This window comes from Cupressus sempervirens, chromosome 10 (genome assembly GCF_028749045.1).
Source record: "Cupressus sempervirens isolate cs-2001-9-10 chromosome 10, ASM2874904v1, whole genome shotgun sequence".
Taxonomy (NCBI): domain Eukaryota; kingdom Viridiplantae; phylum Streptophyta; class Pinopsida; order Cupressales; family Cupressaceae; genus Cupressus; species Cupressus sempervirens.
The window spans coordinates 335,735,204-335,807,292 of record NC_143127.1 but is presented as its reverse complement, the minus strand read 5'-3'; the positions used below and the strand labels follow the sequence as shown (position 1 = coordinate 335,807,292).

The window sequence follows — 72,089 nt, the reverse complement described above, 5'->3', positions numbered from 1 at the left end:
AAATAGGGGCATGAAGATCTAGAGCTCTAATACCATGTTGAAGTTGATGAAAGATCTACCCCATAGCTCCTAATAATCCCCTGCATGCAAACACCTATTACAGAAGAGAGAAGCAAAGGCTATGGAGGCAGAAATTCCCATACCCATAGATGAGATGTTCTTAATGAGCAAAAAAGTATATTTCTATAATCAACAATGAATTAATCTCAATTTCAATTTATTTATTTATTAATGCTTGCAATGAGAGATCATCCCCATAATGTATATTGAAACACTAAAAAGGTTTAACCTACCTCGCGTCAAAATAATTAATAAAAGAATTAATTATTAGATGCCTAAAGTTTAGCTTAAGTAGACTAGAGTTAATTAGAAAATATTAAATTACTCTAACAACCTCCTTCTCCTAAACCTTTCCCACATCTTCTACCTCTTCCTCTTTGGTCTCTAAAGTTTTGATCATGGGAGTAGTTGAAACCCTCATTCCTCTAGTTTTGGCTAGTACCCACATCTTCAATTTTATTTTGGTCCTCATTTCAGTGTCTAAATGACCTACCACCACCCCTTCCTCCTTGACTATGCCCTCTTTTCCTTCCACAAAACTTCTTGTGTAGCTTCTCCTTAACTTGCAAGGCAAATTGGTATGCCTCTTTAATGGTGGTCATTCTAACTAGACTTAGATCCTCTTGAATGCTTGGTCTTAACCCATTAAGGTAACATGCAACGTTCTCCTTATTGTCTTATTCATGCCCTATCTTAATAAGGACTTGGTAAAACTCATCTGTATATTCCAAGATATATTTTCCCTCTTGCTTTAACCCTTGCATATTCTTTAATAAATGAAGCACATAGGCAACAAGAATGAAATGCTTCTTTAGTTTGTCCACCATGTGATCCCATCTTGTTACTTTTTCCTTCTCTCTTCTATTCCTTTCTATTTGAATCTCTTTACACCAGATTTTGGCATGGCCTTTCAGTCTGGCCTTCGCAAACTTAACCCTATCATGTTCTTCTATATCCTTATACTCAAAATATTCCTTCAACTCATTGATCCAATTAATCAACTCATCCAGGTTTAGATTTCCTGGAAACATTCCAACTTCAAGTTTAGGTCTTTTGCCAAGATTGGTAATGGCCTTAAAAAGCTTCTCCTCTGCCTAGTTCAAGAATTCTCCTTCTTCTTCCTAGGTAAAAGCACAAAGTCACATCACCCTTTTACAAAGGAAAAGGCTAACATAACTATAGTTTTCCACCTTCAGTGACATATAGTTCTGGTATTATTATTTAGAATTTTAAAATGAAGTAAACTAATGAAATGTGTAGAAATAGATGAAGTTTAGGATTATAATTTTTAATAATTATTTGGAATAGTAATTTATATATTTTCCTATTTTTGAAAGATAACTTTCTAGTTCCTACCACAAAACTATATGGAAATAAACTTATTTCCCTTTGATTTCAGATTATGTTATAGATAACATATGTAGCTAGAACAATCAAAATTGAAAATTGGTTTTAGACCTATATATTCTCTTTTATAATGATTCAAATTTCAACTCACCTAAAATCAATAATTTCCATCTCCCACCATATTTTTCAAAATAAATCTATTGCAACGAAAAGAAAAATTATACATTCTTGAAGAGGACTCTCTCTCCTCTAGAATATTATATAATTTTAATTTTTTTTTCAAATAATTTTAATTTTTTCTTTCTTAAAATTGACATCTTCTCGAGTGTTAAAGTACACACTTGTAAAAAAAAATTAATTTCAATATAATATATCTAATTAAAACACTATAAAATCTATATGAGATTATTCTATACTTTGAGATCTATAAAATGGTGTTTATATGTTATTAAAAATTTTCATAAAAACTAGTAAGAGATATTGAAATATCAGTTTTCTTAAATAATTTTATTTCTTTAGTAATTAGATACAAACTAGTATAAAAAAATGTATTTAATAGACATTTCCAATTGGAAAAGTGCAAGACCATATATAACTTAGCTAGAATAAATTTATCAAGATCATATATTTGAACAAAAATGGTTTTTAGATAGAAATACAAAAATTTAATCATTCTGATAAGTCATCCTAAAAGGTGACATAGCTTTGTACTTTTACCCTCCCCTTCCTACACAACATTTCCATCTTTATTTTCATCCTCACTTTCATCCCTTACGACAAGATTCATCCCTCTATGGATCTCTTATTGCAATACCTAAAATCGTCCTTGGAGGGCTCTAAACTCAAGTGGAACACCTCTAGCCCTTCCACCATGCTCTCTTCATGGATGCATCTTCTCACTATCGTAAAACCCACAACCACATAGTCCTAGTGCAAACTCCCTCACAGTCAACACTCTATCTGCACACTCAGGGACCTCCTACTCTTATACCACTTGATGAGGGCACAACCCAAGACAAAATGAACACAACAGGAAAAAGATAATTTTATTATCAAATAAGATAAGCTATTAAATTCAATATAGTGGAAATAGACTCAACTGCATGCCCTATAGGCTTACAATGCTATCACAATCTAGAGAAAAATCCTTCTCATAGTACCATCTCCCAAACTCTACAAAATCTACCTTTACAATGCAAGAAATGACCTAAAGTAACCTAAATTAGGTTTAGGGTTAGGAATACATTTTAGAATATCCCATTTGGCATCCACTGTCAAAGAAGAAGGTTCTACAAGACATGTAAGAACTTGGTGCAAAATATGAAGAATTTAAAAATGGTAGTCCAACTTTTGAGAGGTATAAATTTTGATCCAAGACTCTGATTGATGAATTGTTTATATTTTCAGAAATTTCTACAAGTGTTATATAGCCCAATGTATGAGCTTGGCTTGTCCCCCATTTTTTGGTATGTACAAGGTTGTTTAGTGCCTCAAATCTGACTTCAAAGCATTCTTAGGGGTCTCTAGGCAACTTAAAATAAAAATAACTTTCAAACTATAAAGCCTTTTGACCTTATTCTATTTCTAAAATGCTTTAAATTACAAGTACAATCATCCCTCCAACTTACACCCTCTAACTCTATTGGAATTCTTTAGAATAACTAAGGGGGGGTGAATTGGTTATCCAAGGTCTAGATGTACAAATAAAACTTTTCACAACTTAGTAAACCCATATCTATAAAACATATTCATCATGCATGCACCCATTAGATCATATACTTACTCAAACTTTTTAGGTTACTATCAAATCAACTTTGCAAAAAGATAAGCATGAAAAATAATAGATTCAATAACACTTTTGACATAATGATTTTACATGGAAACCCAATTTGGGAAAAATCACTAGTAACATGCTACTCATTCTCACTCTTTTGAAGTGATGTCCTATGAAAGGCCAACCCTCTTAAAGGTTACAATACACACTACTAAATGTGACCTAGTTAGAGGATTTCAATAACCCTCTTACAAGTGAGTCTTGTTAGAGTACTTTAAATCATTCACTTGGAATTTCACCTAGTTAAAGGATTTACAAATGATTGTTAGGTCAACCTTAATCCGAAGGATTTACCCTAGACTTATACAATGATTAGAAAGTAACGGTAATGATTGGTCCAATAGCAACTTACAACTTCACTTTGTAGATTATAGATGTTTGTTTCAGTCCTCCATTTTTCTTAGCTTTCAAACACCTCAGCTCTGATAGCTTGTCCACCCTTCAAGCATTCGTACCCTTAAGCCTTCTTTCTTTTCTTTCCAACAGTAGTCTCTTCTTTTTGGTCACTAAATGAAGCAATACCTTAGACTTCTTGTATTCCTTACATTCACACACATGACAACCTTTGCATCTGACCAACTATCTTTATAGATAGAAAATTTAGATCTTTTATCATTCATCCTCTATCATCAATTTTAGGATTAGGTAGGATTCAATGAATCTACCCATCTTTTTATTTTGTTCCCTTCTAGAAAATTCTCCTTCAATCCTCTTTGAATTCGTTTCAAAATGGTTCATCTTGAATTATGTGCCATATGCTCATCAAATTTATCTTCAACATGTTTCACACAATCTAAGAAATCAAACTTGTCACCTCAGATTCATCAAATTCATGATTTTTTTCATAATGTCATCACTCGGTATTAACTTGCTTCTAATACTTGCCACATACTATGTTTCTTAGTATCCACTATCAAATCACTTGGCACGAACTAATATTTATTGGTGGTCAAAATCAACTAAACTTTACTTGGCTAACATTGTATCACTCGGCTCCAACTAATTTTCTGCTTGACTTACACTAACTTTTTTCAGCACCTACTTGTGCAAATTGTTAAGCTTGATAGACATAATTCATTTTACTTGTTCATTTGAACTTAATTAGTGTATCCATCCTTTTCAACCTTAAGTAGATAATCAATGTACTATAATATCACTATCTTAACTAATCTTTGTACTCCTTTTCCATATCATAACTCAACCTTTCCTCTAGGTGCTATTGTTACCTCATTTGATCAAATCCTCATCATTAATAAAAAAAATGATAGTACTCAAATTATCTAAGCAATTGTCTTACAAGGAAGTAGTAGGTTTGACATTAGTGATAAAATAATGATTGAAACACATTTTCATACTAGTATATATCTATTTTCAACTATCTCCCTCTTTGACATTGATGAAAAATTAAATTTAATCAATATAACCAACAATAATACAAAAAAGAAAATAATTCCTTGTATTGAAGTATCTCCCTCTATTAGCAACTTTCATCTTCTATATAAGGTACACAATTATGTTTTGATCAAAAAACAATCAACTTCATCCTTATGACACCCTATTGATCGCTTCTTATAGCTGCCTTAACACTATCATCCTATATCTTCTATAATCTCCTCTTTCTGGATTGCTAGATTTCTTTGGATTTTCTCTTTATTTTCCTTTCTCCCTCTTTGACAAAAATGCCAAAGATTTGTCATCTTAATATGTAAATATTAAAATTTTCAGTTTCTCCCTCTGTCACCTAGCTTGTGACTGATTTGTAGCTCCAACTCTTTAATTACTTTAGGCATCTCCTAAAGTAAGATCCACTACATCAATGTATGACATATGTCAATCATCCTATTTGATGCAAGGCATTTCTCATGCTTCTTAAGTAGCCTTGGATAGGTTATCACCCCTACTTTACTTCTTAGATACTCATGAACATCCTTAGGTAATTCTTTTGTGAAGATATTAACTATTTTCTCTTTTGTGTTAACGTATTCCATCTTCACCTCTTTATCTTGAACTATCTCTCTCAAGTAACTATACTTGATCGCAATGTGTTTAGTCTTTGTATGCATCAAAAAATTCTTTGATATGTTTATAACACTTGTATTATTACAATAAAGTATCATAGATTCAGTGATTTCTTCCTTCATACATTTGAGTAGTTGTTTGATTCATACAATATTTATACAATTTACTACAGTAGCAACATATTCAGCTTCAGCAATAGATTGAGATATGCAATTATTTTTCTTACTAGTCCATCTAACCAATCTTTTTCCTAAGAAAAATATTCCTCCTCTAGTTCTCTTTTTGTCATTAATATTTTCAGCCCAATCAGCATTAATGTAGGCTCTCAATTCAAATTTCTCTTTTTTATTATAGTATAGACCATAGTCTTTTGTGCCTTTTAGATATCTCATTATTCTCCTAACAACCATCAAATCATTCTCCCTGGGACTAGTAGAGAATCTTAAAACTATTCCAACAAATAATGCAATATCATGTCTGATGTGTACTACATATTGTAATTTTTAATCATAGGCCAATATAGTGTTTACTGGCTTGGAATCCTCCAATCCAAAAGTTTTTAGTATCTCCTTTACATATTTTGACTGAGTGATGTATATACTATATTTCATTTGATGTACTTGCAAACCCACAAAGAACTTTATCTCTCCAAATAAAGACATTTCAAATTATTTCTTCATTTTATTTGCAAAAGCTTTAAATAAAGTATCTTGACCTCCAAATATGATATCATCAACAAAAAATTCATATAGTAAAATACCTTTGCCTTTCTCTATCTTTAAGTAAAAATTGTTATGATCATCAGTCTTCTCAAATCCAATTTTCACAAGATAATTGTGAAGCCTTTCATACCATGCTCATGGTGCTTACTTCAAACTGTATAAAGATTTGTGTAGTCTACATACATGTTCTTGTTGTTAGCATCAAAAAATCCTTTTGGTTGTTCTATATAAACCTCCTCTTCCAATATACCATTTAGAGATGTAAATTTGACATCCATTTGATAAACTTTTAAACCTTTGTATGCAGAGTAAGCAAGAAGAGTTCTTACTCCTTCCAATCTTGCAATAGAAGCTAATATTTCTCCATAGTCTATCCCTTCTTCTTGTGTATATCTTTTACAAAATAATCTTGCCTTGTTCCTTGTGACTTCACCGTTTTCATCTAACTTGTTCAGTACACCCACTTGGTGTCAATCACATTTTTATCTCCTAGTCTAGGAAGTAGAGTCCATGTTTTATTTTTATCAATTTGTTCAATATCTTATTTCATAGCTTTACTCCAGTCCACATCTTCTAGGGAACATTTCACTATTTCATGCATACTAAGAAAACATGTATTATTTCTTAGCTTGTTCCTTGTCATTTTTCTTGTATCTTTATCTTTATCTTGGTTCTGCTCAGTTTTCCTCATTTGGTCTCTCAACATCTAAATCACTATGTACATCTAGATTAGGTACTTTGACATTTCTTATATTCATACTAATCTCAAAATCAAAATTTTCCTTAACTTCATTATGTAACTCAACACCTAAATGTAGCTTGGTTCCTAAATGCAACTCAACATTCATAATATGTGACTCAACACTCACTGGAACTTACTATTGATTTGTAACTTTATTTACAACATCTTCATCAGTAGACATACCTTCATAAAAGTAGACAAATGATTTGTATTCCTCTGGTTCCTTGATAGGTTTAGCCTCATGTACTTCTGTATATTCATCAAATTTCACATTTGCACTTTCAATAACTTTGTTAATGTTAGTATTTAAACACTTATAAGCTTTGTCTCTTGTAGAATAGCCAAGGAATATACCTTCTTCACTTTTTTCATCTAGTCTACCATTCCTAAAATCCTTGAGAATATAACACTTGCTTCCAAATACCTTCAAATATTTTACATTAGGTGAGTATCCATACCATAGTTCAAAAGGTGTTGAATGAGTATCTTTCTTGACTTTCATGAAGTTCAAGGTATAGACAAATGTACTTACAACTTCTCTCTAGTATTTCAAAGCAATATTTTTATCCATCATGAGTGTCCTATCACAGTCCATTACAACTATGTTCCTCCTTTTAGCAATTCCTTTTTGTGGAGGGGTCCTAAAGTCAGATGTTTGTCATTAGAAAACATCTCAAACTCATTTGATGTAAATTCTCCTCCTCTGTCAGATCTCTAACACTTTAAACCTTTACATGTTTCCTTCTCAACTCTTTCTAAGCACCACTTAAACATTTAGAAAGCATCAGATTTCTGTTTCAGAAACATAACTATCATTATTCTAGAATAATCATCAACAAATAACATAATGTAGGTATTTCCTTTGTAGCTTTGCACATCAATTGGTCCACACAAGTCAGTATGAACAATCTCTAATATTTCTTTAGAGGTATGGGTCTTCCTCTTAAAACTTGATTTTGTTATTTTACCTAACTGACAATGTTTGCAAATTATATTGTCAGGTATCTTCATCTTAGCCAAACCTCTGACTCTTCTCATATTATTGATACTAACCAAGTTATCAAAAGTAACATGACATAACCTCTTGTGCTATAGTTACACATCATCAAATTTTATAACTAAATAAGTAGCATTCTCCATATCAGGGTAGAATAGATTACCTCTAATTTGATCACCTTTCCCAATTATTTTTCGATCAGTATCATATATCTTAGCAACATTTTGTTCTCAAACTCAACCTTACAACCTAAACTATTTAGTTATTACACACTCAACAAATTATAGTTAAGTCCTTCAACATAATAAGCATTTTCACATAAAATCTTTTCCATGAGTTTGATAGAAACTCTTCCTTTTATTAGACAAGGTGCATCATTACCAAACCTTACCCTATTTCTATCATAATAATTCAAGGTAATGAACTTACTTTTATCTCTAGTCCTGTGATGTTGAACACCCACTATTTTTATCTCTAGTCCTATGATGTTGAACACCCACTATTAATGATCCATTTGTCATTCTTGTTCACATAGGACACCAATGCAATTGTCTCATCCTCATTAGAATCATCCTTCATTGCAACATAAACTACTTCATCATCATGACCACCAGATCCATGTTTAGATTCCTCCTTAACAATGTAGCAGGACTTCTTGCATTTGTCTTTGTAATCTTTGTTCTCTTCATCTCTTCTACTTTTGTCCTTGTCTCCAACTTTATAATTTTTCTTCTCTAGACATCTAGTAGCATTATGACCAACCTCATTGCAATTGAAATATGTGATAGGTAACTTACCTTTGAATTTTTATTTACCTCTATGAAATCTCCTTGTTAGTAGTGCTTCAAGTTGTTCTACATCTTCCTTATCTATATCATTGTCACTGGAAACATATTTTACCTTTTTCTTCTTCTTCACATTAGGTTCCTTCAATGACAGCTTGGCTTTGAAAGTAGATTCAACATTTTCATATTTGAAATTATCAAAATTATACAGCTCAAAATTTGTGACCCTACCTACCAGACCTTCAAGAGTCAGATTAGAACCTGGTATGCATCTCAGTTCTTGTATTGCAAAAACTCTAATAGCATAAATGGGCAAGAGTGTTCTCAAAACTTTGCATAGTACAATCTCATCATCTATCTTACTAGTAGCTCCTCTTATTGTATTAACAACATCTTTTATCCTAGAGCAACATTGAGCAATATTCTCACCTTCTTGCATTTTCATATCATAGAACTTACCTCTAAGAATTTCAAGTTTGACTCTTAGAATATTTGTGTCTCCTTCATAAATAGTGTGAAGAGCATCCAAAATTTTCATTGCATGATCACAATCCTTGATGTTATCAAACTTGACATATCTTAGGGTAGAGGCAATCTCCAACATTGCCTGGTTGTGTTCTTTTTTGTTTCTTCAATAGTTAGGGTTGCAACAAGATCAACATGCTCTGTGGTGATGGTAGATTGTGCATGATCTCCAAGACCTCCTAAGTGTAGCTTCATTGGACTTTTCCATGCTTGGAAGTTATCTCTATTAAGCTTGGGCACCTCTCTTTTTGACATCTTGATATTTTTCTTCTAGTACCTTCAAACTAGTCCTCTCTCTAATGCCAATTATTAGAATTCTATAGAATAACTGAGAGAGGGGTGAATCAGTTATCCAAGGTTTATATGTACAAATAAAACTTTTCATAGCTTAGTGAACCTATATCTATAAAACATATTCATCATACAATAATGCATTTGTTAGATCACATGGTCACTCAAACTTTGTAGGTTACTATGAAATCAACTTTACAGAAATGTAAGCATGAAACATTACAGATTTGATAATATATTTGACACAATAATTTTATGTGGAAACCGAATTTGGAAAAAACCACTAGTAACATGCTACTCATTCTCACTCTTTAGAAGTGATTCCTTGTGAAACACAAACTTGTTAAAGGTTACAATGCACACTATGAAATGTGACTTGGTTAGAGGATTCAAATCACCATATTAGGAGAGAGCCTTGTTAAAGGACATTAGGTCATTCCCTTGGAATACATCACCTAGTTAAAGAATTTACAAATGACTGTTAGGTCAACCTTAATACGAAGTATTTACCCTAGACTGATACAATGATTAGAAACTAATAGTAAGGATTGATCTAATAACAACTTACAACTTCACTTTGTAGATTATAGCTCTCTATTTCAATCCTCCATTATGCTTGGCTTTTAGACAATTCAGTTCTGATAGCTTTTCCACCCTTCAAGCATCCTAACCCTTAAGCCTTCATACTTTTCTTGCCAATATCAGTCTCTTCTCTTTGGTCACTGAATGAAGCAATACCTTAGACTTCTCGTCTTCCTTAAATCCTGGCACATGACAACCTTTGCTTCTAACCAATCATCTCTACAAATAGAAAATTTAGATAATTTATCATTCATCCTCTATCATCCACTTTAGGGTTAGGTAGGATTAGGTAGGACTCAATGAATTTACCCATCATTTCATTTGATTTCCTTCTAGAAACTTCTCCTTCAATCCTCTTTGAATTTGCTTCAAAATAGTTCATCTTGAATTTTGTGCCACCAGCTCATCAAGCTTATCATCCACATGGTTCACATAATCCAAGAAATCAAACTTGTTAGCTCAGATTCATTGAGTTCATGATCTTTCTCATAATGTTGTCACTCGGCATTAACTTGCTTCTGATGTTCGATAGATATTGTGTTGCTTGACATCCACTATCAAATCACTTAGCACGAACTAAAGTTTATTGGTGCTTGGCATCAACTAAAGTTTACTTGGCTAACACTATATCACTCGGCATGCACTGAAATTTGACTTTGCTTGACTCCAACTAAGTTTTTTCTCAAATTACACTAACTTTTCTCGGCACCTACTATGCAGATTGTTATGCTTAACATACATAATTCGTTTTACTTGTTCTTCTGAACTTAACCAGTTTATCCATCCTTTCCAACCTTAAGTGGATAATCAATGCACTATAATATCACTGTCTTAACTAATCATTGTACTCTTTTTCCATATCATAACTCAACCTATCCTTTAGGTGATATTGTTACCTCATTTGTTCAAATCCTCTTCATTAATAAAAAAAAAAAAGTACTCAAATCATCTAAGCAATTGTCTTACCAACAAGTATTCTCATACTTGTATCAATATGTTTTCAACAAACTCATCATAATAATGACTCAATTACAAAACAACCTATTTTTTGCACTAGCACATATCCCAAGGTGCTAAAAAACACTAATGCAAAAAAACTAATAGTGGAACAATGAGAGTTGGATCCTTTATTTGGCCAAAATGGGTATCCAAAAATACAAAAACATTGAATAGAAACTAACACTAAGCATATGTTTGGGCGATATAGGTTTGTCCTTACACTATTGGATGCTCCTGCATTAATTACCTTAACAAAAAAAGGTTCTAAGTAGCTAACTTTAATTTCCATCACTTATCTATTTAGGAGATCCAAACATGAAAGGTGGTAAACAGGTTGTGCTGAAAAAATAGTACAAACCATAGTCTTCCTTCCTATTGAGGAAAGTCACCTACCTTTCCATCAAGAAATCTTTACTTTTAATTTTTGTACTAGGGCATCCCGTAGTTTAGAAACATTGTAACCCGAATTGAGAGAGAGACCCAAGTCTCTACAAGGCAAGATACCTTTGTTAAAATTTAAAATGATTCAAATTTGAGCTTCCAAATTGGTGGAAGTGTTGAAGAAAGTGATCTTCAATTTATCTCTATTAATCTCCTGACCTGACGCTTTGGTATAGTTACCCAGAATATCCTTTCAGGCTTGGGCTTCACTAGTCAATCCTTCTCCAAATAACATTGTAGCATCTAAAAAAATGCATGTGTGTTGATGGTTCCTCCCCATTGGTTATGGAGATAGCTTTGATGGTTCCTTCCATTATTGCTTGTGAAATTGAGCTCCATAATGCATCAACCATAACAATAAACAAAAAAGGGAGAAATAGGGTTTCCCTATCTTATTCCATGAGATATGCTAAAAATGCCTACCAAGGTGCTATTTATTAATATATAATTTTTTTTGGAGTAGATATACATTCAAAAATCAACTCTATCCATTGTTTAGGGAAACCATAAGCTTCAAAAATTTTGCATAAAAAGTGCTACTTTGCCCTGTCATATGCTTTCATAATATCCAACTTGATGAGCATATTGGGTAACTTATTATTTTCAACCAAATGAACAACCTTGTGGACTAGAATGGAGCTGTCATGTTTTCAATCTTCTTGGGAGAAAACTTGTTTGTTCCTCAGTTATTAAGACTAGACAACATCTTTTGAAGTTTGCTGGACAAAATTTTAGTGAACAGCTTATAGAGTGTATTACATAAAGCTACGGGTCTAAAATCGTTAAAAGATTCCACCTTATCCTTTTTTGGAATAATGGTTATAAAAATATTATTGACTTCTCTCAGTAGTTTTCTGAAGTTGTTGACTCCTTCCAAGACTTTTGTAACATCTTCTTCTATGAAGTCCCAATATTTCTAAAAGAAAAAGGTTAAAAAACCATTGGAGACTTGTCCAGATTCATTTTTTTTATTCCTTATTTTTCAAATTTACAAATTTGAATGTAAATTATTCTATTGAAAAATATTTATACAAATATTGATAGACTACAAATCCAAGAACAATTTCATTAACAATTTTAAAATAATTAAAAATAATTTAAATACACTATTTAAAAATGAATAAATTTAATTTATAATTAATTTATAACAACTAAAAATCAAAGTAAATGAAAAGACTTTTAATTAATTAATATAGGGTCGATCACAACTCTAATATGTCAGTGTCTTTTTAAGTCTAACATACATTGATAGGAGGCTAATGAGAAAATTAGTTGTCTTATATAAAACAAGAACTAATAAATTATTAGACATCTATGAAATATTTTTAGAAGATTGGAAGTGTATATGAAGTATGTGCTTATTAGAATACATTCACTTACTAGTACTCTTCTCCTAATTATAAGAAATTAAATATTACAAACATATTTCAAAATTATTTTAAGACATAAAAGAAATATTTTTAGGCCACTGCAATTCTAAAATCTAAAACTAAACGCCCAATTATTATTTGTTTAGAACTTTTTACCATAAGCCATTGTTTAACTATAACTATAACTACTAGCGAGAGGCAACAAATTCGTGGATCCACAAGAAGAAAACGTATCATTTCAGATACATTTCACATTGTCGCTTAGAGGGCTTCCTTAAAACGGTTTTCTCCACGAAAGGCCAGTCAATGGACGAAGGAAACGTCTAATCAGAATGGCTCTCGCGTTCTGAAAGGGCGTTCACATTTATTTCACACGTACTTCGGAATGCATTCTCACATTCATCTCACAAGGATTAAATCAATCATTTCAATTGCCGTATTTCATTGCGAAGGAACGGATGTAATCGAGGGGAACATCCGAATGTGTACTTATCGACAAATAACAATAATTCCTCTCAGACATTAATTCCACTTCATTTTGAGGGTAAACCGACTGCGCCTATTAACAGATGAAGCCTCCCTCGCATATCAACTTCTTCCCTGCCGTCAACTGAGTCCATGTATTCTCTTTTCGGCCGTCAATTGAATGCGCCCATTTCCTATCGTGGAAGGCCACGATTCAATCCGGAAAGCTTGGAGTCCATTTTGTAGACCTCGAGATTCTTGTTTTCATCATTCCGTACAACACTTTCCAAAGAAGATTGGGCAACTTTACTCTATCAGAGGAGAAAACCCAAAACCTAACTTAGGGCTGCGTTTAAGAGGTTAGGGATCATAACCAGTCCCTGTATTTAACCTGGTTTCTGCGATTTCTTTTAATTTCTCTGTAATTTCACAAGTATTCCTCAGGGTCATATCACAAGCTCTTTGTATGTTTCAGCATTTCTAAGGATTCTAATGTTACAAACTTTTTAAAGGTTATTTTCATATCCTCTTTCTATTTTTCATTTTTTTCCCTTGCCCTAAGCGGTCCCTGTAAAATTCTGTGTAAATTCACAAGCTTTTCTTGAAGATTAATTTTACAGGCTCTTTGTATTTTTCAAAATTTAACTGAGGCTTTGCGATATTTTCATAGGATCTTTCTATTTTTCAGTATTTTTATTATGCTTTGTGATTTCTTCATAATAATGTGTAATTTCATAAGGTCTTTGAAACATTTTATCACAAGATCTTTTTTTTTTTTCAGTATTTTCTGTAATTTCTACGATTTGTGTAACTTCATAATCTTTTCATAGTTTTCATTATTTTGACTTAGGTTCACCGTGCTCTGTAAATCTCTCTGTAACTTAGAAGTTTTTCTTCAGGCAGGTTAGGATTTTGAGATTTCAGATGGACAGAGAAAGAATAGAGCTGAACAAAATAGCGAAAGCGACGGCTAGGCGGAGGAAAGGTTTGATAAATAAAAGCGCATGAGCTCTCCATTTATGCGGTGCAGATGTGGAGCTTCATCATTTTTCCAGGGATTTTCTTCGAGTTCTCCAATACCGGGTACGCATTGTAGTGCTCTTCTCTTTCCCCGAGTTTATTTGTTCAGTGAAAAATGTGCAGTTTTTTAGATAGATCTACTTGTATGGAAGTGCGTTGGCATCTACCGGGAGATATCGAATTCCCGACTGATTAGCGTTTCTAAATATTTGCTCACATTAATCACCCTACAAAGCAACTAGATTTTCTCCACTTTTAGACTAGTTAGGGTTTTTCCCTTCTTCATACTCGTATCAAAATTAGTCTTTTCAAAATTATTCACAAGTGATTTCAGTATTTTTTATTTATTTTTTGGATAATTTGTGTTTGAACTATTAAATCTAATGATATTTAGCCCTGCCGTTAAGCAGGAGATTAAAGGTTTTGATAGCAATTTGAGTATTAGTTTGTTTTTCAAAAATTGTGCACTACTAACCTAAATAATGGTCTGATGAAATAATTGTATTAAAATAGTTTTTAAATATTTAAGTTTCTTATTCTCATTGGCTTACTACATTTTTTGTAGTTGTCTTTTCTATTTATTCATCAAAATATTAGAGAAATTAACAAAGGTTTGACAAATGTCATTTCTAAGACAATCCACTTGCCCCGTGTATTTATTCACATCTTCTATAAGGAGGGTTTTCGTAGAGATTTCTAGATTTTTTTTCCCTAAGTTTCTCCACGCTGTTATATTGCTATGGGCATCCACCTGTCTATGTATCTCATGTCATAGCATGGAAAAGAGGAAAATTTGGCAATTAGAGTTTGGTTGCATGTTCTGAGGTGTACATTTGTAAAAGATTTTAGTGCATAGATCATCATGTAAGGTCATTTAAGCTAATTTTCGTAGAATACTTAGAAACCATAGAAGAGTTGGGGTTGGTTCAATGTTTGTACTAATTTAAAATGTTGTGAGTTTTTTTTTTTCTAAATATCTGACCTCACATTTTGCTTATGGTCTACTTTTGGTACTTGCATCAAATTGAGTTTGGTAGTACAACGCTAATTAGGGCACATCCCATACATTCTCAAATAAATTTTTATTTATAGCAGTCTGTGTAGAAATACAATGATCCTCTACTATGAGAGAGATTGATTATTTGTGAAAATTTTGTTTATAATAGGACTGCACGAGAGAAGATAGTCAAGATTTTACATTTGCTTCTTAAACATTTTTTTTGTTCTGTATTTGGCCTACTGCAAGAAAAATCTTTAGACTAATGAAAGAGAGGCAGAGACATTGTGCAGGTAGCCAAAATTTTGATTTCCTAATATTTGACATGTAGTTTCATTTGGATAACATCCCTATTTCAGCATTCATAAAGTAGTTCATATGCAATATCTATTTTTCTAAGATGACAGTAGGTTTTGAAAATGAAATTAACATAACTCATTTTTTGGAGATATGGCAATCTTAGGAGCCCATAGGTACATTTTATAAGCTTTTAAAAAAATCTTTAGTACTAAAAAACACATTAAGAACATAATTGAAAATCTTAGTGTAGGTCAGCATTTGAAATAACACATTACCCATAACAATTTTAGTGCTCCATTACAATTTTGAGTTTTGTGCATAAACATTTTCATTAGTTCTTGAAAAAAAACAATCACAAAAAACATTTTCTAGTGAAAGTACACTAGAGTTAAAGTACACCTCAGAACATGCAACCAGAGTTACTTAGAACAAATTATACACTAGTTAATTAGAGGTGTACTTTCACTAGCAATATTTTGAGTTTGGTTGAGGTGTTCTGAGGTGTGCACTAGAGTTGCTTAGAACAAATTATACACTTCTCACGATACTAGTCAAAATTATACACTTCTCACAATACTAGTCAATACATTAAGAAAATACTTCCAAAATTTATGACCTCTATATGCAGTCACTGTAAATCTAAGGTTTTGAGCAATATTATTATGGAATTGAAAATTGTCAGAGCAAATTTCTATTTTACTTCTACTCTTTTTATTTATAATCTTTTCTATTTTAACCAGAGATAATTATCATAATTATATCCATCATGCTTGAGACATCTTCAAGTTTGCTGCATGTACCTATTAGTAGTCACCTTCAAGAGAGGGTAGATGTTGCAACTATTTCATGATCAGTTTGTGGTCATTTTCCATTTCCCCTTGTCATATAAGTTTCTTTTTTTTTATCATGGTATTTACATTGCTAATTTTAAAACCCTAAACTATAGGTAGTAATTTTTTTTTAACTCATAGGCACTCTACTAAAATTTATTCATAGAATTGTTAGATGATGAGGATTGTTTTTGCTTCAATTGAGCATTGGAGGGGTGAGAGCATTTGAGGGATGAGAGTCAAAGGCACAATTTAGGATGTATGCATTTTTCTTATTTTCAGAGTTGTTCTATGCTATGTTATTAAAGTTTTTTCCTACTTTCACTAGCAATACATTACTTGTACTTGTGTAATTCTATATGTTTCGTATTTGGTCAAGGGCACATCCTTTCCATTATTTGACTATGTTATGGGTAATTTATCATTTTAGTTTTCTACCACCAATATTTTTGTGTAATTCTATATGTTTTGTATTTGGTCTAGGGCACATCCTTTCTAATATTTGATGATAATATTTGACAATGTAATGGATTTATCATTTTAGTTTTCTACCACCAATATTATTGTAAGTTATAACAATATTATTCTTGTTTGGAGTAAACACTACCTCTTTGTTTAGTTATATTGTTTTTATCCTACATCATTTACAAGTTTACAACATTTTCAATTTATATTAATACTTGTGTCATTAATCACAATAATACATCTCAATTCCTCTAGCACTACTAAAGACAATGCATATTCTAAGTCTTTGATAGTGACTATTTTGTAGAATGTGAAATCCTTAAAAACCTAAAGTACATTGATAGCTACTCAGAGTGTTTTACGAATACCATCAGCTGCAATACGACTAATTACCAAGGTTCATCTTACAATTTTGTTTAATATTAGTGACTCTTGTTCTCCAAAAATATAAGGCTGAGCACATTATTGACACTCTTTTGGGCTCTATTTCTTATGACGAAACTCTCTAATTCACAATTCACATAGTGTCCCTCAATATTTATTATTGGAATAGGTATTTCTTTTGAACATAATTTCCACTATGCTATCTTCTACCCTTGTTTAAGAAACAGGGTTTGTCGCTTATATTTGGCATGATTCCACACAACACGCTTCTTTCAATAGCTATATCCATTGCAAGGAATTGACATTTTATCTCACTAATAAGCTCATAGAAGTTATAGATAGCCCTATAAAATTGATGCCAAAATAGTAGGAGTTTCTCTTTTGATTTTTAAACTTGTAACATTCTCATTGTTCCTTGTCTTTGTGAGGGATTAGGAAGAGGTCTTTACAAAATGTTTATTCCATGCTATTAACAACATCAAATATGTTAATAAGTTTCTATCCATATTTTCCCCTGGTCCCCTTTCATGAGCATACATAGCTATAAGAAAGCTTTTGAAAAAATTGTTAATGCCTTCTCTAGTAAATATAAATTGGATATATCATGTTGAAATATGTTATTGTTGATCTATAAGTAAGATTGACAAATGAGTGTCAACACACTTAATCATCTTCACTATACATGCCGAGTATACAATGGAAGCCGAGCTAGAATTTCTTTGTGTTGACTGACTCAGGATCCAACAGGAGCCGAGAAAAGCAGGAATTCAATAGGTGCCGAGTGACATAGTAATCCTATACAAGCCAAGTAATTCACAAATCAGTAGAAGCTAAGTAATGCAAAAACTATAGTAGATGCTGAGCAATCCATAATAGATGGTGTCGAGCATCAGTATTACTTCATGTGCTGAGCACTGCAGGATCAACATAAAAGTTTGTGCAATCACAAGCCAAGTTAAAAAATGGTTATGCATGACTCATGGACAGGATAAAAGGATAAGATCAAATCCTCACAATCACCTCTGCGATCCTCATGCAACTAATCAGAAAATTGGAGATTGCATGTAGCCAATGGGTGAATTTCAAGGGTTTGAGTAGGAACATTTTAATCAAGGATGCATGATGGACCACTAATCTTTATAAGGGAGTTTTAACGCCATTGAACATGTAGAGCTGAAAGGAATTGTAAGAAGAAGAAAAAGCAGAGCCTAATAAGGTCGCTGCAGCACATTGGTGTCAAAGATTTAGAGGAAAGGACAACATTTACACATCCAGTTGATCAAAACAGAATAAAGAACACAATCAGCAGATCAGATCTAGCAGAGATTAGTTAATAGTAGAGCAGATCAAGTACCTGAGATTGCATTAGAGATTGCATTAGATTAGGTGTATTATTCTAATACTCAATACTCTCTCACAATTGTATTAGGAACTTGGAAATCCCATGGACTTGGGTAGGTTTAACAACCTTATGTAAATCCTTCAATAGGGTGGCATTCTAAGTTGAATGTTCTTAAGTCCTCTAACAAGGTACACTCCTAACAAGGTGTAGAAATCCTTTAATAGGGTCACATTTAACAGTGTGTTGTAGCCTTTAATAGGGCAAACCATCAGAAGTGATTGAAATTAATTGATACAGTAATTTTGTGGGTATCCCAGTTTTACCTTCTTATTCCTGGAGAGTTTCTAGGTTACCAAAATCTCAAGTGTTATGTGGTGATGCATGTTTGTTTCTCATGATTGTTTAATGTTTATGTTAATTTTAGTTATATGTTATTAAGGATTTAAAAGTGGTTAAAAGGCTAGTACTTCTGATTCACCCCCCCTCTCAGAAGCATTCTTCCCATTAAGACATTCCAATAGCTATATGCATACTCAGGGTTCGCAATCTATCACAATCCATGATACATAAGTGTACATAAATTTAACAAAGGTGTTTTTATAAAAAAAAAACACCTTTGTACCTTAAACTTGTTTTGCTTGGTTGATGGAAGATATGTCTTTGTACTTTAGTGTCACCTAGGGGTTGATTAAAATTTTCAAATCAAATTCACTCTTCTTTAAGGATGTCTTGCTTGCAAACTACATAGTCTCTAAATCATGTGATATGCCTAATTTCATCCATGAAACTTAGTCTCTAAATCATATCATATGCCTAATTTCATCCATGAAGTTCAAGTTTTAGCGAATTTTAGTATTTTCAAACTTCATCCAAATTTTATGGTATTTAATATAATATTATTATTCATAGCAATACTATTTTATTTTAAATAATATGGAGTTATTTAGTTTAATTTTGTAGCAATGACAAACTATTTTGACAACTTTTGTGGATATATTATTTATATTTAATAATAAATAAACTTGTATAAGTTAAATTTAATTTTGATTTTTCCCAAAGTTTTACTCTTGTCGAATTTTATGATGAACTCAAATTTGAATTTGAACCTTGTGACTTAGCATAGTATGGATATAGGCAACTTAATAAGTTAGGCCTAAGAAATATTTGTACCATGAAGGTTGCCAAAAAAAATGATTCTCTTTATAAAGAAAAAGATTAGGTCAAGCCTGAACCATCTGCTACCTAACCTATCTATTACTCCTCTTTTTTATTTTTTATGGAGAGTTCATACATGCAAGGGGACCTAGCGAGGCATGAAGCCTACCAGCTACCAACCAACAAAGGCCATCACATAGACAATTTTGATGGCGTGGATGCCCCTCAATCCTTGGCTCTAAGTCAAAGAGGTTTGAGGTCCTATTTTTTATTATTAATGTGTTGAAAAAAACTATTTCATCTATCTAATACACAATTTGTTGTCTTTATCACAAGCTTTAGAATAATATGAGCTTTCATTGGGCAGTCACTTACACTATTTAAAATTTAAAACTAGTTTTTATGAATTAATTTTTGGAAGATAAAAAAGTTGTAAAAAAGTTGCGCCACATTGTGCCTTGATATGTGTTTGAAAAAATGCAAGAAAAATATTTTAACAAATATTTATCCAAATATCCCTCTTTTCTTATTATTCCAAATTATGCTTCTAGATATTCTCATTTATTAAATTAGTAGATTACATCACTTAGTTACATATGACTTTATAAAAAATGTTTTAAAAAGTTTTCATGAGCCTCAATAGTATAATAAACTAGAGTAAAACTCTAATGTTTCTTAAATTAAAAAAAAAACTCACAATGTCAACTGTTATTGAAGAAGTTACTTTTAGATATTTGATAAGATAATTTATATACTGTATGATGGGTGGGTATAGGCACACAAAAATAAAAACACATACAACACAATGTGCTGCGACACAATAAAAATATATTGTATTCAATTCATTGTGATTTCAAATGAATGCATAGTACCTTTTTGTAGGGAAGTGTACAATATTCTAGGGAGATCTAGCATTAGCTGACAAGAAAAAATATCTACAAACTTCTAGAAAATACATCTGCTAATTCAAACTTCTAGGAAATACTTTACCCGACACAACATAAACCTAAACCAAATAATCTATAAACATCTAATGACAAATAATTAATTCTTAACAGAAATTACTATTTCTAACACTCCCTCCTAATTTCTACTATTAAATATTGTTGCATACAAATTCCAATGTGTCATGTAATCTTCAAATTTTTTTTTATGCACGAGTACTATCTTTCAAGGTTGTAGCCTTTAATTTCTACAAATATTTTGTAAGCGATTGGCTACCAATGATTTCCTCTTTTCACTAGATCCACTGATAATCTTTCCTCATTTGTCACAAATGCCAGTAACCTTTTGCCTCTTTGATGTCTTGCTCTAATCTGTTTACCAATGCTGTTGCATTTCTTCTCATAGTTGAACATTTGTACTTGAATAAACCTCTGATCATTTCATAAATTCTTTTCCAATTCGATCCATAGCTCTATCCACAATCCAATTTGATGCAACCTGCCATCTTTATTGCTCTCTTTATTCCAACATGTCTTATAATAATGATTTTTCAAGCCACAAATATTACAAGGATGTATATCCCAACATCTATCCTTTGTATGCCCTTTCCTGTTACAGTGTGAACATTGCACAATCTTTATGCTTTCAATTGATTCTCTTGAACCTTTATTCATCTTTCCACTACCTGCATCATATCTAAGACCTTCATATTTTGGCCTAATTGTATCTCAGTCGGATTCCTCAATCCTTGTTCATCATTTCCTAGACCTTTACCTTTGAAACCCATTTTTTCCATAATCTTCAAACCAATATTGTCATTATAATAGCTAGAAGTTCTATCAATATAATTTTCATGTTCATCATTACACTACTTTTTGCAAACAACTTTAGCAAAATCACATTTCTCGATCTCATAATCACTCAAATCATTTGTTTCATCACATACAAATGGTTTCACATTCAAACATTCTTTTGATTGTTTCAAAGTAGAAAGTTCCTTCTTTAACATATAATTTTTCTCTTCCAATTTTTTCACATTTTCTTCTAAAACTTTGTTTTTTTTTCTCAGCATCATCAAAGAAATTTAACTTTTCTTTCAATTCTTTATTCTTCTCTCTATGTTTTCATGTTTCCTTCACCTGCCAATTATGTACTTCTTCCACAAATTGTAGCCTATCCCCTAGATCTTTAATTGCCTCTATATGGACACTAATTTCATTTAACAATTTAGATGTTTCTTCTCCCATTGCATCTCTTACTTTTTCCAATTCCTTTTGCAAAATATAATTTTCACACAATAATCATGCATTTTCTTTCTTCACCATCACTAATTCTTCTTCTTACTTATTTGTCTTCTCTTTCTAAACTCTACCAACTTTTCAGATTGTGATAAAAGAGCAAGTGGTGTGTTGGTGTTGCTAAATGGTGGAGGATTGTTTCTGTCATGAGAAAGATAGTTGTTTTGTAGAAGATCGCACATCAAGTATTGAGTAGGAAAGAGGGCAAGTTGGCAAGAAAGCACATTCTTGAGAACAACAAAATCAGTGGAAAGATCTGTTAATGAAAGAAATGACAGAGGAAAGAATAAAAGGTATGGTGTGAATTCTTATAATTATTTAATGACATTTGAGAATTTATGATAGCTAAAGAATATTGTGAGGAGTCTAGCTATTTAAAGAGTTTGTTTCAAGTTGTTTGAAGATTTAATTAAAAATTTGGAAGTAAAAAGACATTTAGAATTATCTAAAAGAAAGAGTAAGGTGTGTTAAATTGTTGATTTCAATGGGAAAAACTTGTAGAGTTCAGAAATAGAAGAGAAATAATTTTGAAGAAGAATTAGTGATGGTGAAGAAAGAAAATGCAAGATTATTGTGTGGAAAAGATATTTTGCAAAAGGAATTTGAAAAAGTAGGAAATGAAATGAGAGAAGAAAATCCTAAATTGTTAAATGAAATTAGTGTCCATATAGAGGCAATTGAAGAGCTAGAGGATAGGCTAAAATTTGTGGAAGAATTGCATAACTGGCAGGTGAAAGAAACATGTAAGCTTAGAGAAAAAAATAAAGAATTAGAAGAAAAGTTAAATTTGTTTGATGATGCTAAGAAAAACAACAAAGTTTTAGAAGATAATGTGAAGAAATTGGATGAGGAAAATAGTATGTTAAAGAAGGAATTCTCTATTATGAAGCAAGAGAAAGAATGTTGGAATGTGAAACCATTTATATGCAATGTATCATATGACACAAATGATTTGAGTGATTATAGGATTGAGAATTGTGATTTTGGTGAAGTTGTTTGCAAAATAGAGTGTAATGATGAACATGAAAATTATATTGATAGAACTTCTAGCTATTATAATGACAATATTGGTTTGAAGATTATGGAAAGAATAAGTTTCAAAGGTAAAGATCTAGGAAAGGATGAATAGGGATTAAGGAATCTAATTAAGACGATAGTCAGGCCAAAATGTGTACGTCTTGGATATGATGCAAGCAGTGGAAAGATGAATAAAAGTTCAAAAGAATTTATTGAAGACAAAAAGATTGTGCAATATTCACACTATAATAGGAAAGGGCATACAAAGGATAGATGTTGGGATATACATCATTGTAATATTTGTGGCTTCAAAAATCATTATTATAAGACATGTTTGAATAGAGAGTGCAAAAAGATTTTATATCAAATTTTATAGAAATAGATTGTGGATGGAGCTATGGATCAAATTGGCAAAGAATTACAGGAGTGATCAAAGGCTTATTTAGGTACAAATGTTCAAGTGTAAGAAGGAATGTAGTAGCATTGGGAAACATATTAGAGCAAGGAATCAAAGAGGCAAAAAGTTGTTAGTGAACCCTGTCATCAGCATTTGTGACAGATGAGGAAAAATTATCAAAAGATCTTGTGAAAAGAGGAAATCGTTGGTAAAGGCCGCAACTTTGGAAGACACTATTCATGAAGGCATTAATGGATAAGAAAATTATTGGAAATTAGCTTTTAGCTTTTGGCATCAAGCAAAAGAAAGGATTTGGATTTGTATCCAACAACATTTGAGGTTGAAATTAGGGGGGAGTGTTGGAATGTGTAATTTCCCCTCAAATGAAATGTAAAGGCATAATAGATGATTCTAGAAATTCCAAGAGGATTACTGAATAGGGTTAGGTTATAGAAGACATTTATGTTTAGATAATTTTAAAAAATTCTATTTGTCTTATGTTGGCTAATACCACTTATAGAAACCTAAGACAACTCTGATACACCTTGTGAAAGGTGGATGGACAAAATAAACTAAAATGGAAAAATACTCCATGTGTTGTGACACTAATATATTTCATTAACCCTTTTGTCCATTGAAATAAAAGAGATTAAACACACTTTATCCTTTTTCAACAACTCACTATTGTATCCTTTCAAGATTTATTTATGAACTTCTTCAAAGCTTTTGTCACAAATAAATATTTACCCCTTTTAGAAATTAATACAGATGAAACTTCCTTGATTCATTTTCTGCAAACTAGTATAATAACACATCTGAAACAAATCGAGTCATGCATTTTCCTCTTCATAAAATTATAACTATAAAAAACCATTCATTTTCAGCCTTATCTACATTTCCATTTGCTTTCTTTACTTCTCAAGACAAAATATTAACAAAGCTTCACACAAGCTGAAATCTTACCAGCATTTTTCAGCCATTGACTTTGTAGTCTTCAACTCTCTAGGATTTGACCCTTGTGCTCTGAAATCTTTATCTTTCCATGATCTTTAACCTTGGGCTTTGATACCACTTTGATGGGTGGGCAGAGATATACAAAAATAAGAACACACAGAATACAATGTGCTACAGCACAATAAAAATATATTGTATTCAATTCACCCTTATAGGCAAGTGTACAATATTCTAAAGAGATCTAACATTAGCGGACAAGACAAAATATCTACGAACTTTTGGAAAATACTACAGCTGACTCAAATTTCTGGAAAATACTTAAACCAACACAACTTAAACCTAAACCTAATAATCTAAAAACAATTACTATTTTTAACACTGTATTTGTTCTTATAGTATATTACTCCACACAAGATACGAACCCCAAAAATATTGTAAAATGTGAATTCTTTTTATATGCATTTAAAACCCTTTGGTAGAATTTGGAATTTTTAACTGCACGCAATATTGAGTACTTGATTCACATTATCATTTTCTACCCTAACTCCATTGTGGCATTCTAATACAATATTCTTATTTATGCTGGTAAAAATCAATAGGAAAGGGAAAGCGAAGAGGTGGATTATTACTTAACAGAATTGCAGATTCTATTGGTATGTTTCTACATGGCATTTAGTTAGTGTAATATCCCCTCTCACTATATTAGCTAAATTACTTGAATTTTGCACTCTTATGTTATCTAATATAATAGCTTATGATGGAAGGTTGATCGATATTACCTGTGTTGTTTCCTTCTCAAAATTATATTCTTCTAAATATTGGATGACTATATGAATCAGTTGTAGAAGGGTATTAACTTGGTAGCTCTCTAATCCTTACCTAGTATTATAAACTTGTATATATTCTCTTTCTTTGAAGATATAGTGAACAAATAGATAAATCAAATCATTGTTGTTTTTGATCTTTTGAGTATGTACTTCTGTTACCACCTCAGTGTACTGAGAGTGATACAATTATATCTACCATCATGTATTCTACTCTATTTATTGTTGATGATATGTCCCACTTTTTGATGTTTCAGTATAAGTATTTTAGCTCAATGCGTGGTGATAAAATCTCGTAAGTTTTTTATCTCTACAGCTACCAATATCTTTGTTCCACTATTCTATTGGATGGTAACATTACCAGATTGTTTGATGATGAACCCTTTTACTTGTCATTTCACATATTGGATTATATTTTTTTTTGTCTTCACTATTTCCTGTAGCCAATATGTTGGATGACGAATCTTTATATTGGTTTATGATAATAATTATTAGTTTTATCGTAAGCATAACTCTATCTTATCGCTAATGACGATATCCCTATGTTGAGTTATAGCCTTGTGTTGAGATGTTTTCTATGTAAATGATGATTGGGATAAGTATCTAAATATGTCAGCTGTTCTATTATGATTCATTTTGACTTTAACCTTCTTCATATACGATGGAAGTTAATTGAATAATCTTTCTAATCTTTGTCGTCAAACCTGCTGATGACCTTCCACTCACAATACATGCTCTATACTCTTCCTTCATTTTATATGTTGCCTGTATCTCTATGTTCATTTATATATTTCGTTGAACATATATCTATTCCTACTTATGAGTAAAATATGTGTGTTCTTCTCTCTAGTCAATGTTCTTATCTAGATATGGCTATGGCTTTGAGCGTTTGTAGCTAGTTTACTCACGCAGTTCAATATTGATAGAGAGAATATGGAATCAATCTTCTGTTTAACGAATGCCTTATTGTAACTTCTCCGCTGATATATAATATTGAATGTAACATATGTATTCTTCACAATGTCCACTTCATTTTGGGCTTTTTATTCTCCTTATGCATGACGCCCTTTTCTTTCTCAACATTTTGAGTAGTTGAATGCATGTAGGGAATGAAAGATATATATTTTCCGATACGATTCTAAGTCCTTATTAATGTAATCTCTTGGTATACTTATGACCCTATGTATTGGTAGTTCTTTTTATTGATTTGGGCTCAAGAATTGTAAAATTTATTATAAGGAAATAGTTTTTGACAACACTATTCTTATCTTTTGCTAATTAGAGTTGTATAAATGCTAATTGTATATCTTCTATATTATATAATCTTTTCTACATTATTGCTAGACTCTTTTTTGATCAATAGATCTTTCCTATTAATTACATATTAAAAATACATATATACAAAAAAGGGGCCACTATCGACAGACAATCAGATAAGACAACTATCCATCAAAAAATACTTTAATAAAATAAATAAAGCCCTTAGGCTGCAAGATAATCAAGGCAGAGTCTTTATTATCGGAATCCCAGAATTTTGTGGGTTTGGTAGATGGTTTAGGAAGAGCTCAACCATCAACAAAGGTGTTAGTAGCATCATCTGTCACTTTCACTCCCTCTGACTTGCGTAGAGAAATAGCTAAATCCAAGTAAGGGAAACACCATTTAGGGTCTTTGTGTACAGAAGGTCAGTGTGTATCAAGGGTAGCAAAAAGAGCCACTAGGGACCAACCCAAACCCATCCTTTATGGAGGCGAGGCCAAGAAGACTGCAACATGGGAGTATGTGAGTGTCGTGTTGAACTATTTTGGCCTCTCCCATTGACTTCAAGGAGCACGATCACCAGAAAAGATATATGGTGGTACACTAGAAGGATCGTACAAGGGGCATTACCCAATGATTAGCAAACTTAATATTGCCAAACTTTGAAAGTATTGTCTACTGTGATTAACAATTCCTAAAATCTTAGTATTGTAGACCTATAGAATTTTCTTCCCCTTTCGTCGGAATGAGTTTGAATGCCGTATGAGATGAAAAGGTTTCCTTTTAGAGACACTTCTCCTTATCGAACAATTAGATAATTCAATATAGCAATAATCAAATAGAGTTGATTTGTTATTTAATATTTGAATATTCTATCAATAATTACCTACTAGGAGTTATGTTTATCGATCCCCTCAAATTGACACATCAGTTATATATATACTAATTTGTATTGAGTTTGGGGCATCTATAGTTGGATGTTGGAGATTGATTATAGATGTCCATGATTCAATTTAAAGATTTAGTTATTATTGGTGTAACTATTGGATTCGTTTGATCGAATATTAGTTTGAAGGAACCAATCAGATTTGCAAATTTTTTAAGTCTACTTGTATTAACCAGTGTTTGATAATTTTAACATATTTGTAAAATTTTAAAAATACTATATATTGAAAATCTTATTTGCTATGAGGGAAAAAGGAAATGAAAAAATAATTTTGGTTTGAAAAAATTCAATAAAATTGTAAAGATACAAACATGACCACTTGTCATTAATTGTCCTGCAGTACTGCAGTATGTCATTAATGTAATTACTGGATACAAATATTAAATTTAATAATAATAATAACCGTCGCAATTGAGGAGTTCTTTCTATTCTCGTTACAGGCATTTGGTCTTTGTCAATGGTGTTTTCGGGGTGACTACCAGCAGAACGAAGCACTGAAAGGGATAGTGCCATTCTTCTAGTGTTGTTGGATTTGTTGTTGTGGCTCAAACAGTAGAATTTGTGAGTGATAATCGACACTAATGATTTCTCTTGTTCCTTTATAGCTGTGTCAGCATTTCTTCTCCATTTCAAATTTTCAGAGTATATATTTGTCTTTCCATTGACGCATTAGCCGTTCACGGATGTTGCAGATATTCCTACCCATATCCTTGCAATTGGACAGCTCGATCATTTCTTAAAACTGCAAAAGTGATGGCTTCATATTTGGGGATTTACCATTTGCTTATGCTGATAAATTTTTTTTCTCCTCAACAATTTCTATTTCAAATTTAGTGCTTTTCCAAATACATATGTTGGGGAAATATTAATCAAATCTTCTGCAGGAGCTAGCCATTCCCTCTCCATTTAAGTGCCTGCTGTTAGCATTTTTCATGCCTAGAGATATTCTTCTTCCTTCCATGCAATCACACCATGCTTATCTAGATACAAATAGTATGCGTACATTTGAGCAGCACAATTTGTGGCACCGACTTTTTTGGGATGACTTTTGTGAGAAATATCAATCAAAATCAAACTTAAACTCACAACTCTAACCCTAAAAACTTTGCTCGGCACTTAAAAGTTGCTCGGCACATGAAGGTGCCGAGTGCCAATTTTACTCGGCACTTGATGGTGCCGAGTGGTAGGTTGCTCGGCACTTGAAGAAAAGTGCTTGGCACAAGAAGGTGCCGAGTGCCAGATTTACTCGGCACTTGCTCGACACTTGATGGTGCCGAGTGACAGGCAACAGGGGCCGAGTGAACTCGGCACAAAGAGGAGCTCGGTAGCAATAGATGCCGAGTATGCTCGGCTCCAAAAGAAATGCTCGGCAACAATAGATGCCGAGTAAGCTCGGCTCCAACTGAGAAATTATAACTTAAGAGATTTCAACGTGAATGCTTTCACCATTAAAACCAGAGAGCCAAAGCTTTAAGCTTTTAAACAAATTACTCAAATGCAACATACAAGGGAAGATTAATAGATTCAATTATACCTACTTTCTTTTCTATTCAACTGAGATTTAAACTATTACAAAACCTAGGAGCATTTGGCTTCAACCAAAAAACCCTAAAAAGTTAAAACTTCAAGCTTTCAATAAACTTTAAACTTTAAACCTTAAACTTACAGCTCTAATGACTGCATACAATGGTCCCTGGAGCAATCACTGCTTCTACAGGACGAATCTAACAATGAAAAATTTATAGAGTGAACAAAGGGAAGCACGTGCAACTGCAGGCACTTACTTCTTTCCTTCTTCCTTCTTTGCTCAGCTCTGCAACTTCTCTCTGATCTGCTTGATCTGCACTCTACTAAATAAATGAATGTTGAAACATTCCTTTTGTCACATTCTTCCTTTCCCTCTCAACGTTCAAATTCAAAATTTCACCTACCAAAAATGAATGCCTGCCGTGACCTGACAGAGTAGATGGGTGCGGGGCTCAAGGACAATCTGCAGACGTTGACGTTTAATTTCCAACAACTTCCTCTCAGCACTAAGTTGCAGCACAAACAAAACTCCCTTCCCCCATCTGTACAAAATGCCCATTCCATGGCCAGAAGAAGGGTCTATAACGGCCAATTTTTGGTCCATTCCCTCTCCATTTAAGTGCCTGCTGTTAGCATTTTTCATGCCTGGAGATATTCTTCTTCCTTCCACGCAATCACGCCATGCTTATCTAGATACAAATAGTATGCGTACATTTGAGCAGCACAATTTGTGGCACCGACTTTTTTGGGATGACTTTTGTGAGAAATATCAATCAAAATCAAACTTAAACTCACAACTCTAACCCTAAAAACTTTGCTCGGCACTTAAAAGTTGCTCGGCACATGAAGGTGCCAAGTGCCAATTTTACTCGGCACTTGATGGTGCCGAGTGGTAGGTTGCTCGGCACTTGAAGAAAAGTGCTTGGCACAGGAAGGTGCCGAGTGCCAGATTTACTCGGCACTTGCTCGACACTTGATGGTGCCGAGTGACAGGCAACAGGGGCCGAGTATGCTCGGCTCCAAAAGAAATGCTCGGCAACAATAGATGCCGAGTAAGCTCGGCTCCAACTGATAAATTATAACTTAAGAGATTTCAACGTGAATGCTTTCACCATTAAAACCAGAGAGCCAAAGCTTTAAGCTTTCAAACAAATTACTCAAATGCAACATACAAGGGAAGATTAATAGATTCAAGTATGCCTACTTTCTTTTCTATTCAACTGAGATTTAAACTATTACAAAACCTAGGAGCATTTGGCTTCAACCAAAAAACCCTAAAAAGTTAAAACTTCAAACTTTCAATAAACTTTAAACTTTAAACCTTAAACTTATAGCTCTAATGACTGCATACAATGGTCCCTGGAGCAATCACTGCTTCTACAGGACGAATCTAACAATGACAAATTTACAGAGTGAACAAAGGGAAGCACGTGCAACTGCAGGCACTTACTTCTTTCCTTCTCTTTCCTTCTTCCTTCTCTGCTCAACTCTGCAACTTCTCTCTGATCTGCTTGATCTGCACTCTACTAAATAAATGAATGTTGAAACATTCCTTTTGTCACATTCTTCCTTTCCCTCTCAACGTTCAAATTCAAAATTTCACCTACCAAAAATGAATGCCTGCCGTGACCTGACAGAGTAGATAGGTGCGGGGCTCAAGGAAAATCTGCAGACGTTGATGTTTAATTTCCAACAACTTCCTCTCAGCACTAAGTTGCAGCACAAACAAAACTCCCTTCCCCCATCTGTACAAAATGCCCATTCCATGGCCAGAAGAAGGGTCTATAACGGCCAATTTTTGGTGAGCAATTAAGGCATTTTTATTCTGGTACTGTCCACTCCAGTCGGGGCCTCTACGCGTCAGCCTGCACTAAAACAAAACAAAACGAAACAAAATTTTAGTTTACTTCCCCACCAAAACTCCGAGCCCTACTATCTACCTCAAAATTCATCATTTAATCGCATCTCGAGCATAAAAAATACACTATCTTATCTATAATGGATGTGTCCTGTGTCATATTGCCTACCAAATTTCCAAACTACGTTGAGAAGAAAGATAAAACGGACAAACATTTGGCAGCCAAGGAATTCGCTGATTCAGCATCTCAATTTGTCTCTTTAAGAAGCGTAGGATTGAGTGGGCTGCACAGAAAGCAATCAACTTTCTATTTTCGTGGTCAAGATATGCTTAGTTGTACTACTAACGTATTCATTTATTATATCCTCTAACCTGATCCAGACAGCATGGATACATGTAATTGCACAATGTATATAATTAAAAAACCATATATGCATGCCCTAGCCCATAGTCATATGTTCGTTCTCTTCGCTCCCTTCAACTCCATCTGTTGATTGTGATCCATTCTTTCTACAAATCGTACAACAGTTTGCCAAATAAATAGAATGTAAATCATTTTTATCGACAGTCAGGGGATTTGATTGCACAAAAATAAATATAATTCCACCCTGAAAGTCCTGTCCGCCCACCGTCAAAATCCATAATTTCTACCACCGAATACACAGATAGTGAAGGTATATGTTGAAACAACATAAACCAATGACACTTATACCTGTTGGTATATGTTGGAAAAAAAATTATGCGAAACAATAATTGTATTCGTACCTCCCTTGCTACAGAGATTTTGTAGGTTGATCAATTTTGTTGTAATTTTGCATTAAAAATGGTTACTATAAGACTGAATTTTCTATTATCATGGATTTACCTATGAGCTTCTTCACACTTGCTATGTTAACTTCAAGTTACTATAAGACTGAATTTTCTATTATCATGGATTTACCTATGAGCTTCTTCACACTTGCTATGTTAACTTCAAGTCACAGAGACAGACACTTGATGCAGACAATTGCAAGTAGCAAAGTTATTGAACATTTTGTATGTCTCTTTGCAGAGTTAATTATATGGATTTATTATTATCTATTATTATATTTGATCAGATTTGGAGTAGGACATGTCATTATCTTTGAATTAATAGGAAGATATTAGTATGAATTTGTGTTGGTAAAGGCTCTGATTGAGTTCCTTTGTTCAGGTGGTAGAATGCTCTTCTTTAGAGCTCTTTTTTCAAAAGAGCAGTTGCAGAGGTTCGATGGGAACTCAAAGATTTTTGTGACACTAAAAAATGTGGCCTTATAATTTTTGATACCAGGTCACTTAAAATTTCCATTGGACGAACTGCCCATGGCAATCCTTGGGGGATTACTTGGTAGCCTTTTTAATTACCTTAAGATCTTGACAATTGTAAGCCTCATGAAAGAGTATGTGATTCTCCTCTTCTTTTATTCTAGTCAAGATGCATAATATGATTTCCAATAAAATCTTTGGGGTCACTGAATCTTGCGCAGAATTTTATTGCTCTATGGATAAAAGCATACAAGTACATAGACAAAAACCCAATGCCCACTATTCAGAAAACTCGAAATATTTGATGTTTGCTTAGAAAGAATATCAAGCGTCCAGCTAAGAATCCATCCAACAGATCTCTCCACAATTTTAATAGAGGTAGACGCTTTCAAGAGAAGTAACATGTTTAACTACAAGAAAATGTCTTGCATACAACCACAAACATGATTTATTGCAGATCTTTGTGCCCTGAAATAAGACTTCCTATAATTAAAGTGTGTGTTAGTCGGATTTTTTAAATCATGCAACAAAATTGTATTTCCAGCAAGAATTCCTTCATTGTTTCTTCAATTTAACTTACATTTTGGATTGTAGTATAGAGACCAAAAAAAACTTTAAGAAGGTAGAAAACTTAAATCTGATCCCATTTTCATTTCTCAATCAGAAAACACTTCAAATTAGTCTGAAATTTAAAGGAAAACAAAGCTGCTACATAACAACCCAAACTATTTTTTAAAACTTGAGAAGCTTTTTAAAAAAATGTATAAGTTAGAGAATCAGACATATGTATAATGGTGCTTGCAGATGGAAAGTAGGAAGTACTTGCAGAATATGTACTACAATTGCAAATATAATATGTACTACAATTGCAAAAATGAGAGAAGATTTGAAGAAAATGTGATTTCTATGGGTAGCATCACCATCCAAAAATTATGCCAAGATCCTCCTTGCTTGCCCTATAATGGGCTTAAGATGGAAATCCATTTCTAAAGAGTTTGTTGTTCCTCTTACGACATGCAAATACAATTACTATGAGCTATGAATTATTGGATACAAAAACTTTGTTTCACTCCAATCTCCTACTCCTAAAGTTGGATAAAAATTAAAAATTATATATATATATATATATATAGACAGAAATAAGTGAAACAAAAACTTCAAGCATGTTTGCACTTGCATGTTTGTAGACATTTGTGCAAAACTCTATGCACATATAGGGCATGTAGACTATCTGCCAAGACTTCTAAAAGAAATGTAGATTTCTAGAGTGAGACTTTAAAAGAATTAAATGGAAGCAAGGTTTTCAAAACTTATGCCAAACTGGGACAATTGTTTAGAGATAAAGTAAACACCTACTAACAAAAGAAATAATAAATCCTTTTGTCATAAAAGTTTGATAGATCGGAAGTTAAGCCATGAATAGTTGTTTTATTTGTTTTACTGACATCATTATTTGCATAATTTCATAAAATCAATATTATAATTTTGTGTATATATTGATTATATGGTATAGCACATCATTTTAATTATCTATTTTTACAAACAATAATGTTGTTTTAATTTTGGTTTAATTTTATAAGTTGTTCTTATTAAATTTATTGGTTGATTTTAGTTTTCATTTATTTTTATTTCAATTAGATTTAGTAATGGTCAATAAGATAATAATTCATAAATTATAGAAAAAGTTTATCCATTTGGAGATCATATTATTGTTTTTACATTATTAAAAAATTAAATAAAAATTAGGTTATTAAATTTTCAAAACGGCGAGATGCTAGCAGCGAGATTTCATAGTAGAGGAGGGTGTGGGTTTAGCAAAGGTAATAGAGGCAAAAGATTCACACAGGGGGGATAGGTTCCACCAACAACCTCTCCCATATGCAGATTTTAATCAACTTAGGAGGAAAGAGATCTTTGACATTTGCAGAGATTCCCAAGCCTCAGGTTCTTCATCTAGATCATTGCCTTAAGAGCCAACTGATCATCATCCATCCAAATCAATTCATACAGAATGGTTACTCTCATTCATTTCGTCTCCCAATAATAGATCTATTAAAAGACCTAGGCTTTTAACTTTTCCAAATAATATCTCCATTGGAAGGAAAAAGCAAGTGCACTATCCAATGAAGCAGCAAGGGATGGACTCTTCTGGGATGCCATGGCATGGAGCTGGGGTTACAAGTAATGTTGATTCCTTTAAGGGAAACTGACATAGACATGAACATGATCGATATTATCTAAAGCTTGGGCAAGGATTGCCGATTTGATTGGAGAAAGAAGGAATCTCAATTAGAATAAAACAATGCTTCCCCCATGAAGCCTTCATTTCTGTCTATAATATTTTTTTGATCATTACCTTGAGGTGCATATTGCTCTCCTTAAAGACATTGCATTAATAGGTATGTTTGGCTATAACCTGCAACCATTATCAACTATTTTGGATTGGGCTAGATCCATCTAAGAGGGAGTCAAGGAAGATTTTTTCATTGATTTGCAATGCAATTACTTTATAAGTTTATTTGATTCAATGGCATGTATGGACTCTATGCATAAACATTAGTGTTTGTTTTATAAAGGGCAAGGATTATTCACCATTTCTTGAATGCCAAATTTTAAATCTAATGATGCCCTAGGCCAATTTAAGAACTTTTGGATCTGCCTACTAGCTTTACCATTGGAGTACAAGGATCCCAACATTATTGAAATTATAGCCAATCAGATTGGAATTTTTATCAAGCATGATTTAATCTCCTATGAAAATCTTCAGAGAGATGTTTGAGTTTGTTTGTTACTTAACATGTCTAAGCCCAAATTGACAGGTGTCATGATCAAATCTAAGTGGGATGCCTTGAATCAGCTCATTGTGGTTCAAAGTCCAGAGGTTGTTGACAAATATTTGACTGTTTTAGGTCACTTTACATTGGACCTTTTGCAAGATCAAATCCCAAATGTTGAGATATGTTCTGATCATTCCAAAGATCACCGAAAATGTGCATGAGAAAATACAAAACTCTTCCAAGCATATACGCAGGTTTTAGTGGTTTTTGATAAGGTTTTTCTTAGTCAAGGCATGGTTTCTTTTCAAAAAGATTTTATTCCCACTAATAATTTTAGATTTTTAATTCAAGTTTTGGCATTATTGTGCTTCTTTAGGCACTATTGGAGGAAGAATACAAATGTGAGCACAAGCTCTATGACTACATTACTGTTGATGGGTCTAGATGATTCAGAGCCTAATGAAATCCCTTCATTGTTGCTGGACATGATAGTGCATCACCTCGTCTATCATAAAAAACCTCTTCATTTCTTACACATTTTCAATGAATTAAAAGGTAAGAAGATCCCCTAGCATTAACTTTTAAAAGTGGCCACAACTCTGTCAACAACTTTTGCATCTAACTTTATTGATGAAATTGCAATTGAGGAAGAAGTTTATATAAAGGAAATTATTCACTTGGACGATGTAATGTCTATTAATCAATCTAATTGTCCAAATGGGACTCAATTGGTGAATGTGGAAAATACCTAGGGTTTAAATGTAGTATTGGAAGGAACAACTGATTCCTTATATCCAATACCATTCGACAGTTGTCAGATGAATGCTCTCATCCAACCTAAATTGTTAGCATGTAATAATCTTGAAGAAGTTCAAAATTTGAATGATATGAATAATTTGGAGCTTCCTTTAGAGTGCTATTAGATCAATGAGTTTGTAGAACCTAACATGAAGACAAGTAATCTCTCTAAAGAAGGCCATCTTTTGAATGAATTGAATATGCAGATGTGATAGATCTGACTGGTAAAAAATTAGAAATTAGTCAACAAAATGGTAATAACATGGATAGAGAGTATTTTGGCTTCTCAATTCATTTGTCATTAGATCAATCCCCTACTATTGTCACGATAGTGAAGAAGACTCCAAAAAAGAGAGGTAGAAATTTGAAATATGAAAAGACAATATTGGAAGTGGATGATGGTATTCAATCCACTCTTGATGATAAGTTTTCATTAGTCAAAAGATTTGACAAGGAGAATGAGAGGTTCACCTTGTCAACAATGAAGATCATTATGTGGAACATTAGAGGCATCAATGCCTCTGACAAAAGAGGTAGAATCAAGCAGTTGCTCAATTCTACAAAAGGAGATATTATTATTCTTCAAGAAACTAAACTATTAGAGAAAAATTTTGATAAGACATTGTCTAAATGGACTAATTGGCTTTCTGTTCATGTAGCGGGGCATGGGGCCTTTAGGGGTTTAGAAATTTTATGGAATGCTAAAGTATTCATGGTCATCTTATTGGGCAAGATTCTAATTGGCAGCTATTGAAAGTTGAACATTTTGATTTGAAATTTCTTCTCTTCAACATATATGGTCCCACGTGTACAAATGATAATAGGATCCTTTGGGTTGTATTGACAAATTTTATCCAGCAAGAAAGAGAGATGCATTTTATCTTGGGTGCAAATTTCAATGCACTACTATCCATGTCTAAAAAGAAAGGGGGAATTTGTTTGCCTATTAAAACTATCCAAGATTTTTCTTCGTTTGTGGAAGATAATAACTTAAGTGACATTTTTCTTGAGAATGGATTATATACATGGATTAATTGACATATTGGTTTTTAAGAAATTGCTAAGAGATTGGATAGGTACTTGTTTTCACAATGATGGAAGCTATTGAGTTTTAGTTTTAAATCTAAAATCTTACCTTTTGTTGTGTTAGATCATTTTCTAGTTCAGTTATTGATATCAAAGAACAACATATCGCAAGGTTTTTATTGGTCTAGTTCTTTTAAGTTTGAACACATTTGGTTCAGGCATCCTAATTTTATTAGGCTTTTAAACAATGGTGGATAAATTCTCTAACCTATAGGGATCCTAAGATGCTTCAGTTCTCTAAAAAGCACCATTACATGAAAGGGATGATCAAAGAGTGGAATGCAAAGATTTCCAAAAATATGTTCAAATAAAAAAAAGATGTCTCAAGAAAACTTGAGAAGGTAAATTCAGCCATCATTCAAAAAGGTCTTAGTCTAGATTTATACCATAAAAAAAAATCCTTGAAAGAAGAATGAGAGGAGCTTTGCAAAAGGGAGGAGATTTATTGGAGACAAAAGTCTTGTGAACTATGGTTAAAAGATGGAGATAAGAACATGAAATCTTTTCATGAATCTGCAAGAGTTAAAAGGGCTATTAATACTATTTTTTCAATTAAGCTCTCAAAATTTGGTCATCTTATAGAAGAAGACAATGGTATTAAGGAGGAAGGTAATCTCTTTTTTACAAATCTCTTGGCTCGCCCCCATTTGGATCTTATGGATGATAGTTTGATTAATGAATTTATTAGTTGTATTCCCCCTCTTATCACAGAAGATCATAATAGGATGTTACTTGCCCCTTTCACATTGGAAGAAATTTAAAAAGTAGTATCTTCATTCCCACCCAACAAAGCCCTAGGTCCAGATGGATTTATAGGTCTTTTTTATAAAAAAATGTTGGGATTTTATTCGTTCTAATTTATTAGCAGTGGTAAAAGAGTCAAGAAGGAATGCCAAAATGATTAGGAGCTTCAATTCAACTAATATTCCAAAAGTTAAGTAGTCAGCCTCTTTTGCTGATCTTAGGCCTATCTCATTATGCAACATGATTTATAAATTGATTACCAAAGCTATATACATGAGGATCAGAAATTGTATTTTTGGTGCCTAGTTTTTAGTCATTATTAATGATAAGTCAATTGGTTTTTTACCCTCTTCTCAAGGGATTCGTCAGGGTGATCCGATATCTCCAGTTTTATTTATTCTTATGGATGATGGTTTCAGAAGATTCATCAATAGATCTTCACAATTGGGCTTATGGCAAGGAATTTTGATTCCTCATACATCTATTACAGTTACCATTCCTATTTTGCTGATGATTCTCTTCTTTTTGGTAAGTTAAATGTAAAGGAAGCTACACATATTAAGTATGCCTTGGACCTATATTCAAATGTTTATGCTTAGAGAATCAATGCCAACAAATCTAAAATTTTTGTTTTCAACACTAATGATGTAGTAGCATAGAGGATTTCTTCAACTTTGGGCTTCTTTGTGGATCAACTCCTGTCAGTATACCTAGGCATTCCTTTTTTTATGGGAAGCAACAAGATGACTTTTTGGCTTCCTATCATTGACAGAATTGGGGCTAGGATCTTAGCCTAGAAAGCTAGATGGTTATCTTTGTCAGGTCATATTTTGCTAGTTAAAGTTGTCCTAATAACTATCCAAAACTATTACTTGTCAATTCTTAATGCTCCCTCTTCTATAGTCTTGCAAATCCAAAAGATTATTCGAGATTTTATATGGAAAGGAAATTAATTAGATAAAAAGAAGCTTCCTCTTGTTTCTTTGCTTGAAATGGCTCATGACAAGGCATCTAGGGGTGTTGGGTTGCATGATATTGCTACTAGAAATAAGGCTTTGGAGGCAAGCTTGTGTGGAAAATGTATATGAAATCTGATGCAAAATGGTGTTCAATCATGCAAGAAAAATACTTAGATCCTCCAAGTCTTGTCAGAATCTTTACTTTGTCTAATCCTCCTTTAGGTTTAGCCATATGGAATTTTATGATGTCTTCAAAGGATATTGTTTATAATTATGTTACTTGGGAAATCCATGGTGCGGAGAAAGTAAATTTTTGGGAAGATTCATGGAATGGATTCCCCCCTCTATGTAGACAAGAAAAGTTGGATGAAGCACACCATGTCCTAAAAGCTGAGTGGGGCTCCTCTTTTTTGATTATGTTTTGGTAGTTGAAATTCATTCAAGAAGTGTTATGTGGAAAGAACCTCCAACACATCTTCTTATTTAGCCAAGTATCCTTTCTTTGAGGGACTTTCTTGTTGAAAGAATTGTTTTTGTTTCTAATAGGGAAGATATAGTTAGATGAACCCAATCCAAAGGTGGTGATTACTCAATTTAGGAAGGTTATTATTGTCTTCGAAAAATAGATAATTCAAGCAAGAAGTCTAGAGCTTTTTCCTTTTGTTGGAACTCTATTGTGTTGCCGAAGGCTAGATGTTTTTCTTGGCTAGCCCTTAGAAAAAGGATACTCACTAGCAAACGATCATTCAGGCTAGGTATTGCTGAATATTTTGTTTGCAAATTATGTAACAAGGAGCTGGAAACTACATATCACCTTCTTCTTCAGTGTCCTTTTTCTTATCAATGTTGGGTTTTTGTGTTGAACAAGCTTCAAATGTCTTTACCTCTTCTAAAATGTCTTTGGGTCCTATTTCAATCTTAGCCAGATGTGTGTTTGGGATCTCTATTTACATGTATTTTGAAGTGCATCTCGATTGTTGTGGTCTGGGCCATCTGGTGGGAGCACAAGAAGATCATTTTTTGTAATTAAAAATTATACCTAGAATCTGTGGATTGAGAATGCAATTTCAGAAAGAGTGAGTGCAAATATATCCAATTGTGTGAATAGTTCTTCAGTATCTTCTTGGGATTATCTACTTTTAAAATTGTGGAAAAAAAAAAGTTGCCTTCAATTTTCTCCCCAAACTGGAATTCTAATCATCAATCTAATCGACTTCATATCAAATAGTCTCCAACTCCTAGAAATTTTCTAAAGTTAAATTTTGATGGTTGCTCTCATGAGAACCCTGGTAAGTTAGGCTTGGGTGCTTGTATTAGGAATTGGAAATGTGAAGTAGTTGCAATCGAAGTAGATGTTTTACCATATTGCACTAACAACCTTGCAGAAGCTCAAGCGGTATTGGCATGTCTAGTTTTGGCTAAGAGATGTAATGTTTCCTCCATCCATATCAAAGGTGATTCTTAGGTAATTATAAATTCTTTTGCCTCTCACTGTCTTCTCATGCCTGGAAACTAACCTATATCCTTAAACAATGCTGGGATTTAATTGACTCTTTTCATGCTACTTGTTTCTCTAGTACTCTGAGGAAGGGCAATAAACTAGCTAATTGCCTTGCTAATCTTGATTGTGAAGGCTCCATATTTGAATCTTGTCATTCAAAGGTTATTTTTTTGAAATTCCCATGCTTAGTAGAGTGTCATATTTGGGACTCAGAGAAGATGAATGAAGCTTTATAGAAACTAGTGCAATAGTTGTTTGATGCACTTATCACTTATTTGGCTATTAGTTTTCACACTTTTTGTGCATGAGGATTCATCTCTTTGCTGAAAATGGAAAGTATGGAGTTGGGCTTCATGGTTCATGTCCCAAATGTTGATTTGGATGGTATTTATCTATTTCACAAATGCTCCGATTAGATAGGCAGTTCAATGTTCTCTTGATTTTAGTTAAATCTTTCAAAAGGAGAGGCTCATTGGCATAATTGGACCTTGGTCATTGCAAAGTATTTGTATATACCATGTTTTGGGAACTCTTGCTCAATGCAGAGTAATTGTATTTCACTATAGGTATGCATGGTATAACCTATTAGCCTTTAGCACTTTTGTACTTTGGCAAGGATTCAGAGTTTTCTTGATAGTTCTTTCTTTAATGAGCCCTTGAACTAGTTTATTAATAAATATTATATTTAAGTGGCTATGTAACCTTTCGTTAAAAATAAATAAATTATATGAATATATGTTTAATTTTTATTTATACTATATGAAGTAAAATTTATGATTTGTTAGAGATCATTTTTCAATCTTTCATAGTGGAAGTCAAAATAATATTAAAAAGTCTTTGAAAATAACAAATTTTAAAAGAATGATTGAAATTATTAATATATATGCTTTTGTATATTTATTCTTTGTACTAGGCCAGAGTGCTACAAGATAGAGCCTCTAATGGAACACCAAAACTCCTCAAATAAGTTGACAATTTTTCCCGTCACATTTAACTATTATTCAAACTTAGGAAAGGTAGGAACTTTGGCACTTGCACTGCTTGTTGTATGCACTTTAGGTTCAATGGAAAATATATCATCCATTCGATGATATTAATGCTTCAATCTTTTAATAAGTTTTCTCTCTCCAGTGTTGTGGCCTTTCTATTTGACTTGGTAAGTCAATATTAAGTTGTTCTTATAGTCATGTATCTTAATGTTCTTTAGTATAATTGTATATTAATTCATAATTTTTTTTTTAATATTATCGATGATCATTATCAATGCTATTATTTTGATTAAATATTAATTATTATTGTTTTATAATATTATAATATATAATTAAGATAAATAATATAATTTCAATTATAATATTTGATGATTATATTCTTAATTGTAATAATAACTATTTGTAATTAATTATTTTATTTTATATATAATTTTTGTTTCATTGAATCAATTGAATTAAAAATATTTTCTCATTCTTTGATTTTTTAATCTTATACTTAATTCTTTTTATTATATATTTTTCTCAAAAATGGGATATTACAAGAAGATTGTATTTTCAAAAATTTTAAGCTAAGTATGCTAAACTCTGCTACATGTGCTATCTATTATATAGAAGGAAACAACTTTCGGTGCTCCATAGAAAACACACAGACAGTATTCATGTCTAGTGGTTTCTCTAATTAGATACAACTTGTTAAAATATGAATTAGTAAATTTAGACTTTTTAGAGTGATTACTAAATATAATTAAAAAAAAAAAACAAATGGCAAGAAGTGTATATATAAGTATATAAAGAAAAGAAAAAAGTAAAGATAGGTACAATAAGAGAAAATGGCAAGAAAGCCATCAATATTTGTGAAGAGAAGAAAGAGTAAGATTAGTAATATATGCATTAGCATTCACAACATCCATCATCTAGTCAACATTTAGATACATTAACTTTATCCAATTTTAGTACTTTTGAGATACCATGAAACTCTGTCAGATTAGGAGAATCCTGAAAGAGTGAAATGCTATATCCATCACATGCCAAGTTGGCAAACATATCAGCCAAAGCATTACCCTCTTGATAAGTATTACAAATATGGAAGTCATGAACTTGGTGTAACATAAACCAAGCTTTTAGAAGAGCATAAAGCAACTTTCTATTAGGACAAGATGTGGAAATGGTGGCTTGAATAATAATCAGGAATCACTTTCAATAATCAAATGTTTAAAACCTTTGTAAAGAGCAATTTTGAGACCTAGCAACAAAGCCATAGATTCAGAGTGATTGTTTGTTGAATTTGGTAGTGATATTGAATACCCCAACAAAAAATTACATGTGTGATCTCTAATGACAAAACCAAATATAATTCTATTAAAATTTTATCTTTCTCAATTTTTATGGCAATATTCTATCCGCCCCTGAATTTATTCAAATGGTGGATGTGAAGTCTTGCTAGTATACTGCACATTTTCTTCTATGACGAGGACTATATTTTTCTCACTAAAAAGTGTTTACCTAGATGTATATGGGATACAATTTCCATAACGATGGTTTAGTCTTTGTTGTGATATTTTTTCTGCTTGAATAATTATTTTTTATAACGACCATAAATTTTAACTATAAATATAGTATATGTTGTGATACATGGTAGAGATAGAGAAGGAATATGGGTCTTACATTAATCAAAGCTTTTCTCTTCACTCATGTGTTATAGGATTTTCTGATTTTAATTCATGACACTTAATGTTAACATCTATTTAATGGGATTGGGGGTCTATGTTGTGCAAGTTTGTGTCTTGTGTGAGTTTTTAAAGTATTTATTATTTATAGTTGTGGCCATTGGTATTTGATAGCCTAGTGTCAAGTGTTTTTTAAACTTCGTGGCATCTTTGGTGTAGTAAAAGAATGTTTTTGTTCATTTTTGCAAAGTTGGTGAAGAATTGAAGATTTCTGCATTAAAATTCTAAATAAGCTTAAGAGATATACTCCCTATGGCCATGGACATGAAATGTTTTTCATTTCTATTTATTATTATTGAGATAAAAATGCCAATCACTAGATGATTGCATAAATTAAATATTGTAGATGGCAAGGACTCCAACTAAGCTCTTGTTATATTTTAATTTATGATTTTTTTATTTTTTTTTGAAAAAAATAGTCTTTTATGGGTAGAAGAAACAAAATTATTGTTTAATTATTTTTTATTAATTAATTATTTTTATTTAAATTATTTAAATATTTTATAGATTTATAATAATCACTAAATTCAATTATTATACATTTCATTAGTTCCTAATATTGTTGTATTGAATTTTAGATTTTAAAAATAAACAAAAGAAAACTATTTATCTAAAATTTCATTTATTTAATAAAATATAATAAGAAAGAAAATGATTTAATTTAGTTATTATACATATTTCATTAGTTCATAATACTAATATATTGAATTTTTAAGTTTTTCAAATAAAAGAATTTATTTATCTAAAATTTCATTGATTTAATAAACATTATAAATAAAAATGATTCAAAAATAAAATCCAAACTTTTAACATGAATGGTATGATTGTTAACGCTTAACAACCTTTCAGTGAACACCTTCTTTCTAGAAAGAAAGACTAGAACAGAAGATGCTCATTTTATATTATGTATTTAGAATATTGTAGATTGTGTGCAATAATTTTCTAGGGCAATGTGGACAAGATTGTTATTGTTTGTACATTTTTACTACTCAGGTACATGTTATAATTTAAAAATATTGTGAACTCTTTCTTCTTTTAACTTGTTTCCTTTAATTTTGCTCATCTCCTTGTGATTTTTTGAAAATGTTCGTCAAAGGCTTATTATTTCTCTATTAATCACAAATTAGTTTGACATAGAAGAAATTCAACAATTGGTTCGTGGTTCGGTGAGTCACCTTATTGTTGTCTAACAATTCCGTAATTATTTCAAGGTCATTTCTTTATACTCATTAATTTTATTGCTTTATGGCTAACCTTTTTAGGAGAAGATTTCTATGCTTGATGGTACAAAAGTAACACCAAATTTAGCTTATTGTACTTGTCATATGCTAGTACTATTGCATTCACTTTGCAAGATTAGTCAATTAGTTTAACATCAATCCACCAATCACAAACAATGATTTTTTAATTATTAAAATATTTCTAAAGCTTTGCTATTAATTTATATATTTTATATTTTATAAAGAAATTATGATTGGTTGAATAGATTTTATGTTATAGGAGCCCTTTTTTCAGAGGTTCTCCATATTGCAATATTTTCGGCTAAAATTTATGATAGAGAATATGGTTATTATAAATTGTGAAGTTATTTTGCACAAAATCAAACAGTATATTGAATTAATATGATTAATAATTTTTCTCCACATTAGACCTCTATTCAATATTTTTTACTAAATACTAACACTACAGGTTACTGCTTTTTAACACACTCATCCTAAATTCTTAAAAACCTTTTAATAGTATTATAAATTCTAAATAGAAACCCTAATTATAGTTAAATATTCAAAATATTCAAATAACGAAATCAAAGACAAAACCTAATTTTTTCTACAGCTCATTTATTTAAATTATTATATTATTATTTTAATTAGTGTAGTATTATAAAACAAAATCAAAATTATATAATAAATTATTTATTATAAATAATTTTTTTACTATAATTATAATTAACGACAAGTACATGCCACTATGTCACACTTGTTAAATTTTCATATCCCCTCACTCATTTTTTATTCTCCCGCCGTTGTTGCACAAAACTATAACTTGTATTAATCTTTGTATCTATGTTAGTTGAGCATTTTGTTTGTAGTTTTCTTCCATGTGATTTGTCAGCCTTTAGATTAAAAGAAAAATTCCAATTTGTAGAACTCTTTCCTGCTTTTCAAGCAGGCATATGCTACATTTAGTGGGTCTACATGTGCATTTATGCACAATGACATGTTTTGATTTTGATTCTTTAACAAGAATACATCTATTTCTATATCAATACACTTACGCCCATCTAAGTGTGTGTACCAGCTTCTAGCTTACACATTCTTGTAGATTTTTTTTTGCATATATATGGTTCAGTTGCACAAATTGGAGACTAACACTGATTTATACAATGTATTCTTATTTCCCTTAGGGGTCTTCAAATGTTTAAGTGAATTTATCTATGAAATATTATAACACACATATTGAACTCATAGACATCGTCATAACCAATTTATAGTAGGAGAAAAATAAATAGTTTAATACTATTTTGTTGGTTTAGCGTATCGAAAGGGCGACTTCTTATTTTTGTTTTTGACTAAAGGAGGGAGGAAAAGTGTCCTAAACCTAGGGAACAAAAGAATATAGATCGTCTCTTCTCTGAGCCATTATAACCAAGCCTTAGACAAGACCATTCTAAAACTTTGTGTTAAGAGAATCACCAACATACAAAACTTAATTAAAAACTAGAGTTATAACTACTAATGCTAAAGTCTAACTTATCAGCCAAAATATTATTGATAATCACAAAAAAAAGGAGTCATAGAGTACTATGGATTAACATAATTTAATTTGAACATAACAGTATTGTCCCAAGATTATGAGTAGGGACATAGCAACCCACATCAAAGTTAAAGAGAACAAACAAAATATTAAAAAAAAGAGAATGGGAAACCCAAGGCTAAGAAAGCTAGGCGTGCTTTATATTCTCCCTGTCCTCGACCAGGTACCTATAGTCTTCCCTCGAGTTGTGTGCTTTTCATTTCCACTGGAACATTGTTCTTCTACATTCCAACTTTTTAAGTTTTCTATGATCAATAACAATACCAAAGACAACCTTCCACAACATCTCTATCTGGACTCTGCATAAAGTTGAAATGGCCACACCCATTTCAATACCAGGTAACATTTCTTATTTTTGTTGATGTTGACTAATGTTAAACCTATAAAATAATAGAATTTATTTTCATTGTCTTTCCATAGTGAATAAATCATTATCTACAATACTTTAAACTATAAATAATACCAATGCCAAAATTCTACACTGATACTAGCAATTCATTATAAAATAATATATCTGATCTGTGGCATCCTTACATTAGAATTTCCTTCACCAAAGTAACTTGAAATAAAAGGTTGATCTTTTGTTTCTTCAAACTACAAATTAGAATTTTCTTTGGATGAATAACACAAATGGTCATATCATAAAAACTTTGATATTCAGTACCATACTCTTGGGGTTCACATAATCTCATCTAGCTTTCTTACCCCAATAAACAATTGTGTGTAAAATATTTTATTTGATAAAATACTATGTACCTACCAAGTGCACACAATTTTACAATACTTCTGGTAGAACATTATGTAACTACGAAGTGCATTTTCTATAAGTTTTCAATGTCTCCAGCTCAGAATGAAAGGGATTTTCTTATAAGTTTTCAATAGCACCAGTTCAAATTAAAATGAATAATTTAAACCTTGCTTTTTAGCAATGAGGATTCCTTACTGGAGTGAATGACCACTTTGTTCATTTTTAAGTTCTTTGACCATTTCTTTCATAATGGCTTCTCAAATTGAGCAAAAGGATTTATGTCTATTGTGCTTCAGAGAAACCTTAATAGTCAATCCAGTTCATGAAGATGTGAGCAATTCTGTCCAACTTAGCGTTTATAATGTTTTAGTAGTCGTTCAATTTCATTGATCAACTATACATAATATAATTATGATTTTTTAGAGTATTTGGTGCAATTATATATTAGATCCCTTACGTACCAATTATTAACCATTTCACTGAATATTTTGGAAGATTGAAATTTTATATGAAGTATATAATTAATAGAACACATTTGAAGCTTTTCTCCTAATTATAAGAAAATTAATACAAACATTTTTGTGATATTGCTATCAGGATTTCACGGTGTGATTTTGAGTCAAACTCATTGACCCATGTTTCACGAGTAGTGATTCAACATGAATCCATCTCTCATCAGAATAAATGGAACACTCCAAAATTATATTAGAATTAAAAAGAAATTTTTTTGAGCCCACTAGGTGCAACCCTAAAAGATAAAACTAAATGCCCAATTATTATTTTCTAAAAACTTTTTCCCAAAAGCAATTGCTGAACTACTATGGACTTTAGCCCGTGAAAGATGTTAGACACAGTCAACAACTACACCCAGGCTGTTATAACTGAATTGTCTATCTGTCACACATTTCCTATTATGTTGCTAATAGATATGGATGATATCCTTGATACTAGGTCATGTAGCCTTATCATCTTAGCCTCTAGAAACATCTTCTATTAATGCCCTCATCTCATAGGCTCTCTCTATATAGAGGCCATTGCATAGGTTGTAATCAATCAATTTGTGAATAAAAATTTATTTGAGGTGTTGTTGTTATATTCTATGTTGTTTATGTTTTCATCATGGTATTAGAGCAAGGTTTAGCCAAGTTCAACTGGAGATTCATTTAGAAATTCAGCTAGAAATATTGCTAGAGGGTTTTGCTGTAGGCAAATATATTGTTGGAAATGGTTTTGTTTGCAGGGCTGATATATTTTTGGAGTGATAATTTGTTGTAGGGCTGTTATGCTTTTGGAGTATTGCTAGATTTTTTTGAAAGTTGATTTTTTTGCTAACATGGGTTCTTCAAATGAAATTTTGCCTATCTTTGATGGAAGTGGTTTTGCAGATTGGAAGATTGCAGTTAAGAATGCTCTAAGAGAGAAGGCTTTATGGAGGATAGTAAATAAAAAAATTGGGGAACCTCAACACACTGATAGAGAAAAGGAGTTGTGGAAATGCAAGTTGGAGCAAGCTAGAGGTATTATTGGTAAAGCTTTGAGCCCCAATCTAAATAAAAGATTTGTTGATATTGATAACCCAATAGAGCTGTGAGAGACTTTAGAAAAAGATTATAAAGATGCAGACATTGCTAGCTTGTTCAGTATAGAAGAAAAATTGATGAATTTAGATACATATGATTTTGGAAAAATGTCTGATTACTTCAATGAAGTTACCTTTTTAAATGCCCAGCTAAAAAAAATAGGTGTTGAATATGCAAAAAAAGATTTTCAGTTGATTGCAATGGTTGAAAGTAAGCTTCCCTAGCCATATAAAGTCTTTAAGGAATCCAGGAAAAGGGTTCTTCAACTAAATCCCAATACTCCCCAGCAAACTTTTGATCAATTTTGCAAATCTTTTTTAGATGAAGAAGTTCAGCTTATTAAAGAAGGGCATATTAAGAAGAATCATGCATATACAACCAAAAGTAAATTTTTTAGAAATGATGAAAAAAAAATTGGAAAAGAAATAATAAATTTTGAAATCATGAAGGTTCTAATCATTTTTCTAGAAATGATGGTGCAGAAAAGCAAGCTGGAAGAAAGCCCTTTATTTGCAGGTATTGTGGAGGTGAGAATCACATGGAGAAGTTTTGTTTGAAGAAGAGGGACAATGAAAGGCAGCAATATAAGCCCAAGCAAGAAAGGTTTAAGGATGGAAAGAAGGATAATGTAATGCCCTGCAAAGGGATCCAAAGAATTTCACTAAGTTTGCCAAACAATTTTTTTTTTTTTAACATGAAAGATAAATCATTGACATGATAGCGGAAGAAATAGCAAAAAATCAAATGAAAGTAAACATAAGATAACATAACAGATTACATTCTTTAAAGATCCCTTAACGTTGAATCACATCTAATTATAACTATTCATCTAACATCACATCCTTATGAAATAACAAGGATACATCCAACATTCTTAAACCATATACAAGTGTCCTTTAAGTAATTACATTTTAGTTAGCTAAATCATCCACTATACATGTTACAGGGTATGAAGGGCTTAAAAGAATATACATCTATGAAAATAAAGTACATCATCATACTAACTCTAATCCATGATGCAATAACATAATGAAACCATAAACCATACATGTTACATCATCACAAAAGATATAAACATCCATCCTATAATACAACCATATATCACAAACATAACTAACTAAGTGCACGGTTCCTCCCAACCATAAATAGCATCGTTAGACCATCGTGGATCCTAGCCATCCCTCTGTGCGTAACATTCCAAAGCACCGAAGAGATCATTAGTATTAACATAGTAGGAATGTCACTCCTAAAACATCCTACTAACATGCAAAGTAAAGCATAAAGTAACATAATCTAAGATATGCGAATCATCAATATAAGAAACATACCAATAAATACATCCATCATAATGTATATCATCTATCATAATGATCCAAGAACAGAATGAAGATAAATACCAACCAAGAATACTCCAGCCATGGTGTCTTGGACGGATCTCAAATGATAAGAGTGGAAAACACTACCACCCAACCACGTGGAACCTAAATGGAAAACTCCTATTGTGCTAAAGAGATAATCTCAAGTCCCAAATAGGCTATCAGAATCACATAGCATAAATACTCTCTAAAGCCAGGAATCTTAAAAGTATACTAACTCAAAGGTTCCATCACACAAAACTGACATCTAATTCCCAGAGGCACACAATGACATGTAGGAAACCTACTCTACAAGTGGGAAAGTGTCATCACATTTATCACGTACAAGTTACCCTGGCAGTTAGCTAAACTCCATGGGTCCATACTAATCTCATGCGGCCACTAGTATTCTCTTATACTGATGAGGCATGCTATGGAATGCAAGGTCACAACCATGCATTCTCTCTACTCCCATCCTAGTCTGTACAAGCACTCGAAGCATGTGTGAGAACCAAAACAATTATTTTTTTAAGTTCATTTAATCCCCATTTTAGTGTGTAAATGTTATCACTTATTAACCAAACTTACAATGAGTTACCCTGGCATCCACTTAGGGCCCCGGCCCCCATTGCAAGCCACTTTCCGACACTACAAGTAGATAACCTACCCTAAGCTTATGGAATCATGAAATCACCCCAGTCATATACAAGCAACTAGAAAGAAATACCAAAAGATAATCCGTAAAAAGAATCATCAAATATCTACAATATAAGCATCAAATATCCATAATAAGAATCATCAAATCTCCATGAGCATCTGAAAAGCTTCCATAGAAAATCATGACCACAACAGTTCTCTATTGGCAACTGAAGGCATCACTGATAATCATAAGTATCCATTGGTTCTTAATAACCAAAATATATCTCAAAATAAATCACAATATCCATTGGTTCTCAACAACCAAAATATATCTCAAAATAAATAACAATATCCATTGGTTCTCAACAACCAAAATTTATCTCAAAATGAATCACAATATCCATTGGTTCTCAACAAGCAACCCAGAATATCTCAAAACCATACTGATTGAAGACTTCAAAATGGTTGAGTAAAAACATGTCACAACATGACATCATCAAGAAATAAATCCACTTTTCAGTCCCATCATGGTGATTGGAAAGTAATCGAAGGATAACTGATCGATGACTCAAAAATGATTAGCTCAAGTGTCTCATACATATACATCTCAGCCTCACACATGAAGACTGATGAACAATAACAATCAGTAAATACAAATATTACATAGAGCATACGATCACATCACCATGGTTGGGTTTATAAAGATCGAGACCAATAAGATCAACATACCATCACATCCCATAACCCCCGAGCCTCTGGTAACAACCTAAGACTTGTCAACACTAGTCAATCCAAAAACCCAAAACAAGAAGCATAGAGAATACATGATGCAAACACATGTTTTGGTTTACTAAAATCATTAAGTGTAGAAGTTTTAGTTTTTTGTGTGCAAGTATACTTTAAGTGTATAGGTTTTAGCATTTGACCTACACGTCAACCCATTTGTTTCCCCGATAGCATTATCCTTCCATTACTTTAAAATAATATTCTAAGAATAGCTTAAGGATAAATATACTTTACTCATTAAACTGATCATCATTGACTTTTAATTAAATTTCTCTCTTTATTTAACTATAATCCAAATTCTAATTGATTAACTCTTCTTTTAAGGTTACTTCAACTTCCAACATAAATCAATGATCATTATTTGTTAAAATATAAGAAAGCCAATTATCAATCTTCGAATAAGAAGATTATAACTTTATTAAAATAATCAATTAAATCAATTAATTAACATAGGTACACATCCATGGTCCTTTATCATTTAATAATTTTCAAATCAATATTACTAAGTCTCACCATTAAAACATCTAAGGTCATTATTCAAGTCATCAGAATAAGACCTATCAACTTTGATATCAATATTTTTACAATCTCATTAAAAGAATTATATCAATTAAATCTCTATTACATAATTATTAATTAAATTCAATTAACCCTAGTTAATTGATTTAATTAATAATTACACAACCATACCATCAACCCAATGAATATCAGTTGGCTAATAACTAACTATAATTTGTACGTTGAAAGTCAATTATAACTCAAATCTCTAATATTCATAGATTAATAATAACTTGTTAATAACACGCTATATTGGAAATCTTAATAATAATTTTGTAATGACCACATTCGTCATTCTTATATGAATACTAATGTTTCCTTAATTAATAATTAACCATAGTTCCATAACCTATATTTTGATGCATTTATATTCCCAATAATATAAGGATAACTAACATTATCTAATAATTACTTTAACCTTTCGTCTCATATCCCCTGAGATTATCTAAACCAATTATTATAACTTATTGCTATACTTCAATTATTACTAATCTCAAATTGAATTTAATCAAATTACTTGATAGTTATACTAACTATACATATAATTCATTAATAATTGCTAACCTCAACAATTATTAATAAATAATAATCTCATTAATAATTTCATTATTAGAATAATGAATATTTAAATCAGATTCATCGTTCATTCAATCATTCAATGAATATCAAGTAAACATTAATATCATTAGGAAGAATTGTTCTTTTAAAATCATCTATAATTTTCTCAATTTTCCATTCGTGAGAATTCAAAAACTATTTGGGCAACTTCCCTATTTCAATTGCAACATTTTTATTAACCTTATTTACACTAAATCATTACTTAAATAAAATTCTGTTAATATTATATATATATATATATATATATATATATATATATATATATATATATATATATATATATATATAAAATTAATACTTCATTATACTAACAAAATTGAATTACAATATTATATGTGTGTATGTGTGTGTATAAGTATTCATTTATACACATATATATATACATATAATAATATTTATTAACTTCATATATATAAATATTGAATTCAAAACATAATGTATAACATATGAGTTTTTTTTAATAAAATAACATAATATACTATATGCCTTTCTTAACATTGGCACGGGTTACAAACAGTACCGCCGCTGCTTTAATGGACGCACGACAGTGTCTGCAGAAGCCTACGTCAGCCGCGGTTGCAGCGCCATCCCGTACGGGAGGCCTGCCGCGGCACTTCCATTGCAGTGACCGTCGTGCAGCCTTTAATGGCTGTCGGTGGATTCACTGTCATGGATAGTGACCACCGGTGGGGGTGGGGGGGTGACTACCCGCCCTCACCCAAGTTTTTTATATATTTTTTTATATATACGTTTTTTCAAAAATGCTTAATCATAAGCGACCCGTATTCAGCGGTCGCGATTTTTGTTTAAAAAGCAATATTTAAAAAAAATAACACACACACACACACACACACACACACACATTGTGTGTGTGTGTACATACATACATACATATATACATATATATAAGTATGCAGATTTTACATATATTTAGAAAGAAAACACACATATATATAACTTTAAATAAGAAGAGTTTTCAAATTCTTTGAATTAAAATTTTTTTCTTTAAAATAATTGTTCTCTAAATCTAACTATTAATTTCTCTAATAGGTTTGACTATAGAATTAGAAACCCTCTTCAAATCCATTAATCAATTTGATTCTAAATCGAACCCAAACCCATTTCAGATCTAATTTCTCCTTAATTGGATCTAGGGGTTTCTATTGTTTTCTTCTCAACCAAATAAATTATCTAGATTCCAATTTTAAATTATAGATTCAATCATAGAGAAGATTCAGGCACATATAACAGACACGATGAAGACAGGAAGAGAAGGAGTGCAAAAAGAATATGCGAATATCATGAGTGCACCTAGACACTGATGCTAATTTTGCCATGCCTCAAAAGTCCATAGGAAATCCCTTCCTTCTTCATCATTCGCAATTCCTCCAAGATCCAAGCCAACCGAAATTCCCACGTGATTAGAAGTGCTTGAAGAAGCATTGGAGCATGTAGAAACATATGAGCATGTAGAAGCATATGAGCTTCTCAAATGCATGTAAGCTTTGAAGCTTCCATTTAAGCTTGTCCAAACACACTAAGAGAGCCTCTATTTAAAGGCCTCTATGATGCATCTAGAATGTGTCTAGAAACAACTAGAAGATAAGCATGACAACCTAGCATGAGTCTTCTCCAACCTTCTAGATGAGTCATAAGGTTGTAGACACTATGTGCTCAAATAAAATGCTAACTTCTAAGTGTAGACAACTTGTGCATTCTTAGAGTGCAAACTCCTGTGTTGTCTACATGACAACTTTCGAGAATTTTCCAACTCCTATGTGAGCAAATATTAAAATAATGCACAATCATTAATATAATATTTACTTTACTCTTTTCAATTTAATTTATTTATTATTAAATCTCATGCAATAACTTTAATATCTCCGCTTGTTTTATCTTAATATATTTATACTTTAATCATGTGCACACATCATGCAACCTTTAATCTTTTAATAATTTAAATATATTTTTCCCACTTTAAAATTTTCATTTTCAAAACTTAAGTGCTAAAATATTTATTAGCTTTAATAATATTATTATTTAGTCATTTATTTAAAAATGAACTCCAATATATATTATTAAAATAAATATTGTCACATTCCAACTTTTAAAATTATAACTTTTATCTTCATATTTAATTATTTTATTTAATTAATTTCCTAATTAATTAAATAAAATGAATATTAAAATATCATATTAATTTTCCATTAAATTAAACCATTAATTAAATCTTTTAATTAGGCTTAATTAATAGAAAATACATCAAAGACTCACAAGGTAAAAATATGAAAACCCATCATAGCCAAAATACATACAATATCAAACCAAGGGTTAATATCGTGAATTACGTCATCCAACGTATTCAGAGGGTGCTTAACTCAGATACTTGTCCCAATTTTCCAATTAGAACAAATGGCTTAAAGGGTTGGGATTTGGACTTGAGAATTTATCTCCCCTCTCTTATCATTGAGATAATGCAATAGGGTATGCTCATCCTGGCAATTCAAGGAAGTCGATACCCGGTACCTGCAACTTGCATAAAAACCATGCATGTACAAGCACAATATATACTAAACTAAACAGGCAATGGCAGGAAGTGGTGCATCGTGTAGATCCCGACTAGCAAGTGACTATGACTCCCTTCCTTAACCACATCAGACACGCCATACATAAGAGCAAATACGCACACCATACACATGCAAGTATGGGGTAAGTATCCATAAGAAAATACATGTGACAGTAAATCATCTTACTAATCATCATTAGTAATTGCTGTATATGAGCAATGTTAGTATGCTAATAGAAACCAAATTTAAATAAAGCTTCTACAAACTAAACAAAATTCATAAACTTCAAGATAGACTAAGATGAACTCTCAATTGAGAATATGAGCCATTAATGGGCTCTCTCAATGAGAAGCTCTCTTGTTGAGTAGCTTTGTCTAAATAGATAGGATGTATGCTCAAACTTATGCTTCAAAAAGGGCTTCAAATGGAGTTGGAATTTGGGTGTGAGTGTATGGTTTTGATGTAAAATGGCTTCTCAAAATGGCATTATGACTTTACTTCATGGATTTTGTTATTTTGCAAAGGGGAAGGATCCAATTTATAGGCAAGAGGCTTGAGGGATTGAGGGCTAAGATGCAAGGATGGGAAAAAGCTTATGGAGGGCTCAGATTGCATGAGAGGAGAGCACATGGATTGTGCTTCCTTATAGCCAATCAAGGAGTGCCCCATGTCACATGGTGAGAGGATGGAGGAAAGGGGAAGGATGAGTCAACAAAGGAGGCTCAAGGGATAAAATCTTCATAAAGACCCTCATAATGACTTGTAAGAGCAATAAAAGGGCTTGTAAGAGTCATTTATGACCTAGTGGACTTCATAAAGTTTTATGGTTGAGATATTTTGAGGGTGATGAGAGCAATTTCGACTTGGACTTGATTAGGAAGGTTTTAAGCTTGTTTAGGCTTGTGCAAATGATTAGAGGATGGATTATGATGGTTTAGGATTAGCTTAGGAATAGGCAAGTGGATGGCATTTAATGAGGGTGGGTGAAGGAGGAGGTATTTGTTAACTTTGGCTTGGGTTAGTAAGTCTTAACCCATGTTTAGGGAATGTGACATGGTTAGGAGGGGATTAGGATTAGGTTTAAAGACATCTTCTAGAAGAGTCTAGACTTTGGATGAGGATAAAGACTTTCTAGAATAGTCTAGAATTTCCTAGGATGAGGATGAAGACTTTCTAGAAGAGTCTAGAACTTCTTAGAATGAGGATAAATTAAATTTTTAAAAAATAAATAAAGTTTTATTTATTTCAAGGGTTTGGGTTGAGGAGATATTTATTAAAACTTTTTTAATAAACATGAGGATTAATATTTAATTTTAATTAAATATTTTGAGTTGGGGTTAGAGGTAGGAAATGATGAGATTAGCCTTTAATCGAAATTAAAGAAGGATTAGAAGATTTTGGAAGAGGTTATTGGTCATAAGGAAATTGGCCAAGTTTTGGGCAAAAAATAATTTTTTTATTTATTTTAGGATTTTTGGTCAATTTATTAATTAAATAATTAATAAATAAGGAAATAATGTTTAAATAAGATTTAAACATTTTTGGGAGGGATTCCTTAATTAAATATTTTTAATTAAGATAAAGGGATTTAATGGCATAAAAATTAATTAATTAATTAATTAATAAATGATGATGTCATCAGGACTTTTTCAGAAAATAAAAATACTTTATTTTTTAAAAGTTTTTAGGTGTCTAAATTTTGCCCCTCTTTGATGTGATGCCGCAAGTCGCATGGCATCAAAGATAAGAAAATAAGATGCCCAAGGCTAGAGCAGAAGAGGAGAGAATGGACTGTGAGATGCCCCCTCAAGAAGGCAGTGGGGAGAGAAAGCGAGGCTCAGATGGCTTCTTGAAAAGTACAAGAATCTTGGATGAGCAAGGAAACTCAGATTGGTAAAGAGAAGGGGCTGAATTAGCTCAAACTCTCACTATGGGAGAATGATAAAGGAGAATTAGATGCACAAGAGGAAGCAAGCTCAAGACTTTAGGGAAGGTGGAGGATGGAGCGGAGCGCTATAAAAAGGAATCCAGGATAGGGAGATGGATGAGGGGATTAAAAAGCTGATGCAACAGGATTTCAAAGAGACAGATTGGTGGAAGATGGGTTTCGGAGATCCCTAGGACTAGGATTGTGGATCTCAAAAGATGAGGCTTGGTGGATTGATTTGGATTGGTGGATCCCTAAGACTAGGATTGTGGATCCTTAAAGCTAAGAGTGATGAGTGATTCAAAGAGATACTGATGCATAAGCTGGGGTAGGAGAGACGGATGTTGGATATGGATGGGGGATAATGGAGATGAAGGAAAACCATTGAAGCTTTTTGAGCGGGGGGGATACTTCAAAGAGAAGTACCACCATGTAGTTGAGCACTAGATTTTCTATAGGACTGTTGGTTAATTGCCAAGGTTACCAAGAACATCAAAGCCTTTTCACCAACTGTCCATAGGACTGACGAACTGACTCAAAACAAACACGCAAGCATTGCCCCAGTATCACACATGAATCCTAGAGGAAGCAGCGTGGAAACAACACTGGAGAACCCACAAGCAGAAAAGAAAAACAAATGAAAGACCTGATCAAGACCTTACGCTCTAATTGCCCCATTCGCAGCATACCATGATATGGAAGATCGTGGCAACCTTGAGGAGGGAACAAGGAGATTTCTTGGAAAAGATATTTCAAGACCCAAAAGGGAAGATCCCAAATCAAAAGAAAGCGAAAATCCAAAAGAGAATTGTTTGCCAACGAGATGGGTAGGACAAGGTACTAACGGACCAAGATCAGACATGAGGAAAGCTATATCCTGCAAGGACCTATCGGAGAGCACCGAAGCTGGTGGATTTGGATGAGTGATGCGTCTGGCAAGTTGAACTAAGAAAGATAACACTTTGGTGACAGGAAATCTAGCTAAAGGATGCATTGGAATATCTAACCAAAGTGTGCGATGTGTGCAAGATGTTGACCAAGGACGAACTGACACGAACGCTGGATAGATACAATGGTACTAAGCTAAAGAGGATGTACAAGCTGACAGACCAAGATATTTACAAGCGGGATAATTAAGATATGGTACAAGCTAACAGACCAATGATATGTATGATACAGATGGATAAAAGCTCAGGATGAGAGGATAGCGGGATGGCTCAATTTGGTGCAAGAGGCAGAAGCTAAGGATGAGGTGATAACGAAAGATATGGATTTGACAAGATGCATCCAATGATGATGAGAGATTTTGTGACCAAGGATAGCTAGAGGAGCAGGATGAAATGGCTAGATAGGATGGTAGATAGCTAGGATTATGATGGATATAAAGAGATCACATTGGGTTTGCATGAGGATAGCCTAGAGCTAGATACCAATGACAAGGGAGGATGGACAAGACAATATCTCCAAGGAATGTAGTGCCCCCAATCAGAAGATAACATGCGGAAGGAGGTCTTATGATGGATGTGATAGGATTGAAGCTAGGATGGAAAAAGCTGAAGGGGCTAGGGAGATGGATGATAGCTGAGATGTTTGGCTGAAGCTACAGAAGATCAGTGGATGGTGTGAGATGGAAGTTGGAGGATGGAGGATAGGTGGATAGATTGGAAGATGGATTTGGATGTCAAGAGATGACCAAAAGCATGAGGGTGATAGGCTAAGCTAGGGATGGCTGGATTACGCATGACGCTTGTTTGCCAAGTTTTCATCATGGTACTTGTCCGAGGCACTTGAATTGCCAAGTTTTCACCAGTGGACGCTTTATTTTTCTTTTCTTTTTTGACTTTTTGACTTTGGACTTAGCTGGAATGATTTTGGCTTTCTTCAGCTAATTTGGCTTTTTTGGAATTTTTCACTGGCTGTTGGAATGTTCAATTTTGTTGCTAGTTGTTGGTACACTGGATGTGTGATTAATGCAATAGATCGGATTAGATGGGATTGATGGTAGGAGATGGAGGGATGAAAATGCTGGAAAGGAGCATGAGATGGGGATGCTTGCAAGAGCAACATTGGCACATGTTGGAACGGGTGTGAAAAGAGCATATGGGGGATAGATGGTAGATGCGGGCGTGATGGAGGATTTGTGGAAGTGTGCTTGGGGATATAGGCACCCAAGATGGAGTTAGGAGATGGGGGACATGAGTCACTAGATGGGGGATTAGCAATGGTGGATGCCATTATGCATTGGGTTTCAACTTTTTTCTTGGGGATCCACATGGTTTTGGATTTTCTTTTCATAGGCTTTTGCATTGTTTTGCATTCTTTGATTGGATTTTGCCTTTTTGGAGTATGTCTTTTAGAATAGACATATGATTGCCTAGGATGTGGATTTTTAGCTTTATGCATTTTGAAGTTGGCATTTACATTGTTGTGGTAAGCTTTGGGAAGATGGTTAGGAGAAGCTTTGTGAGATGGAGAGGATATGAAAGAGCATGTAGGGGGATGATGATGGATGATGTGCCCTGATATGTGCCTTTGTTGATCTTGCATGGGAATGGATGGAATAGGATTTTTATGATGGCTAATAGGAGGATGGAGGATGGTAGATTTTGGGACATAGGGACCCAAAATGGATTTAGCGGATGAAAGGGGGATATGGTAGGTTGTTTTGGGTTGCAAAGATGGTGGAGGGGGGATGACATAAGATTTGTTGAAGGAGTGATGGGAGGCTGGCATGGTGGGCTTGTAGATAGGCTTGGTTTGGGGGTGTGGTGTACCAACACCTTTAGATGATGAGCCTTTGGATACATATCCAAGACCATGTAATCCTAGATTTTTTTGTGCAATAATAGGCTCTCTGATTCCTTGCTCTTGTGGTCCTAAACCTTGACCTTGATAATGCCATCGATTGAGCATTTGAACAAGCTGAGGAAAATTTTTGCTTGCAAAAAATGGTAGAAGTGATTTATTAGGTGTATTGCAATGGGGAGATACTGTTCTTAATTCTTCTACTGAGAGAGGGCCACCGTGGATGAATGTAAGTGAACCAAGAGGGTAGATTATAGATGGTGGAATAGCTTGGATAGGTGGTAAGATGGAAGCATGGAGCGGGGGAGATGGAAGGATAGGATCTTGATGTAGCTGGTGGGATGACAAGATATCTTGTAGTGGAGGAGATATGGCTCGAGGTTTTGGAGATGGAGGAGATGGTGACTGCACTATGGATGGAAGACATGGTATGATGATATCTTCATTTATGCTTTGGGGGATGTCAACATGCTTTTGGGCAGGATCTTGATAGGATTGGTTTGGAGTGGATGGTGCGATAGGAGGTGAAGGGATGGATTCTTCAAAGGCAGTGGATGGATAGATGGGAGATTCAGTAGTGGAGATGGGTGAGTAGAAGATCGATGCATAAGGGTCATTACGAGAGATTTGGGAAATGCTTGGAGGCGATGTGGATAGGATTTGGAGGGATTTGATAGGTGGTGGGATTTTGATGCTTGCGGGAAGTGGAAGGATTTTAAGCAATTTGATGGATGGTATGGGGATGATAGCTATGGGAGATGGAGGTGATATTATAGATGGGGAAGCTTCATCACTGACTACTTCACATGGTTGGATTAGATGACATGGCTTATTGACTGTTGGAGGCAACTTTTCTTGTATTTCCTCTAGGAGATTCCTTGGAGACTCGTGTGTCGAAGGTGGAGGTGGATTGATAGGAATAGCTAGTGTGATGGGGGTGGAAGATTGGAAGCTTGGTTTCTGGGGTGATGGAGGGGAAGCTAGAATATCAGATGGCATGACTAGATAGTTTGGAATAACTCTTGGATTTTGGGGGATGCTTGGGGGAATGTTTCTAAGGCTTTCAATATACCCGTCATAGTCAACAAGATTTTCATCATCATTGGAATAGGAGGTGGTGGGAGCAAGGACAATGCGACCAAACACATCATGATAGGATTGGTACTTAATGCTTTGATGATGAGTTTGATGGGGATGGGGTCTTGCATATGGATGAACACGAAAGCTCATGGTCAGATTTGGATTAAGCTCAGATTTTGGATTGGCTGATGAAAGATTTCCTAGGGAGAGTCAAAGCTGTATGACAGACCTAAGGAGGATTGGCTGGAGATTTTTGGCTTTTCTGTGGATGGAAGACTTTCAAGGGTATGCTATCAAAAAGTGAGAGTTTTGCTTTCCTATGTGCAGGATTGGTGGAGATTGTGTCAACTTAAGGATAGACTAGTGATCCTATGGCATGACACGAGATTGACCACTTGTGGATCCCAACCTTTAGCTCAAGGTGATGAGGGATACAAGTGACAAAGCTGGATTACCCTAGACAATGCTCTGTCAAAGGGATAACCTTGGTGAGATTGGTTGATTGGTAGGATTGATTGGATAGCAAAATCTAGCAAAGTGACAACAACTCTTTAAAGGCTTGGGTTATTTTGGATTGGGTTACTAGCTGGCTGGGGGGATGATTTGGATGGACTTTGGATTTGGGATTGTTCTAAGGCAAAGAACTAGATAGATTTGGTTGCAACGAGGGAGCTTGGATGATTTTCTGATAAGGCAGTGACTACACTAAGTATGCCTTGAGCTGGGAGATTTCTGTTTTTCTGGGATTTTGACCAAAGTTGGCAAACATTCATTCAAAAGCTATGAACAAACAAGTAGACAAAATTTTGGAGCAACCACGTCAAACACACCAACATCCTAGGAAGCTTTCTACAAGGATGAAATTTGGTTTAGCTAGGGAGTCCTCGATATACGCAAAGTACGTGAGGCCCAAATCTGTAGATGAAACCAAAAAGATGTCACACAACCGAGAGGAGCGGTAACCCACTTCTCCTCTTTCACTTCTCAAGGGTATAAAGTTCCTTGAGGCTTAGCCCGAGTGACAAAATTTTGATCCCAAGAGAGGTGTCTTTGGATTCACCTCTCGATCTTTATACTCCACCAGAACGCTGGAGTTGAGGTCATCCCAAGGGGTGATGAAATCCCCAAGCAGGCCTCCTAAAAAGCTAAGACAAGATTTTGGATCCTAATCTTATGCACCCAAGATGGCCTCGAAAGACGACAAGGGGAGAGAAGACTTGGATGATCTTGGGCTAAAAAACACACTTGTTCTTTTACCAACTGACGCTTAAGTTTTCTGATCTAGACTTTGCAAGCACTCATGTTTAAGATACAATTTTTATTCCAACTTTGAAGCGTCGACAAAAATAAAATTGATCAAAGAATGCAAACAAGAAGAAGAGTTAGGGTCAACAAGAAGGTAAACCCGTGCGCCCGGAGGCCCTCCACGTCAAGTATCGATTGATTTTTCTTTAAGGCATTCAAGATTGAGTGTGAGTTTATTTTAAGCCCAAAACAAAGGTGTGTGAGATTCGATTTCAAGCGTGCGCTCGAAGGCCCTCCACGTCAAGATTTGTCCAATTTTTATGCCCAAATGAAGTGTGAGCGAGATTAATGCGCATTCAAGGAATTTTCTAACTTAGAAAAACCACTAAAAACACAAGTGAGTGGAGTTTGATTTGCGTGGAGCACTTAACACCCTCTTAGGTGGACTCATCCCCATAGATGGCACTAAGATTGCAACCAATGGTTAAATTGATGGGTGATTAAAGAGGGTGAGTCCAACAACAAACTCACTCAAAGCATTTTTATTTGTTTTTATAATTTAAAAGATTACAAAAATGTAGATTCTTTTTATGCTCCAAAAGATGATTATTTGATCTATGGCATTCAAGATTGGATTTTTTGTTTTAATCATGCATTTATAAAAAAAACTAACTTTGATTTTAATCCATGGCACTCAAGAGTGATTTTAGCAACATGCATTCAAAGACAAGTGATTAAACATTCAAGTTTTTTCCTTTGAGCATTCAAGATTGAGATTTTGTGTGTTGTTTTAAGAACTTTGAAGTGCTTTGTTTTAACCTTAGATCATTCAAGATTGTTTTTGGACTCAAAAGTGAAAATGACTCTTTGGACTTTGGTTTTCATTCAAGATTTTGTGTTCTAGTTTGCATGTTTTAAGCCCAAAAATGATATTCCTAGATTGTTTTGATGCATGAAAAACCTAAGAAACATTCAAGATTTTGCAATAAGACATTTGTTTGGAACAAATAACAAAGCTTTTAGGACAATTTTTGGCAACCATTTAGGACTCTTAGTTTTCATGAGATTTTTTAAAAGAACTTTAGTGTGCACTTAGTGTTGATTTTGAACCTTTTGAAATGAAAACTTGAAGTTCTTTTTTAAATTCCCGAAAATGAAGTGTTCCTAATTTTGCATGAATGCATCTAAAACTTTGATGTTGCAAGGATGCAAATGATTAGATTGGTTTAGTTTCACTTGTTAAAAGATTTTTTCTTTTTTGCAAATTTTTAATTTTTCAATGGATTTAAGTATGATTTGGGGGTTCATTTTAAGCACTAAAAAGAAGTGTGTATGATTTTGCTTCCTTAAAAAAAAATGGCTAAGATCTCCCACAAGAAGAAGAAGAAGAAGTAGATGGAATAAGAAGAATATAGACAGGAAGAGGAAGAAGAATTTCAAGTTCTTTGTCCACCTATAAGCTAGAAAAATTTGCAAACACTATGAGATAGATTATGAGTTCCTTTGTCTTCTTCATGCTCATGTGGACCTACAAAACCAATTTATACAATCCTACCAATCACAAAAACAAGAAAAATTAGCCAAAATCAGCAAATAACATACAAAACTTGACTAAAAAAGCTAATGAAGATGACCCATGCGGGGTCCCACCGGGCGTGCCAAAATGTATATGAGCAATGTTAGTATGCTAATAGAAACCAAATTTAAATAAAGCTTCTACAAACTAAACAAAATTCATAAACTTCAAGATAGACTAAGATGAACTCTCAATTGAGAATATGAGTCATTAATGGGCTCTCTCAATGAGAAGCTCTCTTGTTGAGTAGCTTTGTCTAAATAGATAGGATGTATGCTCAAGCTTATGCTTCAAAAAGGGCTTCAAATGGAGTTGGAATTTGGGTGTGAGTGTATGGTTTTGATGTAAAATGGCTTCTCAAAATGGCATTATGACTTTACTTCATGGATTCTGTTATTTTGCAAAGGGAAAGGATCCAATTTATAGGCAAGAGGCTTGAGGGATTGAGGGCTAAGATGCAAGGATGGGAAAAAGCTTATGGAGGGCTCAGATTGCATGAGAGGAGAGCACATGGATTGTGCTTCCTTATAGCCAATCAAGGAGTGACACATGTCACATGGTGAGAGGATGGAGGAAAGGGGAAGGATGAGTCAACAAAGGAGGCTCAAGGGATAAAATCTTCATAAAGACCCTCATAATGACTTGTAAGAGCAATAAAAGGGCTTGTAAGAGTCATTTATGACCTAGTGGACTTCATAAAGTTTTATGGTTGAGATATTTTGAGGGTGATGAGAGCAATTTCGACTTGGACTTGATTAGGAAGGTTTTAAGCTTGTTTAGGCTTGTGCAAATGATTAGAAGATGGATTAGGATGGTTTAGGATTAGCTTAGGAATAGGCAAGTGGATGGCATTTAATGAGGGTGGGTGAAGGAGGAGATATTTGTTAACTTTGGCTTGGGTTAGTAAGTCTTAACCCATGTTTAGGGAATGTGAAATGGTTAGGAGGGGATTAGGATTAGGTTTAAAGACATCTTCTAGAAGAGTCTAAACTTTGGATGAGGATAAAAACTTTCTAGAATAGTCTAGAATTTCCTAGGATGAGGATGAAGACTTTCTAGAAGAGTCTAGAACTTCTTAGGATGAGGATAAATTAGATTTTTAAGAAATAAATAAAGTTTTATTTATTTCAAGGGTTTGGGTTGAGGAGATATTTATTAAAACTTTTTTAATAAACATGAGGATTAATATTTAATTTTAATTAAATATTTTGAGTTGGGGTTAGGGGTAGGAAATGATGAGATTAGCCTTTAATCGAAATTAAAGAAGGATTAGAAGATTTTGGAAGAGGTTATTGGTCATAAAGAAATTGGCCAAGTTTTGGGCAAAAAATAAATTTTTTATTTATTTTAGGATTTTTGGTCAATTTATTAATTAAATAATTAATAAATAAGAAAATAATGTTTAAATAAGATTTAAACATTTTTGGGAGGGATTCCTTAATTAAATATTTTTAATTAAGATAAATGGATTTAATGGCATAAAAATTAATTAATTAATTAATAAATGATGATGTCATCAGGACTTTTTCAGAAAATAAAAATAATTTATTTTCTAAAAGTTTTTAGGTGTCTACAATTGCAATACTGAACATAATCATCATGCATACATGAAATGTAAAGTCTAAGTGATCTCATCACATATTAACTGAATCCATGACATAATATCTGAAAGTTTCAAAACAATACTACTAACCATCAACATGAAACTAGCCCTAAAAGAGCTCGACAATGTTAGCAAAAATGTGACCTAGGGGCAGGCACTATAGATAATCATAGTTTCGTAGCTATCTCTTTAAAAAGGCAAGATAAATCAAATGAGGAGGTAATTGCTACACCCAAAAGTATATCTAGTGTTAAGGGGGGATATTTTGCTTCAGATTCTAATAAAGAATGGATTTTAGATTCAGGGGCATCATCTCACATGACTGGGGATAGATCTTTGTTTATTGATTTTTATGAAGGGAAGAATTCAGATCAAGAAATTTCTATTGGCAATAAAATGAAACTTCTAGTTTTAGGAACAAGAACTCTTAATGTAACACATGGGTCTTTGAAAAATGTTTTATTGGTTGAAGGATTGGGAGCGAATCTTATTTCAGTATAAAAAATAGTTTAAGCTAGATATGAGTTTGTTGTCAATACTGATCAAGTTATTGTTAGAGATAGAAAAGACCCAAGCAATATAATTGCTATTGGTAGAGTTGATCATGAAGAGAATCTATTTAAATTTGTGGGGTTTCTTGATGATAAATATACACTCTCTCATGCTTTTATTGCTTAGACTGATTATATTTCACAACTTTGGCATGCTAGACTTGGACATTTAAATTATAGAAAATTACAAGATATGGTTAGAATGGATATGGTAAGAGGATTAACAAAAAATTCAGCTTGTGAAGGTGTGTGTGAAGGTTGTGTGTTAGGGAAACATCATCGAGATCCTTTTGACTCAGGTAAAGCATGGAGAGCTAATCATCCACTACAACTCATTCATAGTGATTTATGCGAACCAGGATATCCTTCACTTTTAGGTGTGAGGTACCTTCTCACTTTTATTAATGATTACAACAGGAGAGTATGGGTTTATTTCTTGAAAGGAGAAAAAAAGTGTTTGAAGTGTTTCAAATGTTTAAGGCATTAGTTGAAAATCAAAGTGGCAAAACAATTAAATGTTTAAGGATGGATAATGGGGGTGAATATTGCAATTATGCATTTGAATCATTTTGTGAAAATTATGGTATTAAGGTGCAAAGAATAGTTCTTTATACTCCTTAACAAAATGGGCTAGCTAAAAGAATGAGTAGAACTCTTTTAGAAATAGCTCGTTGTATGTTGCATTTTAAATGTTTGCATAATAAATTTTGGAGTTTGGCTGTTTCCTATGCTGCACATATTATAAATAGAATCCCCACTAAAGCTCTCACAAATATCACCCTTGAAGAAGCATGGAGTGGTAAGAAACCTCACATTGGATATTTTAAAGTATTTAGGTGCATTTCTTGGGCACACATTCCTGATGCACAAAGGAAAAAGTTAGAACCAAAGAGTCATAAGTGTTTGTTTATGGGTTATAGTGAAGAATCAAAGGCTTATAGGTTATATGATTTGACAACAAACAAGGTCTTTGTTAGTAGAGATGTGAAGTTTGATGAGCATTCACAACTTACAACCACTCTCTCGCTCTACAACAACAAATGCTTCTCATTTTTAAGATATTTTAGGAGGAAATGGAGACTACATTGATGAGGATGAGTTGTGCACTTTTACAAATGATGAAAATACTAGTGAAAATAACACTACTGATGCTTGTAATCAGACATTTTCTGTAGGTAGTGATGATGAAGAAGATGACTTTTCAGCTAGTCAAAAGACAAGGAGTGTTGAAGAAATATATAGGCAAGGCTCAAAGATCCAAGGGAGGAATGGTAGTGCTCTCATGGCCAAAATATTACAAGTTAGTGACCTAAGATCATATGAAGAAGCTAGAGGGAAGAAAGAATGGGAGCAAACTATGGAAGAAGAATATGATGCTTTGGTAAAAAATAAAACTTGGAAACTTGTGCCACTTCCCAAAGGTAAGAATTTCATTGGTTGCAAATGGGTTTATAAAACAAAATTTAAATCAGATGGTGCTATAGAAAAATTTAATGCTAGATTGGTTGCTAAGGGATTTAATCAAAAAGAGGGTGTTGATTATGAAGAAACTTTTGCTCCTGTCATTAAAATGAATATAGTTAGAATTATTATTTCTTTGGCTGCAAGTCTTGGGTGGCATATTCATCAAATGGATGTAAAGAATGCTTTCTTAAATGGAGATTTATATGAGGAAATATATATGGATCAGCCACCAGGTTTTGTAGATCAGCAATATCCTAATCTTGTTTGCAGATTAAAGAAGTCACTTTATGGGCTTAAACAAGCACCAAGAGCATGGAATGAGAAGATTGATAGGTATTTTCAGCTTCATGGGTTTCAAAAATGCAAATCAGATCCAAATATTTATGTGAAGAGAGTGTAAAATGAAATTATTCTTGTTGCAGTTTATGTGGATGATTTACTCATAGTTGGACCAAATATTGGGTTAATTAATGATTTGAAATCAAATCTTAAAGGGGCATTTCATATGAGTGATTTGGGTGAACTGAATTATTTTCTTGGCTTGCAAATTAGTAGACTTAATGATGGGTTATTTATCTCTCAAGCAAAATATGCTTTGGATCTTTTAGAAAAATTTAACATGCTTGAATGTAAGCTAGCCCCTACTCCTTTTCAATTTGGAATTAAGGTTACTAAAGAATGTATTTCCAAGAAGGTGGATGTTAATTTATATAGACAGCTCGTTGGTAGCTTGGTTTATCTAACACAGTCTAGACCAAACATTTGTTTTGCAGTCAATTTGGTATCTATATTTATGCAGGAACCAAAAGAAACTCATTGGTTGGCTACCAAAAGAATTTTACGATACATTCATGGCACCATTTACTATGGCATTCATTATAGTTACAAGTGCTCAGTTTCTTTGATTGGTTTTACAGATTCAGACTAGGGAGGTGAGATAGATGATAAGAAATCTATTGGTGGTTATATTTTTCAGCTTGGGTTAGGTCCAATTACATGGAGTAGCAAAACAAAAAATACTACATCATTGTCCTCATGTGAAGCAGAATATAGAGCAACAAAAGAAGCTGAAAAGGAAGCAGTTTGGATTCACAACCTTTTATTTGAGCTTGGTTTTGCATAAAGTTCAGCTACTCCTTTGTATTGTGATAATCAAAGTGCTATCCAAATTGCAAATAATCTTGTTTTTCATGCTAAAAAAAAGTGCATTGAGATTGATGTTCACTATATTCGGAATCTTGTTCAAGAAATTTTTGTTAATCTCTAATTTTGTCCAAGTGAAAACCAAATAGCAGATATATTTACTAAGAGTATGCTTGAGGCCAAATTTTTGAAACTACGAGGCATGTTAGGCATGATTGAGGTGAACATTAAGGGGGGATAGTCATATAATGTTTCCCTCTCTCTTTTTATGTTGTAAAAAGGTACCTAACAAGGCTCAATGTCGGGACCTATCCTATCTATATTTTTTATTGTAATTTCTCCCACACATTATCATTAGTGGTAGAAATTAAGGGAGGATGTTAGACATAGTCAACAACTACACCCAGGCTGTTATAACTGAATTGTCAGTCTGTCATACATTTTCTATTATGTTGCTAATAGATATGGATGTTGCCCTTGATATTAGGTCATATAGCCTTATCATCTTAGCCTCTAGAAACATCTTCTATTAATGCCCTCATCTCATAGGATCTCTATATATAGAGGCCATTGCATAGGTTGTAATCAATCAGTTTGTGAATAAAAATTTGTTTGAGGTGTTGCTATTCTTAATTTTTTTCTATGCTACTGTTATATTCTATGTTGTTTAAGTTTTCATCAAAAGAGACAAAACATAACTACGGGCTTTGCGTGTTTTAACCTAGATTGAAAATGTAGAGCTACATTTTAGAGGTTAGGGATCATAAATAGTCCCTGTTTATTACTTTCTCTATAATTCCATAAGCTCTTTGCAAGTTCATACTACAAGCTGTGTTTTTTTCAGTATTTTGTGTAGGCTTCTGTGATTTCTGTAATTTTTTTCTAATGTTACAAACTCTTCGAAGGTTATTTTCACAAGCTCTTTCTATTTTTCAGTATTTCCCTTAATTTAATCAGTCTCTATAAAATTCTGCTTAATATCATAAGCTCTTTACAAGTTCATACTACAAGTTGTGTATTTTTCTGTATTTTGTGTAGGCTTTTGTGATTTTCGTATATTTTTTTCTAATCTTACAAGATCTTTCTATTATTCAGTAATTTCCTTAAGCTCTGTGATTTCTACACAAAAAAGTGTAAATTCACACAATATTTATAAGTTATTTTCACACATCTTTATATATTTCAGCATTTTTCGTAAGTTCTATGATTTTTATAATTTTTTGTGTAATTTCATAGGAACTTTATATTTTTCAGTATTTTGACTTAAGTCTAGTGTGTTCTATAATTCTTTCGGGGATTTCGAGGTTTTTTGCAGGCAGATAGGGTTTTTAAGATTTCATATGAGCAGATGAAAAATGAAGCTAAACAAGATAGTGAAAGCATCGGTGAGGGGGAGGAAGAGTTTGATTGAAAAACAAACGCATGAGTTATCCTTTTAAGCTGTCTAGGTGTCCAGCTTTAGCATTTTTTTGGTAACAGGGAACTTATTAGCTCCCACCGTCCAGGAAACTAATGCATTAGTTAAAGTGCACATTAAATACAATATTTTAATGAACTAACCAAAATTCAAGAATTTATTTTTAAAGTTTTAAAATTTTCATTTATTTAAAAATATAAAATAATTATATTTTTCTACTTTGTGATTGGCTACAACCATTTATAGAATTTTCACTTATTTAAAAATTGAAAATAATTGTATTTTTCTACTTTGTCATTAGCTACAACTGAATTTTGGAACATCATTATTTGCAAAAATTAAGGGAAGTTTCGAGATGGGAAAACATATCGCGATATTTTTGCCTACTACAATTCTAGAAATTTCTACGTTATCGAAGAGGTCTTCACTTCAACCATTAAAATTGCCACCATTCATTTTAATGTGACAAAACCTTTACCAAAAGTTTCAAGTTTCAGGTCTGCTCATTGAATTCAGTTTCAAGCGTGCTCATTAAATTTCGTTCGGTGATCTTTTTAGAGATACTTTTGCAATTTTTTTTGCTAAATAACTCCTTTGGGCACCTTCTTACTAAGAAATATTCGTTCAAAACATTGCTGGCTTTTTTTGGTACTTGTAAACTTAGCCTGCAAAATTGAGTAAGAAATTTTGTCAATTTTTATAGCCTTGTAAGAGCCCTTGTTTTTTGGTTGTGCTCTTAAGTGAAACAGTTTGTGAAATAGTTTTCATAGCGTGAAGATCTTTCTTTAAGTTGGCTTAAGTGATTTTACAAATAGTTGTCTCTACTTCATGTTGTTTAAACCCTTTTTTGAATTCTGGCTTAGACATTTCGTTTTCCTAATAGGTGTCACACATCCTTGTTGTAAAACCTTTTATTGCTCTTTTTATTTTAGATTAGTTTTTTTCCTTAAACGATTGGTAAATCCATGCTGATATTATTACTTTGATGGGTTCTTCGGCAAAGAACAACAATCCAAGAGGCTATGATATGGAAAATTGTTTCAAGCGAGGAAACCGAGTGAATTTAACCCCTCCTAGTAGTTTTCCATAGCAGACTCCAGAACTATATCATTCCCTTTTCCTCTTGCCATGTCTCAAAATAATAATATCTATTTTGTATGAATTATTCCTTAGCTCCCCTGCAATCCGGGTTTCCTCTACACATTGCCTCCTATTTTGGTCTACACATAGTGAAGGTGGGTTGTTGATGGTCTGCAGCATAGAAATTATGCATGCCAACACTCCCCCTTAATTTCTACCATTAATTACATCCAAGTTTACAATATTCATTTGTTCTCTTAAATATTCAAATTGTTCTTGTGATAATGCCTTTGTAAATATAGATGCCAATTGATCTTCAAATCTGCAATACTCCAAGTTGATTTCTCCATTATTGACTAATTCTCGAATAATATGATATCTAGTATCAATGTGCTTTGTCCTCTTGTGAAAAACATGATTTTTTGATAGTGTGATGGTGGACTTGTTATCACAATAGATTGTAGTAGATTGATCTTGCTCATGCATTAGATCTTTCAAGACTCTTCGCATCCATACCGCTTGACATGCTGCTGATGTACTGGCTACATATTCTGCTTCAGTTGAAGAAATAGTCATGATAGGCTGCTTCTTTGATGCCCATGCCACAATACCTATTCCAAGAGGAAATGCATGTCCAAATGTGCTCTTTCTATCATCAATACTTTCTGCAAAATCACTGTTAGTATACCCAACTAGCTGAAAATCATCTGAAGAAGAATACATTATGCCATAATTTAGAGTCCCTACAATGTATCTCAATATTCTCTTTCTTGCTTGCCAATTTGAGTTCTTAGGTGAATCCATAAATCTAGAAATTACACTCACTACATACATAATATTAGGCCTAGTTGTTGTGAGAGACATCAAACTGCCAACCAACTTTCTGAATTGAGTAGAATCAAATTCATTTTCATTGTCTTCTCTACTTAATTTTGTGCCCATTGTCATAGGTGTAGAGATTGGACTACAATTTACCATTCTAAACCGTCTCAGAACATCTTGTGCATATTTATTTTGACAAATGAAAATTCCCTTGTCATTTTATGTTACTTGAATACCAAGAAATTATTTCATCAAACCCAAATCTATCATTTCAAATTCTTTCTTCATTGCTGATTTGAACATATCAATGGAAATATTACCAGTAAAGATCAAATCATCAACATACAAGCAAACAATAAAAAATTTCCCTTCCTTTTTGACTTTCGTGTATAGTGTTGGCTCACTAGTGTTTCTATTAAATCCATTCTTAATCATATATGAATCAATTCTACTATACCATGCCCTTGGTGCTTGTTTCAACCCATAGAGTGCCTTCTTCAACCTGTAAACCTTGTGTTCATGTCCTTTGATTTCATAACCTGGTGGTTGTTGCACATAAACTTCTTCTTCCAAATACCCATTTAAAAAAGTTGATTTTACATCCATTTGATAAACCATCCATTTGTTTTGAGCTGCAATAGCAAGTACCATTCTAATAGTATCTAGTCTAGCTACGGGTACAAAAGTTTCATTATAATCAACTCCATATTCATTTGCAAACCCTTTAGCTACTAATCTTGCCTTATATTTATCAACTTCTCCATATTTCTTATACTTAGTTTTATAAACTCATTTTACACTTATGCATTCTTTATTCTTAGGCAAATCAACTAGTTTCCATGAATCATTTTTATCAATAGATTCCATTTCTTCATTCATTGCATTAATCCATTATTTTTCCTTAATTTCATCTTCTAAATATATAATATCTTGAGCAAATAAAGTAAAATTTGATTGTAAATCTATTCTGTCCCCTTGTTCATAAATCTCTTGCAAAATTTTAGTTTTATTATTCTTAATCCTTGATCTCAAAGATGCAAGTGTAAGATTAGAGTCATCACTTGCGAACTTGAAGATTCTCCTTGCTCATCTTCTATTTGTGTGTTATCTCCATGTGTACTTCTTGAAGGAGTTCCCCCTTTCTCATT

At 32.9% G+C, this 72,089-nt stretch overlaps 1 protein-coding gene across 7 annotated transcripts; it reads left to right on the top strand.

Moving 5' to 3' along the window:
- Window positions 1–13,160: 13,160 nt before the first annotated feature.
- Window positions 13,161–47,813, top strand: LOC149533971 (uncharacterized). 7 transcript variants are annotated; one of them, XM_089806457.1, is made up of 4 exons: window positions 13,161–13,538; window positions 14,079–14,262; window positions 24,883–24,936; window positions 31,891–32,176. In XM_089806457.1, exons 2-4 carry the CDS (start codon window positions 14,184–14,186, stop codon window positions 31,992–31,994), a joined length of 237 nt encoding a protein of 78 aa, XP_089662583.1. In that variant the 5' UTR covers window positions 13,161–13,538; window positions 14,079–14,183; the 3' UTR covers window positions 31,995–32,176. The 7 variants fall into 7 exon arrangements, with proteins under 7 accessions (XP_089662583.1, XP_089662577.1, XP_089662579.1 ...); XM_089806451.1 differs by lacking the exon at window positions 31,891–32,176 and adding an exon at window positions 47,511–47,813 and having other exon boundaries at window positions 13,399–13,538; XM_089806453.1 differs by lacking the exon at window positions 31,891–32,176 and adding an exon at window positions 47,511–47,813 and having other exon boundaries at window positions 13,414–13,538; window positions 14,083–14,262.
- The last annotated feature ends 24,276 nt before the right edge of the window (window positions 47,814–72,089 follow it).

What these genes read in the sequence shown, in the direction of transcription:
- LOC149533971 (XM_089806451.1), top strand. Translation starts at nt 14,184, where the DNA reads ATGAGCTCTCCATTTATGCGGTGCAGATGTGGAGCTTCATCATTTTTC. An exon ending in TTCGAGTTCTCCAATACCGG is followed by an intron (nt 14,263 to 24,882) that starts GTACGCATTGTA and finishes AAAAATCAATAG; the next exon opens with GAAAGGGAAAGCGAAGAGGT. An exon ending in CAGAATTGCAGATTCTATTG is followed by an intron (nt 24,937 to 47,510) that starts GTATGTTTCTAC and finishes GTGGTTTTGCAG; the next exon opens with ATTGGAAGATTGCAGTTAAG.